At 38.6% G+C, this 72,089-nt stretch overlaps 2 protein-coding genes and 1 long non-coding RNA gene across 3 annotated transcripts in view; 1 reads left to right on the forward strand and 2 right to left on the reverse strand.

Annotated features, from left to right (window-relative positions):
• The first annotated feature begins 1,125 nt into the window (after positions 1–1,125).
• LOC129639674 (progesterone receptor-like) lies at positions 1,126–25,033 on the forward strand. The gene is made up of 4 exons (XM_055564823.1): positions 1,126–1,612; positions 11,085–11,229; positions 12,801–12,900; positions 24,894–25,033. Exons 1-4 carry the CDS (start codon positions 1,342–1,344, stop codon positions 24,900–24,902), a joined length of 525 nt encoding a protein of 174 aa, XP_055420798.1. The 5' UTR covers positions 1,126–1,341; the 3' UTR covers positions 24,903–25,033.
• Positions 25,034–35,712: 10,679 nt separating this feature from the next.
• Positions 35,713–37,693, reverse strand: LOC129639677 (uncharacterized). Its single transcript, XR_008708540.1, has 3 exons — positions 37,217–37,693; positions 36,941–37,047; positions 35,713–36,431 (listed from the first exon to the last, which is right to left on the reverse strand). It is a non-coding gene; the product is annotated as an uncharacterized LOC129639677 (long non-coding RNA).
• A 32,650-nt stretch (positions 37,694–70,343) lies between these two features.
• The window catches only part of LOC129640110 (germ cell-less protein-like 1), a 1,937-nt gene continuing 191 nt past the window's right edge, over positions 70,344–72,089 (reverse strand). The window contains exon 1 of the mRNA XM_055565346.1: positions 70,344–72,089. This exon is cut by the window's right edge and continues 191 nt beyond it. Coding sequence (XP_055421321.1) covers positions 70,775–72,089 — 1,315 coding nt within the window. The 3' untranslated portion in view covers positions 70,344–70,774.

Here is a 72,089-nt window from a genome sequence, read left to right on the forward strand (position 1 = left end):
CTCTGGGAAGAATCGTGTGAGCCAAAGAAAACACGTCTGTGAGCCAGAACAGGCGTTTGAAGACAGCCGACTGCAACCTCTGCTTAGATGATTGCAAAGCGTTATCAAGCCTCCCTTAGCCTTTTTTTTTTTTTTTTTTTTTTTCCAGGCGGAACAGCACAGACACTTGATACCATTAAGCAGCCCATGCCTGGCATAGAGTCGGCAGGGGCTGGAGTCCGGCCTGCCCTCTGATCACCCCAGGGCCTCTGGGAACTAGCAGTGGCCCAGTTGTATATCTTGGTCCCCTTCAACCACTCCTCACGTGGCGGATTTTCTACTCATCTTCCTGTCAGCCCGTTTTTCTTCCTAACACATCACAATTCAGCAGTGGGAAGAATTCTAGAAATAGAAATTCTACAAATGGTCTAGAAATACAAATGTGGTCTGACCAGCACAAGATGCGGACTCTCTCCCCCCTTAATTTAGAAATGAGGTTCTTTATTTTGGGTCCTTAGATCTCATACTACTCCACGTATTGATTTCAGGGAACTTCAACTGATCGTGAACTCACTGAAATTGTGTACAAGATTTTGTGGGGTTTGCATGTGTATATGCATATCCTTTAACAGATTCTTAAAAGAATAAAATTCAAAATAATACTCAACATCTACTAAAGGTTGTGTTTTAATTAATGTAGTTTTTAGCAATAATTTTGGGACAATTTGGTCAGAATAGTAATAACTATTCTAATACTCCTATCAGAATATTGGCCAACACTGAACTTGTGTGCGTGTGTGCTAAGTTCACTTCAGTCATGTCTGACTCTTTGCAACCCTATGGACTGTACCCCACCAGGCTCTTCTGTCCATGGGATTCTCCAGGCAAGAATACTGGAGTGGGTTGCTGTACCCTCCTCCAGGGGATTTTCCAGACCCAGGGATTGCATCTCTTATGTTTCCTGTATTGGCATATGGGATCTTAACCACTAGCGCCACCTGGGAAGCCCCCAAAACTGAGCTTAGTCTCTACTAAGAGCCATTTGTCTTTTCTATGTGTTTTTGTTTGTTTGTTTGTTTTGTTTGTTTGTTTTTTTACTGCAAAGCTCCATAACCTTGCCTTGGATACTGGTGGTGTAATTAATTCTTTAATCCATGTCTGAGACCTAACCTTTTTACTTACTAGGTCTCATTGTATTAGACTGATAACCAAAACCTATAACGCTATAATGCTGTAATTTTAAGACATTAGAAATAATTTTCTGCTGGAATATTTAGTTTCTGTGTATTTACATGATCTTTGTTTCTTCTTTTTTTCTTCTCTGTAGGCCGAAAGTTTAAAAAGTTCAATAAAGTTAGAGTTATGAGAACACTAGATGCTGTTGCCCTCCCACAGCCGGTGGGTATTCCAAATGAAAGCCAAGCCCTAAGCCAGAGAATCACTTTTTCACCAAGTCAAGACTTGCAGTTGATCCCCCCACTGATCAACTTGCTCATGAGCATTGAACCAGATGTGGTCTATGCAGGACATGACGACACCAAACCTGATACCTCCAGCTCTCTGCTGACAAGTCTGAATCAGCTTGGCGAGAGACAACTTCTTTCAGTGGTCAAGTGGTCTAAGTCACTGCCAGGTAATAATAATTTGTATATAATAGCATGTAACAAAAATTTTTGCTATGGCTTCATACTAGTGGGTGGCTAGATAAAACAGGCCATGCAATAAATTAAATGGAGTATAAACAGGGGGTTGTCGTGTGTGTTTCAGCAGTTCAAAATATTTATCTAGGCCCCTATATTATATACTGTTTGTCTAGGACCCTACTGTGTGCTATGGAAATAAAAAAGACATAGATAACATTTTGAGTCTTGTTGATGAATCAAGAAGTACATATATGAAGCAGTTAAGGAATAGCATAACTCTGTATTATCTACTAGATAGTATTATAGTTCACAGAAAGACAAATTGACCATCTTCTCAGAAACGTCTAGTTCATTCCAAATCCAAATTTAACCAACCTCATGTGGTTGAAAATAAGACTGAATGTATCTATTCATATAACAAGTCAAAATAGTATTCAGAGTGTAGCAGAGTAAAGTCAATTAAGAAATAAAATTGCTAAACCTAAAACAAATAATTTGGACACAGAGAAACCTCCAGTCACTATTTTTGTGAATTTATACTCAGACAGTGAGAATTTGAATTATGTCATCATGAAAGGATTTTCGTCACTTTATTAGTTACTTCTGCTCTCTCAGCACAGTTCCATAGGAGCCAAGAGACTGAAAGAATTACAGGGATGTAGTTCTCACCTGCTAAACCTTGGACTGCAAAGCTAAGAGAATAATACATGGGTAGTAATTACTTGTCAAATGGTGCTAGTGGTAAAGAACCTGCCTGCCAGTGCAGGAGATATAAGAGACACTGCTTTGATCCCTGGGTTGGGAAGATCCCCTGGAGGAGGGCATGGCAACCCACTCCAGTTTATTGCCTGGATAATCCCGTGGACAGAGGAGCTGGACAAGCTACGGTCCTTAGAGTCACAATGAGTCAGACATGACTGAAGCAATTTCACACGCATGTACAGTTACTTGTGGAGGCATTAATCCCATAATTAGAAATAAAACCTTTTTTAAAGTTATTTTCTCTTCACACTGATAGTAACCTTATACTCCTTTAGACTAGTTTATCGGATCAAGAATTAAACATATTATACATTTTAGTCTCCAAGTAAATTTAATAGCCTTTTTTTTAAAAAAGAATTCACTTCCCAATTTGCCTTAATACTATTTCTCAGTTATTCTACCTGAAAGGTTTGAAATATAATAGATGAATCGTTACTGAAAAGTCAAGTTTACATGAGACAGAAAGAAAAATAGATTCCTATTTGTTGACTCTTTAAAAAAATACATGTTGAGAAAGTTAATTAAGCTCGCTATTCTAGTGAAGATAAAGTAACATCAAAAATCAAAATGCCCAGGTTCTTATTAGTTTCACTCTTGTTGAAAGGCTTTTGACAGGTAATTTTTTTTAATTAGAAAAGTTCTGAATTTTTTTTTTAAAGTTTACTGTAAAGTGGTTATCAAACTTAATAGATTTTTATTAAAATATTACAATAACATTGGTGAACTTTTTCGGTTTTAAAATATTAGTGTTTATGTATTTAAACATTTATGTTTTTCCATTATTTGGAAAGGTTCTTTCTTTGATTTTTGTTGACACAGCTCCTATTTCTTTGGTTTTCATTTTGTAGATTCTCTACTGTTAAAAAAAGACTCTATTATCATTTGGCAAAGTTAGAAAATAACCAATTATAATTACAAAGATAATTTATTCATTTTGGAAAAAAACTAATTGAGTCTCCTAAGTTGAAATACAACTATCTGTCTAGACTTTTGATCCCCACACACCCTCCAAAAGAGTGAGAGAAAATTTTCACATTGCATTTGGTGATGACTTTTTTAATGTTGCAAAATGTTATTTGTGTATAAGTAAAGAAGAATGATGGCATCACCAGTATTACACATGTTGTTTTCATTAACTGTATAATAAGGGAAGCATTAAAATTATCAAAGTACTGAGTGGCCCATGGTCTTTCAAACCATATTTTCATGGTCTGAATGCTGAGAGTAACTTGAATGAATGATGAAAGCAGTCAGTGAAACAGAGTGACCATACTGACCTCTGTGGGAGGACTCAGAAGGACACGTGTATAACAATTTGCTCTCAAAACTACTCGCTGCTCAAAAACTTCCAGCTTTATTCACATCAGTCACTCAAGAAATGTCTATTGCACGTTTCCTTTGTGCAAGACGTAACCCTTACTCGGTGGTGGTAGAGGAGCCAGCAGGCTGGGCTCGTGATGGCACTGCATTGTCGTGCAGCACATCCTTGCACCTGGTCATCAGTTTTGTCCATAAGGGAAACTTCTTTTATCTATCCACTCACAGGGTTATTGGTCCGTGAAAGATGGACTTAGTTAAATGAAGCTTATTGATAGATTACTTATTTAAAGTGGGAAAAAAAAAAAAAAAAGATATTGCTCGGAAAACAAGTAGGTAGATCAGGCAGTTCTTTCACAAACAGAAAGTGTATTTTGGGAGTCAGCTTAAGATAAGATTTCAGGCCTTCTGAGGCATCAGAGAAGAGAATCTGCCCCGAAGCTCTGGAGAAAGGAATCATGGCCCTAAACTAAACAGGGACAGCGCTTATTCACAATATCCTTCGTTGTCTGATTAGGCTCAGACAATAGTAGACCTGTAGGGATTTGAAGTGAAAACACCATATGTAATAAGTGTTTGTTCAAGACCTAAAATTCCTTGGGTATATATGTTTATCCAAACAAACCAATGCCCTTTAACTTTGCAAAGAAAAAAAAGATAATTTTAAACACTTCTCTGGGAGAGAAAAAGATCAGATGCAGGCTGATGATCATCACCAAGGTGTCAGCACGCATGAGAGCCACAGGGCGCGTGGCTGCAAGCCCCCGAGAGGACTTGAGCTGCCTGCTCAGGGACTCCCGTTGCATCTTTGTCTGTGCTCTCCTTTGTCTTCGACGGGTCACAGTGATCACAGCATACCTGACATCTTTACCATACTATTTCAGAAATACCTTTCTTTTTCTATTTAATGGAGACTCACAAAATATGCCTCATGACAGTACATTTACAAGTGATCTCTGAGGTTACATTGTCTGTGACATATTGTATCTATATATGAATGATTTTACATTGACACTTAGCTCCAACTTCAGTGGGTAATGTTTTCCTTTTTGAAACTTGAAGTAGCATAATATTTGCAAAATTTAAAAAATGAGCAAGATGTATTCCCTCTGTTAAGGAACATTCAAAACAGTGTAATGAAAGATATTCAAAAAAGTGAAAGTGTCGATCAGTCGTGTCTGACTCTTTGCGACCCCATGGGCTATAGCCCACAAGTCTCCTCTGTCCATGGAATTCTCCAGGCAAGAATATTGGGGTGGGTAGCAGTCCCTTATCCAAGGGATCTTCCTGACCCAGGGATTGAACCCAGGTTTCCTGCATTGCAGGAAGGTTCTTTACCATCTGACCCACCAGGGAAGCCTCAAACAGCTGTACAATTGATCCTAGTACAGCGAGGGAGTTAGGGGCACTGACTGTCCAAGCAGCCAAGAATCCACATATAGGTAAGAGAAAGCATTCTGAATAGAAGGAATAGTGTGGCTAATACTGTAAAATGAGGAAATCAAGAGGTATGTTTGGTGAGTAATAAATTAGACCAGGTCTGCACCCACAGATTCAACCAACCATGGATCATATAGTACTATAGCACTGAAAAAAATCTTGGGTGAGTGGACCCATGTTCAAATCTGTGTTATTCAAAGATCAACTGTAGTAGTATGTGAAAGTGACATAAGGTACGGATTTTAAAAACTGGAGACAGAAGAACATTTTTGTCTTTAGGGACAAGAGAAGGATTCCGAGGCAAGGTATCAGTTAAAGTACACCATGAAGGAGAAGTGAAACTAATAAATAGTGTTAAGAAGAAAAAGCATTCTGGATAGAAGAAATAGTGTGGCTGATGGTGTAAAATAAGGGAATCATGAGGTGTGTTTGGTGAATAATGATAGACCAGCATAAGAATGGTTCTAGAAGAGTGAAGGTCCCTTAGTAACGTAAAAATGTTATCATACCTTCCCCCCACAGTATAGTAATTAAAATTGTTAATAGCTGCTGGTTGAGAGAATACAACTTGCATATGGTTTCTCAAACACCACCGGCGTTCTGGGGGTTTCATCATCCAAGAATTAAGAAACCACTGAGAAACTTATATTGGAGAGAATGGCAGAAAGTAAATTTAGAGGTGTACATTGTGGGCTGAGTCAGGGTAGACTTTGGATATTAAATGTTTAAGTACTCATTCCCAGTCCAACTTCATCCTTATTCTTTATTCTGTGTATTATAGCAGAATACATCGTAGCAGAATTGATGTGAGAGAAAGGTTCAGGAGAAATATTTCCTTTGCATAAATTTTGCCTTGATTCTTCTATTTATTTGCTGGAAAAAAATATTCAGGCCAATGCTTTGACATTTGTGAACATATTTTACTTTTCAGCCAGACTACTTGCATTCATCAGTATCAGAAGACTAGAACAGTCCTTTGCCTGTTTTATTTTTTTGTTTTGTTTTGTTTTTTTTGCCTTTGAAGCATGCCAAAATATCTTTTGAGTCAGTAATAGCCATTGCATGCATGACAAAATATTTTTGTCTCTCTCCCCAAATCAAATGAATAAATTAAACTACTTCTCCCAAAAAAAAAGTGATGGAAAAGAAATGAGATTAGCCCTCTTGGAGTAAAGTCAGGGTTTGATAGTATTTTCATGAAGACACTAAAAAATGATTTTCTAATATTCTATTTCACTGAAACTACTATTGTCAATGTCACCAAAATCTTTTGTCAAATCAAATGAGTACTTTCAGCCCTTACCATGTTTCGCGTACCTCTGAAGCCATGACGGAGGAGCCGTGTCTTGCTGAAACTCTTCCTGTAGCGTTCATTCCCTTCCAGGCAGATATGTTTCTCTCGATTTACACATCTGTTTCCTTTGTGGACTTGTTCTCCCATGAATTTGGCATTTCCTGGTTCCATCTTCTAGTCCAGTAGTTTCTCAGTCTGCAGGGCTGGATTTGCTCACTTACGGCCTTGTCTTCAGCTCCCATTATATTCTCATGATTCCTACTTACGTGGTGACAACCTAGATTCTCTACAAAAGTATTGGACCATATATTTATTGTGCTTATTACACATTTCTACCTACATGAGCTTCCAAGCCAGCATGACCTTCTACTCCATAAGCCTAAGACCTTTCTCTGTATCTTGAAATGGCACTGCAGACAGAATCTTGGTTATAATCTTTTGCTCACTTTTCTCCTTCACCTCTGTCAACTCTGCTTATTATATGTATGATTCATTATACATGCTATTTACACTGCTACTACCTTGAGCTATTTTAAGTCCTTATCATTTTCCCCTAGGTTTCAGTCACAGCCCCCGGCTGACACTATTATCACAGTTTCACACTGCCCACAGATAGTCCTCAATTCTGCCACTAGGATCATCTTTTCAAAAGCAATTATCACCTGTTATATTATTCCCATCCCTTTCCAGAACAACGTCAAACTTCTTAGCCTTACTATTTCAGGTCCTTCCGGCTCCTGAATTTACATTCTCTCTCACTCTCCCACTTCAAGCACCTCTGAGGCTTGGTTCCCACAAAACTCTTTGCTCAATTTCCAGCCTTTCTTCATCCACTTTGTTTTCCCTACCTGGTGGCCCTTCGCTTCTCCCACATTTTCCCCCAGCTAGTCCCTAACTAGTCTTCAGGATGCTAATCAGCTTGCCCTAGGAAGATTTCCCCAAGCCTCCCCAGATTGAGTTGAAGGTCCCTTAGCTTTTTGAGGACTATGCTGCCTTAAATCTTTACACTCAAGGTCGCATTTGTGCCTAAGTTCATCAAACATATGGTAGTGATTACACTTGCTGTGCTGAAGCTTCTTTGTGCTTGTGTGGGAAGGTGCTGAGATAGGTGATGCTCTTCCCTTGTTATAGATTAACTGTTTCAGTACATGACAGTTTTTACAGGAGCACAACCGGTATATTGTATCAAATCTTTGGGATTAAGCCAGGAGAACCTAGAAGGTCATGTAGGCCAGGTGTTACCGTACACTTTCTTTTCAGTTTGTTTTAGGCATTAAGGCTTGGACAGTTTGTGACAGAAATTATCAGGTCAAGTCACTTAAAAGGAAAGAGCATTTTTCTTTACTACTTGTTGAACACAATTACAGGTCATCCATCACTTCTCTGTGTGAAGGTTTTCATTTTGATCCTCATCTCAAAAGTACTGAGTTTACCTGATCATTATCATCAATGGGAATTTGATCTCAGTGTTCCCGTCTTTGTTTCAGTATAAAGTAATGAATGATATTACAGTTAATGGCTTCAAAAAACTGCACTTCTGTACTAAGCATGTTAAAGTCAATTTAACATTGTACACTTATCTCAGATAAACTCACTTAAAGGGGGAGTTAATAGAGTTATTTTTCTGATTTTTTTTTTCATTCTGTTACATAGAAAGAATATACTTTCTGCTATAAATATTGGTAATTTTATATTTTATTTCACCAAGATTTGCCTTTTATATTATAACATACCCAAAATAAGCCAAGTCTATATGTGCCTCCCTTGAGGGAGTCTTGCTTTTCAGGAATTAGGAAACTTTATTATTTATCTCTTATCAAATGATCCTAAACTTAATGGAAGAAGTAATTACCCATTCTTTAAAGCCTATAAAGTATGTAGTTTACAAGTGGCATTTCTGTACTAGATGTATTGAGTGACTCATAATTTAAAAAAAAAAACAGGTAATATATAAACATGAACTTCAAGATGCATGTATGACATGAAAATAAAGAGAGAATTATGAAAATTGCGTGCCAAGTTTTTCTTGGCTAGTTATTTTTAGAGAGTCTTTCTGTACCTGAGTCAGTCAGGAAGTAAGCAATAAACACCAACTCTACAAAGTTTTAAAAACCAAAAACATCCTGCTATCAAAAACCAGACAAAAAAGAAAAACATAATTTTCTGAAAAGACGTCAGGGCTTCACTGAATAGAAGGACAAGTCTGAAGAGGAGACAGAAACCAAGGCCTCTCTGGAGGGCCAAGACAAGCATCACAAATGACCCCATTGGATCCCACTGTCGTTAGGCACCACCACCATCATAAGTAAAGCCTACCCATATCTTGATCTTTGTTTTACTATTTTTGGCTTCAAAGTCCAGATAGTAGGTATTCTACGGATCAAACCTAGATCACAAACCCAGGGAACCAGAGGCCTTAGCCAGCTTCCTTGTGGGAACGTAGGGTACTTGCTTTTGTAGTTTGGTTGACCAAACTGCAAACGATGGGAAGCTATTCGCATAGAGGGAAAAAGAGACAGGGAGTGGGAGGGAAGTCCCGCTGCCTCTAAAGGGGCAAATACCTGCTGTGGTACCGCTGATTATGAATACGTGCTAAGGTTGTTTTCAGTCTCTCTGAGACTAAGAATTTCCAGGAAGAAAAGAGTAGTCTTCCTGCTATTCATACGAAGATGGGAATAGCAGGAAGTACATGAAGGAAAGATAGCCTTTTCTGTTTACTTTGAGATAATTAACCAAATCAGGAAATAAAGTTCTTTTACCCTTGAGATCTAAAGAATTAAGTTTGACTCTTGAAATAGGTCCTTTGTAAGTGGACTTCAGCAGAGTCTTAGAAGGAATAGATGTTATTTTAAAAGTTTTATAGAATGTGGTTGATGATCCTACCAAAATGTTTGTTTTCTTTATACCTTCAATGGAATATTTCACCCACTTTTACTGTTTCAAGTACTCAAGTACAAATAATTTAGAGTTGTATATCTTTTGCTCCATATGTCCCCATACCTCTAACTCCTATGCAAACGGATCTTCCATTGGTCCCTCAAACAGGCCCAAAGCTTACTTATTTTCTCTCTCGCCTGTTTTTTCTCCTTTATTTTGTCTCAGTAATGCTGTTATCATCATCATGCACCATTCAAGTAAAAACTGAAACATCTATTTGACTTCCTCTTTTTCCAATCTGTATATATTCAGTTGCCAATTTCTTTAATTTTACTCTTTAAAACTTTCTCCTATGTGCTCTATCTTCTCTACTCCTACCTGTTGACTTATTTCGAGCTTTTATCATCTCTCTCCTGGCCTTTGGCAATAGCTCCCAATTTCTCTCCCTAACTTCAGTCCTTTTCCCTTGAACACATCCTCCACATGGCTGCCAGTGAGCCCTGCATAGTGTAAATCAGGCTATATCACTCCCCTTGCTGCTTCATAGGCATGCAAGACCACCCATGATCCAACACCAGCCCACGCCTCCAAACACCTCTTTGCCTTACCCTCCTTTACGTTATCAGTGCTAAACTGGTTATCTTTCCCCAAGCAGGCAAAAAGAGAATTGGAAAGAGCTGGGAAAAAACACTGACTATGTAAGTCACGATGCATTTGCCCTTTTCCTGCCATTCTTCCTCTGCCACCAAAACCAGAGAAAGATCTAAAAGGGAGAGGTTGTGAAGGTGTGAAAGACCAGGACACTCACACCACACACACACACACCCACACACACACCCATATACATACAGACTTTAAAGCTCTTAAGCCATAGGGGAGTTTAAAATGAAACTGGATTAAGTTTCAGAAGGCAAAAGTGATCAGAAACCTGTGGAATCCACTCAAACTTTAATTAAGAGTTGTTAAAGAAAAATTAGAGGTAGCAAAACTGAAAACAGGGGTTTCACAAAATAAACCAATTTATGTTTAAATCCCAAAGAGTTGAGATTCCTCAGCAGTCTGACTTTCTTCTGCTCAGGCATTATCTCTGTCTGGGGCAGTTTTCCTACTCTCTCTACTGCCTGGTGGATTCCTTCTTACCTTCTCTATCCTTTAAGATTCTTTTTAGGGCAAGGGTTTTGTCTTACTCATCTTTGTAACGCAGCATTTTAACACAGTGCCTGGTCCATAATTGACTCCCCATAAATAAATGTTGCATGAATGACTGATACATGTTTGATTTAATTAGCGAGTTCCCAGAAATGCTAAATCACAATGACTAATTTTAATGAATTCCAATCTCTTATCCTTTTTAATTTTTTCTGACTTTATTATTATTATTTCCTGAATTTTTGTATATAAATATTTTGACTGAAAACATTACCCTTGTTGTTGTTGTTCCGTTGCTAAGTCATGTCCAACCCGTTGCAACCCCATGGACTGTAGCACACCACGCTTCCCTGTCCTTCACTATCTCCCAGAGTTTTGCTCAAACTCGTGTCCGTTGAGTCAATGATGCCATCCAACCATCTCATCTTCTGTCACCCTCTTCTCCTCCTGCTCTCAATCTTTCCCAGCATCAGGGTCTGTTCCAGTGAGTCAGCTCTTTGTATCAGGTGGCCAAGGTATTGGAGCATACCCTACTTACATCTGTTTTCAAATGTTTATTTTTCAGGTTTTGACATAGTGATTTTTGACACAGGGATCATTCTATTTTTAAATTCGTTTTGTAGGTTTTCGGAACTTACATATTGATGATCAAATAACTCTCATCCAGTATTCTTGGATGAGTTTAATGGTATTTGGACTAGGATGGAGATCTTATAAGCGTGTCAGTGGACAGATGCTATATTTTGCGCCTGATCTAATACTAAATGAGTAAGTAGTAACTTGACTTTTGTTGTTGTTATTATCAAAAGTGTATATGTAGGATAATCTTGAAAACTACATTTCAGTAGATGATCATACACCCAGTGTCCTAAATAATAAAAATTTCCTGAAATGTTTCTTGGAACTACCTCAAAATATAACTTGAACTGACAATATTAGTAAAAATGTATTATTCGTGATTTGCTATTTAGAGCTTTCTCTTTTATTTCAATATATAGTAGTTGTCACAAATAAAAATTTCTTAAACTTCAGAAATGTATCAAGAAATACATTTGGTCTTCTTAAAGACCAAATAAATGTTTAGTTTATCAAGTTAAAATTTTTACATTGGCAGTAATGAAGATAATGAAGTAAACGAGGAATAATTTTGCTTAAAGGTATTGACTTACCTTCAAAAAGTAAAAATATTATTTGTCTTCCTAGAGGATAAATTAGACTGGTAATTTATTTAAAACATTGAAAGATAATAAAATTGAATCCAATTTGCTTGATTATATTGGAATTACTATACTTAACTTTCTACATATAACTTTAAACTGAATAAGAATCTTTTCATGAAAGTATTTGTACTGAACTAATTGAGTCTGTTGACTCAGAATTATGTAAAATGATAAGTTATACTAAACTTTACTAAACTTACTAAACTTTACTAAACTTACCAAACTTTACTAAACTTTAGAGATTGCAGGTAACTTTCATATGTTATTCTATTTTATCCCACAGTCCTTTGAAATTTGTAAGGAATCAGCACCCTTTATTTCACAGTTCAGAAAACTAAGGCAGAGGAGACTTCGTAATTTGCCAAAGAATCCAAGTGATGGTTGGGATTAATTTTATCTCTCCTGAGTCAAATCTAGTTTTGTCTTGTTTTTCCCACTATTCCTGATCACTTCTTTGACTAGTGCAGATACTACAAAACAGTACATAGCTGAGAAAATACCTTAAGTAAATGCCCTTGGTATTTCAGAATTCATGTTTGTCTTGTCAATTATTTAATGCCGCTAATGTTCTCTTTTCTATATCACCATATATTTCCTCTAAAATCATTCGCAGTGTAGCCATTTTACACGAATATTCTAAACTGAATGCACCAAAGTATTCTACACTATTCAATTTCTGTGAATTCACTCTCCCATTGGATTGCACACGAAATTGTACATAGTTTATCCACAAGGAAAAAAAAATCAGTAAATAAATATTTTCTGAGTGTTTCTCAGCACCACATTTTTAACTGCTACAACTTTGCTCTCCTTTCTTGGGTTAGGTTTTTAAAATGTGATAGTAAAAGTGAAGAGCAACATTAATCTTAGTTAATGTGTATTTAAAATAAACTTCCAACTTCAAAAATTTTTAACCTCAAAATCCATCAGTGTGAGTAAATTTAGAAGACGTTTAAAATTCCAAATATTGAGTTTGTTTATAAAAAGCCATGTTCAACAAATCAGGTAATAAATTAAACTCATAACCGTTCATAAATTACTTAAACTAGCTAAGACCGTGTGTGTTTATTTTTTTTTTCCACTGTTGGTTTTTCTTTTGTGTGTTGTGTGTGGTGCAAGACAGCGGATGAAGGAGTCATCATTCTATTCATTATGCCTAACCATGTGGCAGATCCCACAGGAGTTTGTGAAGCTTCAAGTCAGCCAAGAAGAGTTCCAAGTGAGTATAAGTAACTGAATGCAAGAGATTTACTTTTTTAATTTTTAATTCATTAAGGAAACCTCAAACAACAGTACTATTGTATGATTATAGATGAGTTATGAATCTTAATGAGTTGGAAACTGCAAAAGAGAAGCATCTATAGACTATAGTAAAGTTACCTCATATTTCTCAGATTTTATCTATCACCTAATACTAAAATAGCCCATCAAGTAAGCCAGTTTCTATTCTTTTTTTGGGTAAAACATGATTAAATAACTTTTTCATATTCATCCAATTAACTATTATAAACTAATTAATACTGCGTAAACACAGTCTATGCTTCCCTTCACCCCCACCCTACAAAGGATTTACTCTATAAAGCACACAGTTTTATTTGTAACTGTTCACGTTATGTCAGGATAGTTATATATGTCTAACAGTTACAACACATAACTGCAAGAATCAGTAGCATAATATAATAACAGTTTATGGACCACTCACAGTCAGTCCAGAGGGTTGGCCAAGAAAACCCAGGCTCCTTTCATCCAGAGGCTCTACCCTTTGTATCAGCTTGGAGTCTTCCATTTTATCTGACTAGAGGATGAGCACTGAGTAAGAGAAGGTTTGAAGACTAGATCTGGAACTATCTTCCACCCACGTTCTATGCTATGCTATGCTAAGTCACTTCAGTCGTGTCCGACTCTGTGCGACCCCATAGACGGCAGCCCACCAGGCTCCCCCATCCCTGGGATTCTCCAGGCAAGAACACTGGAGTGGGCTGCCATTTCCTTCTCCAATGCATGAAAGTGAAAAGTGAAAGTGAAGTCGCTCAGTCCTGTCCGACTCTTAGTGACCCCATGGACTGCAGCCTACCAGGCTCCTCCGTCCATGGGATTTTCCAGGCAAGAGTACTGCACCCTAATTGTGGGAGAGCTCGGGAATGCCCCCTAGCTGTGTACCCGGAAGAAATAGCGCTGGTCACCACAAGAGTGGGCAGACGTCCATTCATTCATTCTCACACGCAAAGAACATGTGCCCCTCTGCCTCCATGGATCTCCCAGGGTCTGTGTGGAACACTTTTTAAATTGCTTCCACCTTTTACCCTTTCCTGTGCCCTTCCCACACACAGGTAGACTCAACCTTGACTGTTTGAATTGGTTCCTCCTTCAGTCATTGTGATTTGAAAGGAAACCACAGAGAGCTAAGACCTGAGGTAGGAAGTGAGACAGGAGTCTTTCTCAGAAAAGATTTCTGCAAGGATTTCCTTCTAGAGGCATGGATCTTACATGGTAGGGCCGGGGGAGCATATCAAGAGGAAAGGCAGAAAAGCTGAACTCGTAAGAAGGCAGTTTACCTCATGAAGTCTGTGCTCAGACACAGATGGCTTTCATGCATTGGAGAAGGAAATGGCAGCCCACTCCAGTGTTCTTGCCTGGAGAATTCCAGGGACGGGGGAGCCTGGTGGGCTGCCGTCTATGGGGTCGCACAGAGTCGGACACGACTGAAGCGACTTAGCAGCAGCAGCAGCAGGGAACCATAGCCCTTTACCCGACCCTTGGGAAGTCTATCTGGAGCACAGACCTTCAAGCATAATTTGATTAAAAAAAGCACAAAGTAGACAAAGGAATTGATATGGGACTGGCCAACAATCAACTGAAAGAACTTTAATAATACAGCAGTCAACTCCTGTCAATTCTTTTCTTGGTCGTAATGAATTCAATAGTAGATGTATCATAGATGGTCCTAGGTCTCCCAAATTAGTTGATAGCGTTAACATAATACTGTATTTATGGGTAGGCTACATTATGCAGGGAACCAAACAAGCCCTAAACCTCAGTAGCTTTCAAAAATTTCAAGTACTTATTCTTCTTACTATATTTTCACTGCAGATCTACAGGGAGACTCATTGTTATCACTCAGGTGTTCAGGCAGATGGAGGCAGCATCTTGACACCTGCCTCCATAATCACTAGAGCAGTGCTAAGGGAAGACAATTGTAAGGAAAGGAAGGGAGATACACATGACTTCCACTCACATACCATGGAAGGCAAGGTTTTCAGCCATTTTCAACTTTAAGAAAAGGGAAAATCATGTACTTAGTGAATAGTACTACGTATAGAAACATATATAAATTATTTAGTATTATATGTAATAATTTGTGTAATAAAATCTACACAGATTTTAATGGGATTTTGAGGAGACACTTGGCACAGCTATTGAAATTCATCTTTAAATCTTAAAAAATAGGTAAGTATTACAAAAATATGGGGATGGGGAGAGAATTAGAAAGTTAGAATAATGAATAATGTGGAAAATACATACTCTGAATTCTTAGTCAAATCAGACTATATATACTAGAACTTTGTATCCTATAATGGAAACACTAGAAGTCTTTGAGTATGGAACAAATAAATATTGTTGAGAAAAGAAGCTTTATGTTTGAGGAAAACTTAGTATGAATATTTAGCTAAAATTGTATCCTAAAATAAGTGGCTCATAGTTGTAAACACTTTAGCTTGTTAAAAATAAGCTAAAAGGAAAAAAAAATAAGCTAAAAGGAATAAAAATGAGAAATCTCAAAGAATACTTTTAAAAAATATATGCAATAGGAAAGTTGGCCAAAGAAAAGTTCAATGACTTGATAAGAATTTAAACCACCCATCTGCCATTAAAAATTAAAATACAGATACCCAGGAAAATATGGCAGGTTGAATACACACTTTAATCATTGTTCCTTTTAAACTACATAAAACTATTAGTCAAGGGATTTCTTTAAAAATAAAATAAAGTAAATAAAATGAAAGAAATATCAGTAGCAATAAAATCCCACAAGCCAGCAAGCAGAAACTAATTTAGTGTACCTGAGAAAGTGGAGGGCTTCCCGGGTGGTTCAGTGGTAAAGAACCTGCCTGCCAGTGCAGGAGACGCAGAAGATGCAAGGTTCTGCCTTTGGGTCAAGAAGATCCTCTGGAGGAGGAAATGGCAACCCGCTCCAGTATTCTTGCCTGGCAGAACCCATGGACAGAGGAGCCTGGCAGGCCACAGTTCACGTGGTCTCAAAGAGTCAGATGTGACTGAATGAGAAAGTGGTTTCTAAGCCAGAAGTAAGAAAAGTCAAAAAGCAAGTACCTTGATTTGTATCACTGAACCTCTAACATGTTTTGCAGTTAGTGACAACAGTGATCTTTTTTTTTTTTAATGAGAGTGAAAGTAGAATTAAAAACACCAAGTTCTCTTGAAAATGTGTTTCTAAATATCCACCAATGGTGCAGTTGTTCTGCAACTAAGGCAGAGATTGTAGGTTTATTCCCTGAAGAGGATGTAACAGAAGGCAGTTGGGTTGGTGGACTGCAGGCACTGATGAGGGTGAAGGGGGATAGTGTGAACAGATTAAGATTATATACCAAACGCTGAGACAACACCCTCCAAAATCACCAGTCCTCTGGAACACTGTCATCCAGGTTTATATTCTCCAGATAGGAAAATGAAAGATTCTTGTATAAAGAATTTATTAAGCTAGAAAAAAAAGAACTAAATATGCTAATAGCAAGTCTTTCTCTTTGAAATAGCTCAACCAGAATGCCCTACACTAAAGCTTATAGTCAATAATAACTACTCATTCAAACAGAACTAGCAATCAGCTTTATAGTTTCCATGCTTGAATATAAATAAACAACCAGGGCATCTGAGGAAGGTCTTTGATATCAAACATAAAGACAAAATAGAAAAATAATTTAGAGGAAAGAGAGACCATGGAGAAATTTAAAAGCTATCCTTTGTTGTTGTTGAGTCACCCAGTCATGTCCGGCTCTTTGCGACCCCATGGACTGCAGCACGCCAGGCTTCCCTGTCCTTCACCATCTCCCAGAGCTTGTTCAAACTCATGTCCATTGAGTCAGTGATGCCATCCAACCATCTCATCCTCTGTCGTCCCCTTCTCCTCCTGCCTTCAATCTTTCCCAGCATCAGGGTCTTTTCCAGTGAGTCAGGTCTTCACATCAGGTGGCCAAAGTACTGGAGTTTCATCTTCAGCATCAGTCTTTCCAATGAATATTCGGGACTGATTTCCTTTAGGATGGACTGGTTGGATCTCCTTGCTGTCCAAGGGACTCTCAAGAGTCTTCTCCAACACCACAGTTCAGAAGCATCAATTCTTCAGCACTCAGCCTTTTCATGGTCCAACTCTCACATCCATACATGACTACTGGAAGTGAAAGTTGCTCAGTCGTGTCTGACTCTTTGTGACCCCATGGACTATACAGTCCATGGAATTCTCCAGGCCAGAAGACTGGAGTGGGTAGCCCTTCTCTTCTCCAGGGGATCTTCGCAACTCAGGGATCAAATCCAGGTCTCTGGCATTGCAGGCAGATTCTTTACCAGCTGAGCCACAATTACTACTGGAAAAACCATAGCTTTGACTAGACAAACCTTTGTCAGCAAAGTAATATCTCTGCTTTTTAATATGCTGTCTAGGATGGTCATATCTTTTCTTTCAAGGAGCAAGCGTCTTTTAATTTCATGGCTGCAGTCACCACCTGCAGTGATTTTGGAGCCCAAGAAGATAAAGTCTGCCACTGTTTCCATTGTTTCCCCATCTATTTGCTATGAAATGATGGGACCGGATGCCATGATCTTCGTTTTTTGAATGTTGAGTTTTAAGCCAACTTTTTCACTCTCCTCTTTCACCTTCATCAAGAGACTCTTTAGTTCCTCTTTGCTTTCTGCCATAAGGGTAGTGTCATCTGCATATCTAAGTGAATGAGTGAGTGAAAGTTGCTCAGTCATGTCTGATTCTTTGTGACCCCATGGTCTGTAGCCTGCCAGGCTCCACTGTCCATGGAATTCTCTAGGTAAGAATACTGGACTGGTTTGCCATTCCCTTCTCCAGGGGATCTTCCTAACCCAGGGATCGAACCCAGGTCTCCCACAGTGCAGGGGGATTCTTTACCATCTGAGCCACCAGGAAAGCCCTATCTCCATATCTGAGGTTATTTATATTTCTCCTGGCAATCTTGATTCTAGCTTGTGCTTTATCCAGCCCAGCATTTTGCATGATGTACTCTGCATGAAAGTTAAACAAGCAAGGTGACAGTATACAACCTTGACATACTCCTTTCCCAATTTGGAACCAGCCCATTATTCCATGTCTGGTTCTAACTGTTGCTTCTTGTCCTGCATACAGTTTTTGCAGGAAGGAAGGAAGTTGGCCTGGTATTCACATCCCTTTAAGAATTTTCCAGTTTATTTTGATCTACCCAGTCAAAGGCTTTAGCATAGTCAGTGAAGCAGAAGTAGAGGATTTTCTGGAATTGTCTTGCTTTTTCTAAGATCCAGCAGATTCTGGCAATTTGATCTGTTGTTCCTCTGCCTTTTCTAAATCCAGTTGAACATGTGGAAGTTCTCGGTTCATGTACTGTTGAAGCCTCACATGGAGAATTTTGAGTATTCCTTTGATAGTGTGTGAGATGAGTGCAATTGTGCAGTAGTTTGAATATTCTGTGGCATTGCCTTTCTTTGGGATTGGAATGAAAACTGACCTTTTCCAGTCTTGTGGCCACTGCTGAGCTTTCCAAATTTGCTGGCATATTGAGTGCAGCACTTTCACAGCATCATCTTTTAAGATTTGAAATAGCTCAGCTGGAATTCCATCACCTGCACTAGCTTTGTTTGTAGTGGTGCTTTCTAAGGCCCACTTGACTTCGCACTCCAGAATATATGGCTCTTGGTGAGTGATCACACCATTGTGATTATCTGGGTCATGAAGATCTTTTTTGTGTAGTTCTTCTGTGTCTTCTTGCCACCTCTTGTTAATATCTTCTGCTTCTGTAAGGTCTATACCATTTCTGTCCTTTATTGAGCCCATTTTTGCATGAAATATTCCCTTGGTATCTCTAATTTTCTTGAAGAGATCTCTAGTGTTTCCCATTCTATTGTTTTCCTCTGTTTGTTTGCAGCGTTTACTTAGGAAGACTTTCTTATCTCTCCTTGCTATTGTTTGGAATCTGCCTTCAGATGGATATATCTTTTCTTTTCTCCTTTGCCTTTCACTTCTCTTCTTTAGAAAGGTAAAAGAACATATTCTATTCATGAAACAATACTGAATATATGACAAAGGAATAACACAAAGAAAAGAATTCTTGGAAAAAAATACATACATATATATAAAATTTTAAAGTGCCTAGAGATTTTGAAAGTTGGAAAACCTCTCAAAAGCAGAGGAAAAAATATCACTGTTCAGAAGGAAGTGTGCTTGTGTGCATGCTCGGTCATTTAGTCACGTCCAACTCTTTGTGACCCTATTGATTGTAGCCCACCAGGCTCCTCAGTCCTTGGAATTCCCAGGTAAGAATACTGGAATGAGTTGCCATTTCCTTCTCCAGGGGATCTTCCAGCCCAGGGATTGAACTTGCATCTCCTACAGGCAGATTCTTTTCCACTGAGCCACTTTGGATGTCCTAAATAGATGTTGGCAAAATTTAAAACTTCGGTGCATCAAAGGACCCAACACAAAGAAAGGTTAATCCATTGATTTGGTCAAAATATTGAAAAAGATATCTGATAAAGTAAGAGTATTAATATCCAGATGACATAAAGAATCTCTGCAATCCAACAACAACAAAAAGTAAACCAATTTAAAAATAAAGGCCTTAATAGACATTTCTCAAAAGATTTACAAATAGCCATCAAGCACATGAAAAGATGCTCAGCATCACTAATCGTTAGAGAAGCACAAAAGCCACAGGTGGATACCACTTCACACCCATCGGTATGGTTACTTACTGTCAGTAAAACAAAAAAATTATACTTGGAAAGAAGTCCTAGTTAATTCTATATGACTTGACTGTGATAACATTTTACATAGCTAAAATAATAAACTCTAAATATTGATCTAAGAAATATTATGAAAATTTTATTAGGAAGATGAGGAAAAGGAAGTTCTTCACATGTGAGTATATGATTGTGGTATAGGGGTGATCAGAGAAGGCAATGGCACCCCACTCCAGTACTCTTGCCTGGAAAATCCCATGGACAGAGGAGACTGGTGGGCTGCAGTCCATGGGGTCGCTAAGAGTCGGACACGACTGAGCGACTTCACTTTCACTTTTCACTTTCATGCATTGGAGAAGGAAATGGCAACCCACTCCAGTGTTCTTGCCTGGAGAATCCCAGGGACGGGGGAGCCTGGTGGGTTTCCGTCTATGGGGTGGCACAGAGTTGGACATGACTGAAGCGACTTAGCAGCAGCATAGGGGTGATGATCTGGAATATGGAAATAGAGCTTTAGCCCTATTTTCCTTACTGTTAAGAATTCAAATAACAGCAATATAAGGATGTCACTTAAGAAGGAAAGACCAAAATAAATAGTTGAAAAAATTGAAAGCATTGGCTTTCTGAGCATGGGAAAATTGGGGTTGCCTAGGTAGGACTCTTTGCCTTAATAAAGTTACAGCACTGACTAAATATTTTAAAACTGGGCTTTAAACCACAAACTTAGAAAATATATCTTAGTGCAAAAAAAATGAGTACAAAACAGAAAAAAAAATTTAAATAAAACCAAATCACTAATAAGCATTCGCAAAGAGTCGGACACTATGATGAATGTCATTTCTGATATTTAAAGGATATATTCTTATAAGTGGAACTATTCGAGTAAAAGATATTAACTTTCTTAACACTCAAAATAAATATTTCTAAATTATCAACACTTCTTACTATTTATGTTGGGTGGTTGGTTCTGAGCAATTTTCATTTAGGGTAATTTTTTTTTAGAGAGAAAAATAAAATATCATCTCATTTTCATTTCTCCAGTTGTTAGTGAGGTTGAATAATTGTTTTTTTTTTACATTTTATTTATTTCTTTTATATATATATATAAATAAAATTAAAAAAAAATTTTTAAATAAATAAATAAAATGTAAAAAAAAAATAAAATAAAATAAAAAATTATTCAACCTCACTAACAACTGGAGAAATGAAAATGAGATGATATTTTATTTTTCTCTCTAAAAAAAAAGATTACCCTACATGAAAATTGCTCAGAACCAACCACCCAACATAAATAGTAAGAAGTGTTGATAATTTAGAAATATATATTTTGAGTGTTAAGAAAGTTAATATCTTTTACTCTAATAGTTCCACTTATAAGAATATATCCTTTAAATATCAGAAATGACATTCATCATAGTGTCCGACTCTTTGCGACCCCATGGACTGCAGCATGCTAGGCTTCTCTGTCCATCACCAACTCCCGGAGCTTACTCAAACTCATGTCCATTGAGTTGGTGATGCCATCCAACCATCTTATCCTCTGTTGTCCCCGTCTCCTCCTGCCCTCAATCATTCTCAGCATCAGGGTCTTTTCCAATGAGTCAGTTCTTCCCATCAGGTGGCCAAAGTATTGGAGTTTCAGCTTCAGCATCAGTCCTTCCAATGAATATTCCGGACTGATTTCCTTTAGGAAGGACTGGTTGGTTCTCCTTGCAGTCCAAGGGACTCTCAAGAGTCTTCTCCAACACCACAGTTCAAAAGCATTAATTCTTCAGCACTCAGCTTTCTTTATAGTCCAACTCTCACATCCATACATGACTACTGGAAAAACCATAGCTTTGACTAGATGGACCTTTGTTGGCAAAATAATGTCTCTGCTTTTTAATATGCTGTCTAGGTTGGTCATAGCTTTTCTTCCAAGGGGCAAGTGTCTTTTAATTTCGTGGTTGCAGTCGCCATCTGCAGTGATTTTGGAGCCCCCCAAAATAAAGTCTGTCACTGTTTTCACTGTTTCCCCATCTATTTGCCATGAAGTGATGGGACCGGATGCCATGATCTTAGTTTTCTGAATGTTGAGCTTTAAGCCAATTTTTTCACTCCCCTCTTTCACTTTCATCAGAAGGCTCTTTAGTTCTTCTTTGCTTTCTGCCATAACAGTGGTTTCATCAGCATATCTGAGGTTATTGATATTTCTCCCGGAAATCTTGATTCCAACTTGTGCTTCCTCCAGCCCAGCGTTTCTCATGATGTACTCTGCATATAAGTTAAATAAGCAGGATGACAATATACAGCCTTGACGTACTCCTTTTCATGGAACCAGTCTGTTGTTCCATGTCCCGTTCTAACTGTTGCTTCCTGACCTGCATACAGGTTTCTCAAGAGGCAGGTCAGGTGGTCTTGTATTCCCATCTCTTCAAGAATTTTCCAGTTTCTTGTGGTCCACATAGTCAAAGGCTTTGGCATAGTCCATAAAGCAGAAGTAGATGTTTTTCTGGAACTCTCTTGCTTTTTCCATGATCCAGCTGAGGTTGGCAATTTGATCTCTGGTTTCTCTGCATTTTCTAAATCCAGCCTGCACATCTGGAAGTTCACATTTCGCGTACTGTTGAAGCCTGTCTTAGAGAATTTTGAGCATTACTTTACTAGCATGTGAGATGAGTGCAAGTATTGTTTATATTAGTAAAATATTGCATGATGTTGCATGATGCAAGTGTTGAATGATAAAATAATTAAATAACTTGCATTTACTACACATTTCTGTGATATTAAATTTTACGTGAGAATTAAAACATTCATATATGAACAATTTTGAATGATTTGATTATGTAAATATTCTCAATATAATATTATTAAATATCCCAAACTATTGGATTGTAGGAGCTCAGGTGACTTATAATTTTCTTGGTATTTTCGGTATTTTTCAAAATTTTTCTAATTGATACACACTATTTTTAAATAACTAAATCAAAAATAAGTATTTTTTAAAGTATTCTCATCTAAAATAGCAAGCATATTGCTAACTGCCCTTGACTCACTCTCTCCCACTTGCCACTAATATATTTACAAGAAATGCTGAAAACCCACATATGGAATCAATAAGAATCTCAGAGAAAATTCTCCAGTCATGTAATGCTGAGTAATAATTAAGAAAACAATGAATTCATATAAAGAGCTCAAATAAAATAGAAATAACTTCTTTACAGCTGGTTCATCATAGATCTGAAATCTAAGGAAGAGAGTAGAAAGGAGAATAATTTTCAGAGATATCCCAGGAGCATAGGATGAGAGCCTAGTGATTAGATGATCATATCCTGGGAGCATGTTGTTAGTGGTTGATACTAATAGTGTGAGGCAGGATGAGATTAGGCCTGATTTTCCTGAAGTAAGGATAATTGCTTCAAGTCTGGTCCTCAACAGGTAGATGGACAGTGTCGAAGGCTTTGGGTTGCTAGTTTTCCAGCTCAATGAGAAAACAATACTTCAGTAATCAGAAGAAAAAATAATTTTATAGTCATGGTGAAGAGTGAGGGAGATGTGAAAATTGGTTGGGATTGTTAAAAAGAGTTATGGATGTTTAAAATAGTTGCTATATGAAGTAAAGGGAATAGGTTATGATACTATATGTTATAACACTATATGTTATGATACACATACAGTTAAGTTTACTAGGTAAGTTAAAGAACATCTCAGCTTATTTTAGAGCCATATTAATGGATCATGCATTTGACTTAGCATCTGCTCAAAAGAGCATCTGACATTATTGTACATTCCTGTCTCAAATATTTAGTTTACAACTATACATATGCTGCATCTTTTTTGTTTTTTGTCTCCTGACTATTGATACAAGAGAAAGTCATTGATGTCAAGACAGGCTTCAACATGATATACATAGAGTTAAGATTTCAGTTGGCGCAAAAGTGTCCTATTGCCCAAATTACATAAGTCCCTTTTATACTGAGGATCTGAGCTCTTGAAGACTCTAAACCAGAGTTAACTCTTAGTTTCTATTGGCTTATTATCTCTGGCCTTCTTTTTCCAAGGGAAGTAGAAGTCAAGGTCTGTTGGGATACAGGGAATAAAGAAAGAGGTTTTTTAAAAGCTTTATTTATCTACCTTTGCTGGAGACATAGAGTTGACTTTGCTCAAATGAAGTACACTTCTCTCTAGAAATATTGCTAAAGGTGAAGATCATAAATATCTAGATGCATAAATCCATAGATTATGTGATTTTTCTTTCAGTAATCTGGATATAGTTGTGGAAACTTCACTTATGGTTGAAGATTTGTTTGTGGGACAGCTGCGACCCAAGTAAGAGGAAATAAGGGAGCTGGGAGTTCTGGTAATACAGTTGCTAAAGAAACCAACCAGGACATCTCAGACAGGTCACAACAGAAGAACCAGAAAGACTTAGGAGAAAGGCTGTAGGTTTATTGACTACGTAGTGGAAACAAGAGAATGGGCTACAGTAAGACGTTGTGCCTAAGATTTGGATGTATGAATTAAAGGTTTCTGAGGTAGAAGTGTGAATTACCAGTTAACATCATAATGGAAACGACAGGCATTTATCAATAAAATCAGCAACAAAATTTAAGTATTTACCATTACTGTTATTATTTAATATTGTTCTGGAAGACTTAACCAATGTATTGAACCATGAAGGAGAAATGACAGCTACAACTGTTGGAAAGGAAAAAATTAGGATATTATCTGAGTGTGGTATTGTCGTATACCAAAAAAAAAAAAGGATAATCCAACACAAACTGTTAGATTTAACAATATTAATAAATGAATACATAAATAAAATAGAGTATAGCCAAGTGGCTGAATATAAGAGAAAATTCAAACATCAATGACTTTCTTTTGTATCAATAGTTAGGAGACAAAAAACAAAAAAGATGCAGCATATGTGTAGTTGTAAACTTAAACTAAATATTTGAGGCAGGAATGTACAATAATGTCAGATGCTCTTTTGAGCAGATGCTAAGTCAAATGCATAATCCATTAATATGGCTCTAAAATAAGCTGAGATGTTCTTTAACTTACCTAGTTGTTGTTACCATATTCTTCAAAAGAACTAGAAGTTTTACATGTCCTAAAACTGTTAGTAGCACTCTTTTCTATTTAGATATTTGTTTCTAGAGTTGCGTATCAAAAGAGATCACTGTACAGTTCAGAAAGTTATATTATAAAGTGCTAGTGTCATCTTTTTAAACATAACTGCCATTTATAATTATCTTCTTACAGTTCCTTTAGAAGGACTAAGAAGTCAAAACCAGTTTGAAGAGATGAGATCAAGTTACATTAGAGAGCTCATCAAGGCAATTGGTTTGAGGCAAAAAGGAGTTGTCCCTAGCTCACAGCTTACAAAACTTCTTGATAACTTGCATGATGTAAGTATTTTGGTTTTTAGAATATCAGTGATTATTCTCTGAATTCTATCTATTACTTTAGTGTGAAGTACAAGTTTTACTTCATGTGTGTTCGTCAAATTTATGTTTATACTTACACTTTAAAACAGTACTTGCATCATACTGCTCACAATTTATATTGTGCTTTTTTCATTTTCAGTATAGATCACTGAAATATCCTTTTACTAGTATTTGTGAAATTTGAGAGTAATGTAATGGTTGATAGGAATTGTGATACATATTCTTGAAAATGCTCCAAAATGTTCTTGTCTTAAGTTAGAAAATATTTTATGTAAACTGGAAAAGCAAAGATATGGATGTGGAGAAAAAGACTCTCATACCATTTTGGGTGGAGTTATAAGTCAGCAACAATGCTAATGGACAATCTAGCAGTGTGTGGCAATAGTTAAAGGTTGCATTCTTTTCATATTCCCACTTTTTAGGGTTTATCTTAAATAATTAGGCAAGTATTTAAGATATGTATGCCTCACTGCTTATACATGAAGGAAAAAAAAAAAAAAACCCTTAGAAATGCCTAACACCAAACTGGATAAATATATAGGGTTCTGGAAATTACAATTACAATACAATTCTGGAAATTAATCCAGCATTTGCATACAAACTCTTATCATTACTGTGTTCAGAAACACTAAAATAATAGAGGCATAAAAATCTCTCTGCTCATTAGATCAAATATGAGGCCTCACTGCTGAATGTGAACAGCCAAGAATTATTAGCCATTTAGATAAAGTCTCTCAAATGTAAGGCAGAGAACAAAATAAACAGAAAAAAAAATGTAACTTGAAGGAAAAAGCTCCAGTGCAGATAACAGAAGAAAGCATCAAAAATTAAACTACTCACAGAAATAAGAATGATGGTGCATCCATGAAAAAAGACTAGAAAACATTTTAAAAAGAACACTTAGTGAGAAAATACTTTTGGATAATTAAAGGAGGGCATAAATTAAAAATTCAATATAAATAGAAAGCTCAGAAAATATAAATCTCAGGAAAACTCAGATAAAAGTAACAAAAAAGAAAAAGATATGAAAATTTAGAGAGAGAGCAAATTTAGGGGATGAATCCACAGGGCTTCATTTTCCAGTTCGTAGTTATCTCCAAAAGAGAGGGTGGAGAAAATCAAGGAGAGGAAATTGCATAAGTAGTCTTAAAAGAAACGTTGCTAGAACTGAAGGATATGAATTTTCTGAGCATAAGGGCCCAGTGTACAGACTCAACCCAATTGAACCAAGGCACATTATTGTAAAATTTCAGCATACCCAGAATAAAGAGGGTATCCTAAAATATACCAGTGAAAAAAGAAGCAAGTCACATCAAATCATCAGGATTCGGAATGTTGTAGAACTTCTCAACAAAAATACTGGAACCCAGAAAATAATGGAGAATTTTGAAGGAAAGAAAAATCTTCAAAGAATTTTGTACCAGCCAAACCATCAAACAAATATGATGGCATCATGAAAGTATTTTCAGACTTTCAAGGTCTCCTAGACCTTACCTCAAATACAGCCTTTCTCAAGGGCATCTGCGGGATTTCTTACAACAGAACCCTGGCGTAAGCCAAAGGAGTATGAGATTCAACCCAGGAGAGACGCAAAGGGGTGTCCCAGCACAGTAACTAATGCACAGGGTTTCAGGGTACTAGCACCAAGAAAAAAAAAAAGTTAGATTTGAGATACTACTAATCGTATGAACATACTGAAGTAAGTTTTTACAATTCTGTCAGAGAATTTGACTATGGCTTTGTGATAAATATAGAAAAAAACAAACAAAAAAAGCAGAGAAACATGAGGTGATTAGCACTAGCAAAATTAAAGTAACTCATATAGGAAAGGAAATGTAATCCAGCAAGAAACAATAAAAATTTTTATAATATAAATGCTAGATATTGATTTAGTCCAACATTGAGATATATCTATATAGAGAATAGGAAGAAGAGAAAGTATGTGTAGTTGAGGAGATGGGTGTAAAATACAAGAAAGCTAAATCCTTATTTAATAGGATCTTAATAATGTAAACTTTGGGAAATATAATTTATTAGAAATACAGAGGTAAATATCAAATGACCCAAACTAAAGGAATTCAAAGTGGTTGCATCTGTGTTTTTGCTCCTGTAGGTCTTGCAGTACTATCTGACTTTCAAAAATATGTGCAAAATATTATTTTGACAGAATTAAAATTAAATTAAAATGATGCTTTCCTCGCAGCACAGTGGTTAAGACTCTGTGCTGCCAGTGCAGGGGGTGTGGGATTGATCCCTGGTTGGGGAACTAAGATCCCGCATGCAGTATGGTGTGGCCAAAAAAAAGTTAGATTAAAATGAATCAGGTTGGGTTGTTTGTACTGACATAGAAGAGTTTGCCTATTGTTATGTGGGAAAAGCTGGATTAAGAAATAGACTATAAAGTAATTTCATTTATGGAAATACATATGCATATATATTATTATTATTATGCATATATATATTATGCATATACTTGAGTATGTGTAAACAGAAAAACTTGAAATATACCAAATGTTCACACTGCTTATCCAATAGGATTACAGAATACTTTCATTTCTTTAAATCTTTCTATATATTAGTATGTTTCATCATATGTATGTAATATTTTATATATTATTCTGGAAATGGAGGGAGTTTTTTCATTTTGGTAAAAAACAACATCTGAAGCATTTCTATTATTAGAAAAATAAGCTTTGATGTTTACATAGTTTAGAAATTTATTATTTTCCTTACATGTTTCTTATCCATTTGTTAAACCAACAGCTTGTCAAACAACTTCATCTGTACTGCTTGAATACATTTATCCAGTCCCGGGCACTGAGTGTTGCATTTCCAGAAATGATGTCTGAGGTTATTGCTGCACAATTACCCAAGATCTTGGCAGGGATGGTGAAACCTCTTCTCTTTCATAAAAAGTGAATGCCATTTTTATCTTTAAAAAATTAAATTTTGTGCTATGTCTGTTTTTTGGGGGGGTCATGATTATGAGGTCACGAGTTTTTACTGTTTTTCTCAAAGCCTTACATTTATAACGTGTCATACTGTGTAAATTTCAAAGAAAAGTTGTGAGTTTAATTGTTTTCCTTTATAAAGCATAATTCAGATTTTTAGTGTTTTTGTGAACCCATATTTTCCTTAAGAGTTTGCAAGGTTGAAACACTACTAAAGTGATTGTTAATGTTAATCTTATCCGTATCATTTCATATCATTCAGGTGACATTTTTATCTTTCACATATAACAAAGCTACTTTAGAGAAAAGAAGAATCTTACACGTAAAAACAAAAAGCTGTTCTATGTTCTTTCTATATAGCTCCTTTTGTCTCCCTGATTATATTTACAAAAATGAAACAAATTGGTATGCAAAATTGTAGCTATATGAGTGTATATACTTTTTTGTGAGAAGGTAATTTATAACCTTAACCATATTTTCCAAAGGGTTTTTAATGCAAAAAATATATAGAAAAAGAGTTTAAAATTCTTGAAATAGATTGATGCTCCTCAAACTAAGAAAACCAGCTTATATGTTAAGACTGTTTCCCAGATCTGAAACACAGATCTCTAAGGAGGTTATTAAGGAAGGAGAGCCATAGTGGGTTATGACAAGTATATCACGAGTTTTGCAGTTTTCTACTAGCCTTTTGCGGGGGGAATTGTCCTTTAACAAGGCATTCTGAATTGAAATAGGAAGCCAGAAAGTCTGTGGTCTAACTCTACCCGCTACATCTAGGGCATGTGGACAGTCACTTATCCTTACCAAGTCTCTATTATATTTCCTCATCTTTAATAATAACTTTCCTGTAATAATAACTTTCCTGTAGAATGTTCCTTTTGGTCAGAGCTTGTTACTCACTTTTCACATCAAAGAAGAAAGGGATGGAGGGTAGGTGGGGGGAAAAAAAAAGAAGGGAGGGGGGAAAAAAGAGATAAGTATTACTCTCTCTACTGAGTGGGCATAGTGGACAAATCACAGTTAAAATGTTTTCAATGTCTCTGATCCAGTCTAAGAGATATTTTAGGAAACATTAAATACTGGCTTAAAATAATATAACCAATAACTAGAAAACACACAATTCACACTGTTATATGAGCTGAAAATATCCCTTTGGAGACACACGAGTTTTTTTCTGAGGTATCACTGGACACCTAGATGTCACTATTTTAAACAGGTCTATGTAAAAAAAAAAAAAAAAAAATAGGTGTCACTGTTTTTTTATTTTTTTGTTTTTTTAAACAGACCTATTTAAAAAAAAAATACACACACACACACATATAAAACAGGAAGAAACACTGGTAAAAACAAAAACCAATCATTTTTTCTTCTAAATAAAATAATTTGTACCAATTTTAGGCATATATATAATTTTTAACAGTTCAGAGAAACTAGTAGACCTAATTCTTTTTTGAAATTTCTTTAAAATTGGACATTCCCTTATAAATAAAGCATACTACTTTATGCAGATTAATAGTTGTTAATGAGGAAAAAAAAACAACTTTGAAAACAATATAGGAAACATTTACTAAAGCATCTGATTTCTTAATGCATTTTTAAATTACCCATTCCCTTAAACTGATAGATACTTAAAGTTTACCAAGGGGCAATAACATAGAATCATCAATTAATGAATAATAATACAACCCCCAAAACAAGATAAAGTGATTTCATCTGACCAAAAAAACCTGGCAGATCATAATGTTACCATAACTGTTTCTTGCCAATAACTTCTTCCATTTTTAGAATGAATTAGATATAGAGCAACTGTAAACAGTGAATCTTCATAAGGCATTTGAAATAGGGATTAAAACAATTTCTAACCAGGACCCATGGCTTGAGTTCTTTAGGTCCATGTCCCAAACAGGTAATAAACAAATTTCATAATGCTTGGTTATAACGTTCAATAAGAGTTTAAATCAAGAATTTCAAATAGTCTTAACATTAGTAAAAAAAGGTCTCTTCCTTAGTGTGTCTGTCTACATGTCTTTTTCAGTGAATACAAGTGTGTTCCGATACAATGCTGAGTGCTATCTAGTCTTTCAAAGTCTTAAACACACAGACTCATTCTCTCTCCATTCTCCAGGCCAAAGTTATTTTCCTAAAATGGATCTAATTTTGCCATTTCCTCACTGGAAAATATTCATTGACTTCCAGTCACCCACTGCAGTGTTTCTCAAATATATATATATATATAGCTGCACATTACAGTCTGAAAGAGTTAATCGCTCAACTGTCTGACTCTTTGTGACCCCTGGACTGTAGCCCACCAGGCTCCTCTGTCCATGGAATTCTCCAGGCACGAATACCAAAGTGGGTAGCCATTCCCTTCTCCAGGGGATCTTTCCACCCCAGGGATCAAACCAGGTCTCCCACAATGCAGGCAGATTCTTTACTGTCTGATCTACCAGGGAAGCTCACTACAATCTCTAGGAGAGCTTGTTACAAATATCCTTTCCTGGGCTCCATCTTCAAAAATTGTATTTTAATTGGTCCACTCTTCTTATCAATGCAGTGACATAGGAGTCACTCTGAAATGATGTTCAAACATCGGTTCCTGTAACTTGACTCTCTTTATCCTCCCCTGTCATACATTCACCTTTTATTCCAACCACATAAATCTTTAGGGTCAGTCTTCTGCCTTTATTTCCCCCTTTTGATACCAGTCCTGTCTCAGCTCAAGGCTCAGCAAAACATCACTTCTGTCGTATCTTCCCTGCATCTTCCAGAGAGTGACTTTTTTTCTCCTAAGGTTCCGCAGATTTTGTGCAGATCTGGATTACAATAGTGCATTATTCTATATTCTTACTCTACTACTAGTCTGAGAGCCACTTTGATATAGGACAGTCATGTTCCTTGTCGGGGAACTGAATGACATGCTCTCTGGGTTTGGTATTACAATGAATCCCATGTGGGTTTGTTGCATCAGGATGTGTTTCCGTGTGCATGACTTGATCACTTTCTCTTCCCATGGCCCCTAACTTCATCTCTTTAAATATTCCACCTTTTCTTTTCCTGCTTTGTGAGTTTTCTCCTTGTACTGACTATAACATAGAAAATATAAGTACATTTTTCATTTAGTAAGAACACACTTTATGCTCCCTGTTCTAAATTTTAAAACAGAATGGAGTACTATTTCCCCCCCTAAGAAAAATTCCACAAATATAATTGTTTCTTAAGAAAATATAAGTAGCTCTAAATTGTATTCTAAATACAATTGAGGTTTGTATTAAAAACCTCAGTATACAAAATTTTCTCATCTCTGATTTCATTCAATAAATATTTATTGAGTGCCTGTTATAGCACAAGAAAATGAAGGTGTCTAAATCCTAGGATTTAATATTTCAAGCTAAGGTTTAAAAAAGTTCAAGCTTTTGAAAAAGAACATGACATAACCAAATGGAAGATATGTAGCCTCTAAATCTTTTCCTCTACAAATTTCTGCTTATTAATGTCTCTGTTCCGATGTAGTCGCATAACTTTTATCTTAATTTTATAGGTCATGTGCTTTCTGGAGGCTCTAAAGTGAAATTAAATCACACGAAGAAGGTTATATATCAGACAGTACTTGAAGGACACTGAAATAGATTATTGAGTTAGTAAAAATATTTCCCTGAAAAAGGTTTGAGAAGCCCTTTGGGTCTGAAGCAATTATACCTCCAGGGTCAGTTGTTATATAACAATTGCATTTTTATTTTTAAAATGGCACTTTTAAATTAGGCAGTACTATCATTTTTCATATTTCACATTAAAATAATTAGTTTCTGTGCAGGTAATATGCACATATGGTAGGTAGTATGTTTTCTCCAATAGCCATACCCTGTCAGCCTGTAAATTCTAAACAGCTACAGTGGATAGCGAGTACTGTGTAGAGAGCTGATCTAGACCCGCTCTCCCTTTCTCTGCTGTTTAATACCTGGCTGAGCAAGTCTGATTAAAATTGCCTGTGCCAATTGTTTTGTGATTAATAGAAATGAAAATGAAAAGAAATACACAAGTGTTCAGAAATAGTAACTGCTATTTTTATGTTTTCTTTAAGCCATAGTTCTAGTTAGGATTTTATCAGATTAATCTGGTATATTCTATAGTGAAACCAAGGAATCTAGAAAATGAAGTTGCTTTATTGCTACCTCTGTGTGCATATGAGTATTCAAAATATTTGATTTGCAATTAGAGTTCAAAGTATTCAGTTAATTTCTTCCTCTGAAAAAAATATAGTCTTTTGAGTTTGTGGCCTGCTTTATCCAAAATCTAAAGAGCCGGTTCCATTCATTATAATACAAAGAATAAAGGTACTGATATTGACCTTTTTAAAAAAGTATTTCTTTAAAATATAGAGAGGTTGACTAAAACACAGCCATTCCAAAAATCTATGCTATATAGTTCATGCTCAGATTATTTTTACTGTGGTAATAATTCTGCATAAAAGAATAATGGGTCTGGAAATCCTAATGAAGTCATCAGCTCCCTAAAAATCATTCCTGTCCTTAAGGCTATGTTATAAAATTCCCAGAAGAGATCTTCATGTCTGCTTTGATCTTGCATTGTTTTGGTAAGAAAGCTATTAAATTTCTAGAGTTTTTACTGTGAATACCTGAGCAATTTCTCTCATGTACATGTACTCTTTACATACCAGATTTCAGAACAGAATATCAATTCTTTTAAATATTCATATAATCTCCAGACAATGGTGTATAAGTACTCAAAAGAACATATTTTTTCAATTTTAAAGCTATTTTATTTTTATACTTGAGAATTCACCCACCATGTCTCCATTGATAAAGTTAATGGATAAGCAGACAACCCAAGAAAGGGTAACTACCAGTTGGATATGGGGAATTTTTGCAGCTCTTAAATTTTGCAGGAAATACATAGCTAGAAAATCTCACAGGTTTGCCAAGTCCTAAATTGCTTATCCACACTAGACTAAGCCATGTTATGATTTTGATGAAGATAATATTGCTTGATTTCTGTGGTTTCACTATGTTTTCCCTACTCAAAGTTTAGTGAAAAAGACAGTCTCTATCTCTCAACCTTGCATCCATTATCTATTTAATATATCATTATTCCACACTCTCTGGTCCTTATCAAATTATCAAATTTCACAAGTTGAACAAAAAGCAGTAGAATAAATGACTGCTTGCTTCATATTATAGAATCCAATCCAACCTGGATTAATCTATGACCATATGAATCCAGAATGTGAACTGGGCCTAGAAAACTGCATTCAGGTTGGCTCACATTCCCATTTAAACTCAGGAAAAGTCCTTACAGACCATCAGTTACTTGGGGCCAATAAAACCTGTACGTCCAGAGTTAGGCATGAAACAGTATGGCCTTAAAAACGTGAAAGAAAAGAGGCTAAGTGTAGGTTTCTTTAATAATTTGTCCTCTCTACCATTAGACAAGATTTGAGAATTTAGGGAAGGGAGCATTGGTGATAAGTTAAAGGGCAGTAGTTCATAGTTGTTGTTCAGCCGCTAAGTCATGTCTGACGCCGTGACTCCATGCTGTCCTCCACTGTCTCCAGAGTTTGCTCAAATTCATGTCCATTGAGTCAGCAGTGCTATCTAACCATCTCATCCTCTGCTGTCCTCTTTTCCTTTTGCCTTCAATCTTTCCCAGCATCAGGGTCTTTTCCAGTGAGTCGGCTCTTTGCATCAGCTGCCCAAAATATTGAAGCTTCAGCCTCAGTCCTTCCAATGACTATTCAGGGTTGATTTCCTTTAGGATTGAGTGACTTGTTCTCCTTGAAGTTCATAGTGGCAGTGATTTAACATGTACGTTACCTAACTATCATATCGCCGAAGCAAAGACCATCTCAAAGGGCTCTGCTCCTCTTCTTGGAGTTGATCGCGTTCCAAGGCAGTGCTCCGGGCACTTGCCTGGAGGCTGCACCCCGGCTTGTCCACAGCCCTGTGCAGCTGTGGAGCTTGGAAGAGTGTTACAGGACTGCTGGATTAGCCCCCAAAAGTCAACCTCATTTTCAATTTACTGGCTCTTGTTGCTTTATGTCATGCTGACCTTACATGAGTTTGTTTGCTTTCTTTCTACTCGGGGAGAGATGGGAAGGCATTACTTTAAGCTTTTGAAAGCTAAAGCTGGTTGAAAGCTTTAACTGACAAAAGACTTACAGAGAAATGTGAATTAAGCAGCTAAGAAAGCTTACCCTCTCCATTGCTTTAAAGAAAATTAAATTATTAACTGCAGTGCGACATCAGTATCATGGTCAACATTTAGATATATATGAGCAAACTATTTAAATGATATTATAATCTTTTGAAATTGCTCTTAATACATCAAATCCTAATATATCCAATTTAGCAAGCATAACTTTTTCTAAATGAAACCTACTTAAAATGTTTTCCTCTTGTCAATTACATATAAAGCTTAACACCTCTTTCTATGAAATCTACTTACCTGTGACAGGTTTTTGTTGTTGTTATGAATTATTTATAGAAAGCAGTTGTTTAAAACTTTGCCATTAAACTTTTATGAACCCCCACCCTCAGAAAGCTAGATTTTTAAGTATCTCCCCACCAAACTGTATTCCTATTAAGAAATAATTGTTTTGTTTTCTTCACATTTTTTATTCAAAGACATATCAATTAGAGTTGCTGAGTAGCATAACAATCATGTCCACACTGATTTAATGGGTTTTGTGCAACTTTCACTGGGTAAATGAGAAAATGTTTTAAAAATAAGTAATAGAAAAATAATCAATGGGCATCTATCATTGCTTTCTCTAAGAGCTTTAAAATTCATGAGAAACATCAGAAGTTTTATGTAAGTTAATATAATCATACCATATTCTCATCAAAACAGAGATATGCAGCTCTGCTTATTCTCTATAGACTAAGAATAGTATCCAACATTTACTTAAAGTGGTGAGTCCTGTATTTGGTGTAACCGAGGGTAGAAAGAGATTTTTCAAGTGGCAGTCTTTAGAACTCATCATTGTAACCAATTTAGTTTCTTCTTATGAACTGAGTACAATGTGCATTTTCACTTTTTCTGATACATGTACATCCACAAGAAAAGTCAGGACATAGAGTTTTTTTTTTTAAGTTTTTCATGTTGAAATTTGGGATAAAAACAAGAAAAATATAAAAATTCTTCTTATTTTGCAAGGAGTAAATACAACTTACAGAAGTGAAATGGAGAAGTACTCTAAACAGTAGCTTTTCCCCTTTATTATTGAGTGAACAATTATGCTGATGATACAAAACATGATTATCTACAATGATAACAATGGTAAATGTTAGAAAAATAATCACATACTCTCCAATCATATAAAATATAAATATGCCGAGAAGCTTACTTTTTGCTTTTTAATAAAGATGCCCATTTTCTAACTTGAGGATAAATAGTTTAGAAAAAAATCACTGATCTTTAAGTTTCTGTTTAGCTACCAGTTAGGTGTCAACACGTAAAAAGCAGGGAGAGAAAAAGGAGAGGGGAGAAAGAGACAGGGAGAGAGACAAGAAAGGGGGAAAGAAAGAGAAAGGGAGCAGGAAAGGAAGAATGAAGGAGGGACTACAAGAAGGAAAGAAGGAAGGAAGGGGGAGGAAGGAAAAAGTTAGGAACAAATTATCCATTTCAACTCTGAAACTAAAATTTTATTAATAGTTTACATTAATATGAAGTAACTGACTCTCGGTTATCTATGTTAATATAAAGAAAAAAAAAGCTCTGAAATACAAAAACAAAAAAATTGTGGGTTTTTTTTTTTTTTTCTGCAAAGTTGAAAAGTCTTACTTTAGGAGTCAGTTTTTAAATTTATCTTATTTAGGAATCATTTTGTTCTTCACCAACCGTTACAAACATTACTGTGTTGCATGTCAGTTATTCTACCAGAATGTGGAGAAAAGTAATGAATAAAATACATTAGACAGCAATCCTACCTTCTCTGAGTTTACAGTTGGATGGGGACTAGACTCAGGTAAATAGATAGTTACGATGCTGTGTATTGAACGTCATGGTAGAGAAAGTACAAGGAGCCATCGGAGCACATGAGGGGCACCTAGGCTGAATTTAAGAGTGGACAAAGGCATCTTGATAAAAGGTTTCTCAGTCGTGATCTAAAAGTGGTTTAACAATTAGTTGAGCATGCAGAATTAACAAACGCCCAAGGCAGGAAGGGAAGAGTATTCCAGCCAGGAGGTAAGGGCACAGGCACAGACCTAATGGTGAGAGGACGGGTGGGGGCTGATGATGAGACGGAAGAAAACCAGGTCCAGGAAATTAATGGTCTTGTAACCACGTTCAATCGTGCAGTCTTGATGCCTGTTTAAACAGGAGAGCAGCAGAATTCAGATTGGTGTATAAGAGAGCTCACCCTCACTGCCATCTGGAGAACAGAACTGGAGATAGAGAGAACATTTGTTAGGAAGTTGCAGTATTCTAGTGGAAAATAGTGGCCATAAACATAAGAGTTGGAGGTGATCATTTCCTCCTCCCTAGTTTTCCAGAGATTAAAAAAAAAAAAAAAGAATTGACAGAGTTTATGGAAATAGGTAAAACATGCCATATACATTGTCAAACATAGGTCAGATGCCTGTTCTGTCACTGTTGAAATTTCAAATTTTTCATTAAAAAAGATGATAAAAAAACTAAGAAATTTAGTATACCAAATTCTAGAATCTTATCAAACAATCTCTACCCCTCCACCAATATCCTCACTTTTACACATCTATTAAATCTCAAGATCCTGGATTTTGCACAAAGGTAAGACTAGAACAGCTTAAGAATCAGCAAATGGGAAAAGAAAAGGAAACTAAGCTGTATTCAGCTAAAAAAAAAATAAAGACATCTTTTGTATAGATCCTTCTTCAGATGCTGTTATTCAGTATAATTGCAAAATAGTACGTACAAAAATGCTTAGTTCTCTGCAAGGAGTCTTGACGTCTTGAGGATGTCTTATTCATGAAGACGTCTTCGTGATGCCTTCACAGGGGGCGTGGAGTCGAGGAAGGAGGGCTGGTGAGTGAGAGAGTGGGGAACGAACTTGGCACATGGAAATAGCCTATCTATGGCTTTTCGTTTCACAGAGCCTTATTTTGAATTATCTCCCCCAGTTTCCATCCAGTGCTGTTCTTCCTTTTCCCTTCCACTAACCCATGACAACTGGGAAAAGGAAGACACTTACGTGGGTGCAGTGGTGATGGGAAGGGGTCTTCTTTCTCCTGGACCTCAGTGGCCTCGCCCGTCCCTCACCATGCCTGGTCATCAGAACCCACTGCTGTCACCTCTTGTTTAAGACGCCGGCTCATAATCGCATCTGTTCTCTTTTGTCCAGGATGCAGGGGGCTGTGACCTCTTTGTGACTTGTCTGATTTTGTCTGATTGTCTGACTTGTCTGATTTTGAAGGAATCTTCCATTCCTTCCTGGCTCAGCACATCCTCTGAGGCCCAGCTGCTTTCCCCATCTGGCTTCTGTGTGTGGTCACCTTTTCTGCAAAGCCCCCACCCAGCCGGCACCATGTTGAATCCATGCTTTCCTGAGATGTTTGCAGACTTTATATCCTTGCACTAAAGCCATGGTTTTCTTGGATTTCCCCTGACTAGTCTGGGTATTCTCTTGCTCATCCCACTTCCTTCAAAACTGGGACGCTATCATCTGATCTTCTTACTCTTCCAGTTCCCTCTTCTGAATCACAGACGCCTCTCACTTTCTCTTCCTGTCTGTTGGAGGCTTCCCCTGGGTCTTAGACTGAGTCTGCTTCATCTATTCCTGGGAATCCTTTCTGTTTGAGTCCACCGCTTGAGGATGTCTTTGAGATTTAGAGAATCATTTTATTTTTTTCTTGGAAAGCCCCATCCTCCAGACTTGTCTTGCTCTAGATGTCAAGGACTAATTGTGAAATCAGAAGGTAAATGTCAACTTCCTTTAAGCATTTCTGCTGTAACAGTTCTAATTCTTCTTGGAGCAACATAGCTGCTTCCAACTCACTAGGACCAGGTGTCAAAGAGAAAAACACAAAAATTAATATATCTCAATAAATATATTCTTTGGATGTGCTTTTGGAATCATATGAATTTTTCTGTCAAGAGGGTGAGACTCTCTCTTCCCCTGTACACTCCTGGTTCTGTGTGTATGTGTGTGTGCTCAGTCATGTCCAACTCTTTGTGAATCCATGGACTCTAGTCCTCCAGGCTCCTCTGTCCATGGAATTACTGGTTGGGAACAAATGCATACCTATAAAAATTATAGCATAGTGGGATTTTAGTGGCATCATCACATACTAATTTTTAATCTAATGCTTTGTACTCACCTGAAAGATTTAGTAGACTTCTTGACACGTAGTTGATTTTTACATTTTGTTATGTCGAAGTTGATGAAGAATCCTCTCTATTCCTTGTTAGTTAAACTAGTGCAATATTTGGCAAGAGATACAAGGAATCATCATTTTCCTCTCTCAAGATCCATACCCCTTTAGGTTTCCATTGCTACTATCCTATTTTCAGTAGATTGTAGTGCTAATACAGAAGATTTATACCTTGAAAGATATTTTAGCCCCGATATACTTCTTGAGTCCAGTTCCACACTCCTAGCTCCTCATTTTTAAGTGGAGAGACAATATTTGAAATTCATCTGAGGTTCTTACAGTGAGGATTAGATTCTCCTTTTGTGTTTGCCTGGCACTGGTTCCCTGGTGATGGTCGGGTGACAAATGCAAAACTAAGAATCAGGTGATAGTGAGTGCCTGACAATCGCGTCACACACTTCTTTTCAATCTAATGTTCAGAACTCCACTTTGTTTCTACACTAGAGGTAGACTTCAGAGAAAATATTTTGTGATTTACGTGAAAAAACTGAGTCAGTCTGTTCCACTTGACAGGGCTCTGACATTAAATTGGTTGGTAGTTTGAAAGTGAATGAAATATATTTTTCAAACAATAATTTACCACTAATTAATTAGCCTGTGTGATATCAAAATAAGCACTTCTATATGTCTTACCTCAATACAGTTATATACAAGATGCATAAAATCATCAGTCACTTTAAATTTATGATCAACATTTCAGGTTGTATGGTAGTGAATGTGGTGAGATTATATAGGTTATATATTATATCGGTAATATACTTGACTGTGTGTATGTTTTAATGAAGCAAGGACTGACTCTCAAGACAATTACATTGAACCCAGCTAATTGTTCATGAAGACAAAATGCACTCAACTGTTTTCTAATAAGATTCAATAATGCAGTGTATCACACTGGTGAAGTAAAAGGTTTAATATTTATTATACTAAATATTATTGATTTTCATATGAAATTTAATGCATTTAACATTAAAGTGAAAATAATGTAATCTAATTGTTAACAAAGTACTTCAGACAATTACTGTGAATTTGGTTTCATTACTATGAATATAATTTAATACTGGACATATGCAAATATGCTCCTTTGGTAAATAAGTTCCTGTTGAAGTCATACATAGTTGTGTAAAAACATTCCCTTGATAGCTCCTTGTAAGATCAAAAATCATCCCTGCTGCTGCTGTTGCTAAGTCGCTTCAATCGTGTCCAACTCTGTGCGACCCCATAGACAGGAGCCCACCAGACTTCTCTGTCCCTGGGATTCTCCAGGCAAGAACACTGGAGTGGGTTGCCATTTCCTTCTCCAAACATCCCTGCTGCGGCTGCTGCTAAGTCGCGTCAGTCGTGTCCGACTCTGTGCGACCCCATAGACGGCAGCCCACCGGGCTCCCCTTTCCCTGGGATTCTCCAGGCAAGAACACTGGAGTGGGTTGCCATTTCCTTCTCCAGTGCATGAAAGTGAAAAGTGAAAGTGAAGTCGCTCAGTCGTGTCCGACTCTTAGGGACCCCATGGACCGCAGCCCACCAGGCTCCTCTGTCCACGGGATTTTCCAGGCAAGAGTACGGTGTGAGTATATATTCATTCTTAATTCATAGACTCCCACTGCTTCTACTTCTTTTAATCTGTGTTGATATCAATTCCTATTTATTTAGATCAGGAATCAATATGCATTTGATAAATGTTACCAGTCCTTTTAGCTGCTACTTGAGTAGATGCTATGCACAGGCCTTGTATTGGGAAGGAGTTTTACATATATTATCTCTAGTTCTTACAGTAATCTTTGCAAGTTAAATATTGAGTTCCATTTTACAGTAGAGAAGACAGAGGTTCAGAGTAGTTCATTAAATTTGAAAAACAATTTCTTGCACTAGTGCTCTTCAAAAAAAGAGAAAAAAAAGGACATTCTGTCACTTTTTTTCCAAATTACATTAGTTTTCCTGGCATACATATCAAATCTTTGGTAGTAGTTTTTATTTAAGAAATGAAGAAACAAAATCATCCTTATTAATAGATGTGCTGTATGTTTAAGTCTCATGAAGGTGAATTGGCTTTGGAATTCTTACTAGAAGTATAAAAAGCTTCTGAAATGGGGAGTCACTTTTCTGGGGAGTCCAGAATATAAATAACATCAATTTCCCAACATTATAGCCTCTGTTCAGGAATTCATCAAATATCAAAAGAAACTCAACTCCTCCCCTATTAAATTTATTACTAAATATTTAAGTCAGATTTAATTACTAGAAATTATATAGAGAGATAGACAGAGATTTGTGCAAGCAGTTAATTGACATGGTCTGTGTAGTTGTAAAAACAGGTCTTTTATTGATAGAGAAATAACTTTGGATTGAACAGTCCACTGATAGCTTCTAGGTCTTAAAAATTACTAGAATACAGTGCCTTTTAAAATATATACATATTAAAGTATATTTTAAAATCCTACTCAAAGTGAAATTAGGGAGTATAATATACATCCTTAAAAGTCAAAGTTTCTTGATTTGTAGCCTCAGGGTGGCTCCAAGTGCCTTGGCAACGAGTGCTTTTTAATGGTTGGAATTTTGAGGATATATTCTCAATATTTCCATTATTATATTTACTAAGTGGCTTTGATAAATTGATGCCTTAGTGCCTGTCCTACTTCAAATATCTTGCTCTATGTTTTAATCCTTGTGTACCAGAAGGTTAAGATAAATAACCATATAATCTTTATTTAAAGGTAAGACAGATATAGACACAAAGTATTTTTGTTAAAAATTACTTAAGGTTGGACCATGTTCTAGATAGAGAGAAACAATTGTGGTAAATATAAAATTATTCATAGAATTCATAATTAAATTTTGAAATTCTTCCTGAATTTATTGAGTTTTAGCAGAACTGCACCATGAAATTGTTTCCTTTAAGTAAGATTTAAATCAGACCAATGTGGATGATATGAAATAGAAGAAATGTTTTTATTTGTCAGACTTATTTTGTTCTTCACAAATTTTACACATTTCCTAATGGTGACAGTGATTTAAAGATGTACTCTTCTTGCTGAAACATTATAGAGTCATAAATAATTTATCAAAGGAAAGAATAATTTTAGGAATTTGGATCAATGTCCAAAAAGAATTAGATTTTTTTTGTGAAATTTTAATAGTTTACAAGCCATTATTACAGTTATTCAAGTTCCTAAATGACATGTAAATTATTGAAATCATGTGTGGTAAGAAATTCATATTATCTAAATTCCCACAAAATGTGAGAAAATATAGAAAAGGGGGAAAATCTACAAATTATGCAACAAAATTTAAGCTGAGGGGAGAACTACTATATTCACGTTAATTGAGCCAGGGACTCTACAGTTAGCTTGGTCAAATTTTGGAATTTTGGTTGAAGTATGTTGTTCATTTATTAAAGGATAATTATCACTAAGAATTTCTAAAATAATAATAATAATGATGATGACCTGGTTGAAAAAAGGTAAGCATGGAGTGAACCAGAACATGCATGCTTGTCTATCTCGTAAGTAGAGGTCTAAGGACCAGTTTCGAATAGTTCTTAAAGTTACCCAAATACATGTAGAAAAAGCCAACAGCAATATTGCACTTAGTTTTAAAAGATTCGTCACTTCCCTAAAAGGTAATGCTTTGTGATCATAGTATCTGTCTTCAATTCTTTGAAGCTCAATGTCTTCACCTACCTAGCAGAGAATATTTCAACACAGAGCTTTGCTTTTAAATGAGATGTCTACAAAATTCCTTTGCACACTGTAAAACACTATACAGATATATTTTTTCTAAGAAATAGATAAGCACATGCTAAAAATCCTTAATAGTTACAACATATATTTTATGATGTAGGTAGTTAACAGTAAATCAACCTTTGGTGGCCAAATAAATATGATTTTTAATAACCAAACCAATACATTCACTGATAGAGCTCCTTATTTGTTGAAAAGCCATAAAAGTGAAAATCCTCACCCTGCAAATGAGAATGCTGGTTGGGCACAGAAGCACGTGAGAGAAGGCAGTGTGTGTGGAAGCCCGCCTGGGGGCTGGGCTCCCCAGTCTGTGCACCTTCAGGCTGCTAAGGTCAGGCTTGAGTTTGTGGACCTGCTCAGTCTGCTCGACCACGACCTGTCATAGGTGATTGCTAAGAGGGTTTTTTCTTAAAAAGAAAAAAAAAAAAAAAAGAATATTGTCAAAAATGGTTGTTTGCACATCCCGTGAATTTTTCTTCCTTCCAAATAGAGACTCATGTTCATGACTACTATTTAAAAGGACTTCATTTAAAGCGCATTTTATGAAAATAAAATAATTCCATGTTTAATGTTCATGTATACTTAATATCTTCTCTACAAGTAGCTCAGTTAATAGAGTGTTTTTTAATAACAAATATGTTTTTGCAGTGAGGAAACCGGCCCAAGTAGAGGTGATGTGGGGACAGGAAGAGGTAATTGTTTGTTTCTAAATTATCTGAGTTGGCCATCTAAGACTCTTGTCTGGTGGTTCATTTTACCTTTGCTGTGGAGATACAAAATAAATTTCTTCCAAAAACTAAGAAAATACTCAATTCAGAGGCTATTTATCTTTACATCATTTTCATATTTTTAATAACTTTCTTGCACAGAATTAAGTTGCATATATCATGTGGAGCTATAACTCTTCAACTTATTGCAATGTCAAGTTATCTATACTGAAGTAGGGCTTACGTTGAAAGTATTCTGGAATGCAGAATGTCTCAACTCCACATGCATGCATGAGTGCAAGCTCGCATACACAGCAATCTAGAGAAAGATGTAGCTAGGTTCCTTTTACAAGAGAGAACAAGGGTCATCAGTGCAGGCTAAAATACAGGGGGAAATAGTTTGGAAGCTTAAAAGACTTGTGTTCTATGCTGTACTCTGACGCTTCTTACTGCATCAGTGTGAATTACCTAACCTGTCTGAACCTCATTTTCCCTATCTGAAAAATGAGGACATATGATATACAGGTATCTCAAAAGCTTTGAAACTTACAGTTCTATTCACTGCATTGTAGACTCTTTAACTTTGCCTTTTCTTTACATTGAAATCTAGACAAAAGTAGTTCAATCTAACTTTTAACAGATTTTTAATTTATATCTTGGCTTTGTTTAACTTCATGCAATTTGAACTTGAGTGTTTCCATTTAACTTCTGAAAAAATGAAAGGAAAACTTACTCTTTATTTCCTACACATCTATCAATAATCTGAAAATTATGGTACTTACAGAAATTTCCCCAAAGTGATTTTTACCCTCTCAGTTATAAAATTGGATAGCTATAGTATATAACACTAATGAAATTTAAAATATTGACTTGTGATATTTTCAAACCTAATGTATTTTTCCTGCATTAAAACCTACTTTTCTGTACTTTATTGTCAGTAAATTCTAATTCTCTGATATAGTGATTTGTGTCTGATACGCAAAAACAATATTCCTTTCGTCTTTCCATCTCCTCTCTACACATTCCCTTTAATAACACCTTGGTCCTGAAGAACAAATTACGTTTTCCTCTACACTTTCTTGAAGCTGATTTTAATGTTATAATTCAAAATGTTAATTTGCATTTTACTTCTTCCCTGTTATATTCATATAATCCTATTGTTATAACTGCTTAAAATAATAAGCGAATAGCTTCAAACCATACCCCGAGGATAAATGGTTTAGATGGGAATATGGATGTCATTTTATTAAGTCCAAGTTAATTGTGAAATAATTTCAACTGAAAATTAACAGTGTGCATGATAAAGGTAAAAATTAGTTATTTAAAAATCATCTTCAAAATGTGTATTTCAAATTAATAATGTCTTCTGTATTAATTTGAACGTCATTATGTTTTAATTGTTCTCTGAATCAGTATATTTTTCTATATGGAATTTTTGAATGACATGAAAAGAAAATGTACCTCTAGAGATGCATAAGTTAATTCATCTTGTAATAAATAGAAATTTATCATTTAAAACATTGCTGTTAAAATGCATTATTAGTGCTGATATATTTTATTCACTTCTGCATATCAAATTCATTATTTTAACCATGTTCCAAACATGACAATCTAAGTATCTAAATTGATCCTCTTACCCAGATATATGTTGTACTTGAATTATCTTTTTGCTTATATATGTAATATGTTTCTTCCCTTTTTTTTTTCTCATTATACTATTTAAGGTGATTTAAAGCAGAAGTATGTTCAGAGAGTCATAAGATATTAGAGTTACACTGGCCTTTACAAATCCTCTGGTTCATGAGTTCTGTATCTGTGGTTCAAGGAGTGGCTTTGAGCAGCTTAAACCCAACACAGTCTGTATATAATTTTAGTGTCCGTATGTACGTGTGTCTTCCATTGCTTTCATTTTTAACTCAGCAACAGCAACAAAAATTTGTAAGGAAACAAATCAATTCAACCACTTCATTTTGCAAATAAAGAATCTGAAGCTCAAATGAGTTTACAAGTCATCCAAGGTCATGGAGGTTGTGACTGTAAAAGTTGGAGTGAGGTACCAATGTGTAGGCTGAACACTGAATGTTATTGCTCAGGTAGAACTCCTGACAGAAGTGGGTTTTCAGCTGATATAGAGGCTGGAAAATTGCGGGTTCCCTTTAATTTTGTTCACATAGATTTGAGTTACTGAATTTAGCCTCCCATTTCAGTTAGCATCACAATATTATTTTGATACAACTATAAGATTATTATTTGCTATCCATATTTTATGGATTAATACGTATAGCAATAAAATATGGATTTATTGAAAAATTGAAATGAATTTCTCATATTTCTGCACATAAATGTTGTTTTGGGACACATTAAACTTCTATCATTCTTTTTTCTCAACCAAAAGCAATGATAAAATGATAGAAGTAGGCATTTCTGCTCCACTGATGATTATCTTTGACCTATTCATCAATAAATGTGTGAAATCTTTTACTTTCTTATTTTCTCAGGCTAAAAGAGAGACAAAAGCAAGGATCACAATAAAGTTTAATGAAGAGTTTATTAGTTCTAGAAATTTGTAACTTATCTACATCTCATCACTAATTTTCACAAAATTCAGTAGAGTGATTTCATATATGAAATGAAGCAATAAATGATCTCTCTCTCTATTTTATGTTTTCAAGTATTTAAAATCACAGTTTTGTAAACCTGGAAGAGGAATGAAACTGCATTATCTTCCAAAAGTAACCAAGATAAAAAAAAAAAGAAAGAAAGAAAGAAAAGGAAAAAAAGAAGATGCAGGTTGTCAACTAAATGCTTGATCTAATGACCTTTAAAAGAGAATCCTATTTTAATGAATGAAGGTCTATTAATAAATTGGCTTAAAATGATTGGGGGGGGAATGAAATAGAAAACATTTCTTCAGACTATCTAAGAACCTGAAAAATGACAAGATGGAATGTCCCCCACAGTTCCCAAGAAATTCACCAACATACATCAAGGTTGTATCATGTGCCATTCAAGATCTTAAAGGGTTATCTAAGTAGAAGACAAAGTCCATCCACATTTAATTCATGATCTTATTAGAGCTGAGGAATACTGCGCACATGATAAAAACTCAAGGAAATTTATGCCATTTTATAACTAAATCTTAAATCATAGGTTTCAATTCTAGTGTTATAATTCAGGGAAGGGAGAGAGGCTAATGTAGCCCAAAGGAACGTAGTCTGGAGCTGGGTCTGTTGGGCTTGGAAAGGTTGACAAAAAGGGAAATAGCAAATCAAAGTGGTAGCATGAAATGCTTCAAAGATGCAAACTTTTGACAAAGTCTTTGGAGAACAAGGGCAATGAAAAAGCCAATGAAAACAGTAGTGCTTGAGTATCTGAGAACTTCATATTATGAAAACAACAGTTCAGTGAAAGAAGGGGCCTAAGACAAGTATCTTAAGAAAACTACCATGGTTTGACAGTGTCATTAAAAAAAGATGTTAAATAAATAAGAAAAACAGGAAAGATTATTGAAAGAGAAAACTTAGAACTTGAAAAAGAATTAAACTGTACTATCACATGAAAAATGTCACAGCAAATAAATCTTGTCCCCACAGTCATCTGCAAGGGCCTTTCATTTAGGAAGTATTTAATAGCTAATTATTTCTCAAAGCTCTGTAGCTGCTATTATGACTTATTTTTACTTATAAAATTTCTCAGATGTTGAAATAAAAAATTTCAACATCTGAGAAATGCAAACCCAACTATGTCAACAGAGCAGCCACTCACTTTACAAGCAACCCAAAGAGAGACAGAAAAAGAGCCTGAACAGATGCTGGAGGTGGGGGGGGGGGCAGGTAGGTGAGTTGGTCCCATAGCAGACTGTGGTCCCTTATGGGGTCAGAGTCCTTTCATTGCCAGAAGAAGCAATTGAAAGAAAATGTAACAAATCAGCTTCTCAATTACATTAACAAAGGTTTTAGCTTCCTATGTACAGTACTTTTAACACTCCTCTGTGTTCTAGCTGTGAAGGTCAATGACCATTCCCATGAATCTCTGTGTGTTTATATCAAAAGTACAATGTGATCTTTGGCAAAGGAAGTGGCTCTGGGTTAGCTGGGCTTTATAGGTAGTTACTGTAAATACAATTGAAAGCTAGCTAATTTTACACTCTTGCTAAAGAATGAACACATTTATTAATGGCATCCAAAGACTCAGAAGTGATCCCAGAGAGTTGTGAAAGCAGAGATGTCTTTTGCATCCACACTGCTACTGTGTCTCTGCCATTTCCCTTAAGGCACCTTCCACGTGTCTGCAGGGGCTTTGGGAACTCAGTCAATCCCAGGCACACGAGCCTCCCCCAGCCCAGGTATTTGCTGCACACTATACCTGTCCACACTCACTCCCTGCAAATCCTCTCTCAGAGAACTGCTTCATAGGAAGCAACTGATCAATTAATAGTCTAAGAAGTGAATAAATGAAAAAAAATACACCTTCCTGTCATATCCATTTCATAAAGGAAAACATGTCTTATCCATAGGAAATAGTGTGATTTCTGTACTAGGCATAGGCCTCTTGAGGAAAGGTTTCCTGGATAGTGAGGTCTTGGAATTTAGTTTAATAAAAAGGTAATTTTGAAAAGATTACATTTTTTGTTGATGAGGGCTCCTATGGCTAGAAATAGTCCAGAGTAATGAAGGTCTAACATCTCTCCAGTTACTGCTATGAGAGAAGATGCATATACTTTCCAATGAGACTAAAATTGTTACACAAGTGGGCCCTGATAATGCTTCCCCATAAATGTGTACTTATTTCTTAGGGTCTGTTGGAGACCTTGAGAAGTAAATAAAGCAGTAAATGTGTTTAGAGTCCATAATTCATGTTTATTGTTGTAAGTGTCTGAACATCTGACAAATAATAGGGCTTCAGGGCAGGAAAGGACTGGGGCCGTTCCTCTTTGCCCTTTGAGTAAAAATCTTAAAACTTTCAGAAGTTTCAAAGGAAACGGAAGTGAAACATTTTTTTTTTCACCTTGGCAGATTTGTGGGTGTTATGAGTTGGGTTTTGAAGGGAACAAGTTCAGAGTGAATCAGAACTCAGCTCAGAGCTCCATGGGTCCAGCCAGCACCTATCATTTATGCCATTCCTTGAACTTGCAATGTGCTGCTTTTTTTTTTTTTTTTTCATTCTTAAAAGGCCAAAAAGAGATGCTTCAACTAGAAATATACTTTTTAAGAGTACATTAATTCAGGTAATATATTTAAAAAAATCTACAACATAAAAGAAAGTTTTAACATATATCAAGTGTCCATGTAAGTAGGCAAGTTGTACCACTAAGACATACTAAATTAGGTATAATTCTTAAAACAGGTGAAGAGAAATAAGAACAATGATATCAATGGTAACAATCTCCCATGAGTGTCCTCCTCTGCTTTGTTATTTGTCTTTTAAGTCTTTTTTATCCTTGAAGGATTGAATCCAAATCTTTCCTAGGATGATTTCCCTAATCCTTTTAGTAAGGAACAATGTTTCCTTCCTAGGAAGACCTTGCTTAGCGTGGCAGCCACAGGAAGTTGACACAGAAGACCAAGAAACACTAGCGAGGCTTTGCTGAGAGACAGAGGGCGAACATTCACCAGTCAGGTTTGCCTCTCAACATCACTGACTCTTTTGTTAAAAAATCCCATGAAATATCTATTGTGCTCTATGGAAAGGTTTTAGTAAATAAGAGTCTTAGTTTGTTTAAAAATTTTATAAAGAAATTAAAAAAAATTAAAATCCAAATATTTTAAGCTGTTCCTTCCTACCTCATACTATTTTTTCTACTTATCTGTTAATATTATATTTCCTATAGGACTATCTTTCATTTTAAATAAGACTCAGGTATCTTTTGAGATTTAAAGCACCAGGAATAAAAACAAAATAGGTATTAAATCTTTTAATGGAATATGAAAAATAACATATATATATATGTATAACTGAATCACTTTACAGTATAGCAGAAATTATAAATCAACTATGCTTCAATAAACTTTTTTAAAAAATAAAAACCAAAACACATAATGAAATAGAAGTAGTAATTCAGCTTCTCCCCTTAAATAATGCCTATGGATTCTTATACCATTAGAATTCAATTTAGCATGCCTTCTTCACTTCTTCAAGCAGCAGCTGACATATTAATAATTGCTGATATTTGGATTGACTTCTACCATTTGAAAAACTTACACAATCACTGTCTCATGTGTTGTCTGGAAAAGCATCCCTGATGGAAAGCAAGAATTTATTATCACTACATTTTTGAAGTACAGAAAATGAAACTCAGAAAGCTGATCCACCTCCTCCAATGATAACGACCCGAGCGTGAGAAGGAAATGCGGCTTTCGTCCCTCTCCCGGTCCATCCCTCTCCCCTCGTTCAGCTCCATCTTTGCTTACGGTTAGACTAGCCTCTTCTTTGTGGGAACAGGTCAGTTTGGAGAATGATCACAATTCTCTATTCTTAACATTCATAGAGACGCTGGCTGCCAGTCAGGCTGCCCGTGTGATTTAATTTTTAAATGTAAACCATTTTCTAGAATTTTTTTAAAACCATGTGAAAAGCTTTGAACAAGCATGCCTAGTAGTGTTGTTTTCCTCCACCATTAAATGAAGGTTTTGAAAGTCTGGTATTTAAAACTATATTTATCCTATTCATCTATGTTATCCCACCCAGCAGTGCTAGCAACATGGAAGATTTTTATTTAGTATTTTTGATTCTCATCTGAGAATGCATACCTATTAAATTTGCATCTTGTAATGCATTTCTAAGCCAAATCACTCGATACAACCAAGAAACCCAGCACACATTAGGCCAGTTCTGGTATCGTGATTAAGAGGAAAATTATCATCAATATTGGTGGAAATTATGCCTTAACTCGGGCTAAAAGAAGCAACAAGAATCTGTAATTTCCCACGAGAGGCACTAGTTATGAAGAAAAAATAAAGACTTTTAAACTTATACTTTCTTGTTATTGTTGTTGTTTAGCTGTAAGTTGTGTCCGACTTTTCTGTGACCCCCCGGACTATAGCCCACCAGGCTCCTCTGTCCATGGGATTCTCCAGGCAAGAATAATGGAGTGGGCTGTCATTTCCTTCTCCGTGGGGTCTTCCAGACACAGGATGGAACCCAGACCTCCTGCATTGCAGGCGGATTCTTTAAGGTCTGAGCCACCAGGCAAATAACCCTTTCTTGTTACCGCAGTTTCTTAAATTCACTCCACATCTGTAAAATTTACATAATACTTTTCTTTCTAGGATTGATATAAGAACTAATAACAATAGAAACTGTTTATTAAGGGGGCTTCCCTGGTGGCTCAGACGGTAAAGAATCCACCTGCAGTGCAGGAAACCTGGGTTCGATCCCTGGGTTTGGAAAATCCCCTGGAGAAGGGACTGGCTATCCACTCCAGTATTCTTGCCTTGAGAATTCCATGGACAGAGAAGCCTAAGGACCACTTCTTGTACTACTAATAATCTATGAGATATTTTATTAGTGTTCCTGTGTTATAAGTTAGAATATTAGGGTTTAGAAAATCAGGATTCAAATCCAGAAAGTTGGAGTTTAACCACAAGTCTCTCTGCCCTCTGTGAGGTGATTATACTGACAGAATAAAACCATCAATACAGGTGACACCACAAGAGGAAAAAAAGTCAAGTAGAAGAATTCTATGAAAATGTAAAGTCCTTATCCAGAGAACAGAAAGTTCTTTTTTTCCCCTTTTTTTTTTTTACTGAGCCCTTTGCCTATCATTGCATGGAAAAGGAAATGAGCAGCTTACAGGATTTCTTGTCATGAGTCTAAAGGGCCCCAGATCTACACGCCTGAAATGAAATGACTAAAGGAGACAGGCTAGCCTAGAGCCCCGGACAGTCAGCGTCCAAGCGGTGAGGCCCTTCCTTCTCTTTGCAGTGGCTGTGCTCCACTCTTACTCAGAAAGAAGCAAACCCACACCAGGAGGATTTTTTTTTAATTTTTGAAGAGTTAATTATAATAGATTTAATCTATGTTTTAAGAAGAATTTGCCAAATCCCACCTCAGCACAGGTATCTGGCGGCCCTCACCAGAACAAAGAAGCGGCAGAGAAAACTCCTCTCCCCCCACCGTCCCTGAAAGGATGCTCCTAACGAGAAAACAGAAGGTAGCAATATGGGTTAAAATGTGGAGGCAACAATATTTCAGTGAAGTGTGCTTCACATTCACAAAGACTTGATGATATTGATTATGACTGGCCCTGATCCTGAGGATCTCAGGCTGAAAGATGCTGGACACTGGGTAAAAAATTCAAGCTGTTGTTGTTGTTTTTCTGAGATCCCAGTAAGCCTATTTTAGATGACTGTTTAAAATGTTCATGTTCTTGGCCGCCTCCTGGTCACACACAATCATCTTTATTTCACACACAAGCCAATATTTCCTCTGCCCACTCACTGTGCCAATGAGATAATGCAACTTTTCCTCAGCACCTTTAGATTCTGCTGAGCTCTCCTGTTTGTTCACAGCTATCTGCATTCAACTCTGCCAACTAGACTTTTTTTTTTTTCCCCTAATGGAGCCTGTCTGTTTACTTGTAAGGCAAATGAGGAAGCTGTGTTGGCGCCAAGGGCTTCAGACGTTGGTAAGAGTTTCCTCATCCAAGAAGACCTATTCTTCAACTGGAAGAAAGGAACAGAAAGGTTGAAGCCTTCCCCTAAATGTACTTAACCCAACGATCGGGAACAGGTAGCCCACTAGCTGCTTTTAAGATTGTGTTGCTTGGTCCAACAAATCTTTCAATATTCTGAAATATTTGCCAACACTCTGAAAGCAAGGGATTACAGACAAATACCCAGATCTCAGCACCTCTCAAAAAATCAGAAAAGCCTACATTTTTGCATGGCAACATCCACTTATTTAATCCTCCAACAGTAAGTAAATGCCATGAGAGTACATCTATTCTAAAGAGAGGGAAACTGAGGCCGGGACCTGAGTGCAGACAGTCCGGCTCCTGAGCCCCTGAGTTCCACTGCCTTTGCACCCACGTCTCTCATGTCTCCTGCACTGACAGGCGGGCTCTTCACCACTGAGCCGCCAGGGGAACCCTACTGCCCTCCAGCCCTACCTGTTTGCAGGTGGGTAGGTAGACCTTCGGGAGTTTCCCAGGTAGCTCAGTGGTAAGGAATCTGCCTGCTGATGCAGGAGGTATAGGAGAGATGGGTCCAATCCCTGAGGCTAGAAGATCCCCTGGAGGAGGGAATGACAGCCTACTCCAGCATTCTTGCCTGAAAAATCCCATGGACAGAGGAGCCTGGTGGGCTACAGCCCATGGGGGCCCAGAGAGTCGGACACGACTGAGCAGCTAAGCACGTGGAGATTAATAGGTCTGTGCCTTTTAGGTACAGCATTCTCTAAATCATGAGTCTCACTTGGCTCACTTTGCACTTTTATGTTACCTGCCTGAACTCTAAGTTTGGCTGTAAGATCCCTGCTAACCCATGCTTTCGTGGCCATATCCCTGTCAGGAGATTCTGTCTTTCACCTTTTAAATTTTGCTGGGGAGTACTCTGGGAGGAGAAGTACACTAGTCTATAGAAGTTTCATAACAAACTATATGATAGATATTATCTCTGTTTTTTCTGATGGAGAAACTGAGGCTAACAGAGAAGAGCTGCACAGAATTAGACAACTAAGTTTACTGCTAAATGAGGACTCCAACCTGGTTTTCTGACCCCAAGCCCAGCCTTATCTCCATTTAAGTATAATCCCTATTGACCACTGAAGCTTGTGTCAAGACATTTGGTGACAGGAACCAAATGACTGCAAGAATCAACACATATACTAAAATACAATTTATACTTAGAAATTAACAAGCAAACATGCTATGTAAAGCTAAGGAGGACTTCAGTCTTCCTTGACAGTGAGAGAGCTGAGGCTTTGCGCAACTGCAGAGAGAAACATTGGGTTGGGAGCCGGGAGGCAGGGCAGCAGACCCCTCTATTCACTCACCCGGTCACTTCGAGACAGGCCTGGGACCGGGGGCCCTTTGCTGCCATGCTTCGATGCTTGCATCTGAGCACACCACTCCTTGAGCGCCAGCGTACAAAGACGCTGTGTGGAACTGTAACTGTGTGCATGCCCAGTTGGGGCAAATTTTAGACCCAAAAGATACAAAGAAACCAAAACACCCAGCTGCCACTTTTGAGGAGCCTGGGGTCAAAAACAGGGTGTTGGGCGCAAAAGCAGGATACTGACACGCCCCCTGCACACACACCATCTAAGGGGTGGGCAAAAACAAGCCACACCACTGGCCCAACCCCTGGGCCATCCTACCTTCACTCTACTTTCACCTGCAGGAAGGGGGCACCTAGGGAACCTGGTGTTTGTTCTGGCTCCACCCTGCTTGTCGGGGCAGGGGCCCCAACCAGCCCAGCATGAGTTTCTTGTCTGGCCTCTGGCCAATTTCTATTGACTGGGGGAGGCCAAGAACTCTAACTGGTAACAGCATGAAAGTGAAGTGAGGTGAAGTGAAGTGAAAGTTGCTCAGTCGTGTCCAACTCGTTGTGACCCCTTGGACTATACAGTCCGTGGAATTCTCCAGGCCAGAACACTGGACTAGGTAGCCTTTCCCTTCTCCAGGGGATCTTCCCAACCCAGGGATCAAACCCAGGTCTCCGCACTGCAGGCAGATTCTTTACCAGCTGAAAAGGTCTCTTGTTTATTCCATGCCTCCCTGTGTACTCAGCATTTTATAACAGTCTTCAGACATAAGTGGCAGCATCCTCTGTCCAGAGACATACAGCTCTTGTCACTCTGCAACCCCTAAGTTTTCTCTTCATTCTCCCTTCTCCCTCTTTTCCCAAGTCTACCTTTTCTGACTTGAACGTTTTCCCTGGCCTTTCTGTCATAAGTCTGTTCTGTCCATCTGCAGTAGAGCATCCCTCTGGAAAGTACTTAGAGGTGAATACAGAGAAAACATTTATAATAGAGAAAGAACTCTATCTAGGTGAAAAGTGTTCCTATGGGCCATTTGCTGTAATACATAACTTTTAAAGCAGATTCATCATATTCTTATGGAATCACAAATAAAACTCATCATTATTAACAAAATACTAATTTTAAAGGTTAGTTTGCAAATCTATATGACATAATTGGATTGGTGATTTTAGTTACTCAGCATGTAAATGGGGAGAGAAGCATAACACAGTGATGGTCTGAAATGGGTACATTCATCAACCATACATATGCATGGTAAGTCATATCTCACAAACGTTGAGCCTTTTATATCAAGGTTCCTGGTTCCTTCAAAACTGCAGGTGAAATTAGCAGTACTCAGCCACCATGTATGTTAAGCACAGAATTTCTTCATGATTGATATTCTTCAGTTCTGCAAATGGTTTAGTAGAATGAGGAGGAAGAAGGTATTCAATTTGGCTGACTGTAGCTGAAACTCAACTACACTGCTTAACCAATATGGTTTTTTCCCTCACAAAACAGCACAATTTGCAGTTATATTCCACAATAACATAAATGACCCAGGCTCTTTCTTGCTTTCACCTTTAGGGCCACAAATTGTTGCTTCACCTCCAGGCCCTCATCCAATTTCCAGGCAGGAAGAATAAGAAGAGAAATCACAATGAAAAAGGGTGTAGCACTTAATCAAATCAAATCAAATCAAATCAAATCAAATCAAACTGAAACCTGCATAGAAACTTCCCATTTATAACTTTTATTTACATATTAGTGGCAGAAACTGTATCAGATAGTCTCCTTGCTGTGCTGTGCTTAGTCATTCAGTCGTGTCTGACTCTTCGCGACCCCATGGACTCCTGCCAGGCTCCTCTGTCCATGGGATTCTCCAGGCAAGAATCCTGGAGTGGGTTGCCATGCCCTCCTTCAGGGGATCTTCCTGACCCAGGGATCAAACCCAGGTGTCCTGCATTGCAGACGGATTCTTTACCATCTGAGCCACCAGGGAAGCCCAAGAATACTGGAGTGGGTAGCTGATCCCTTCTCCAGGGGATCTTCTCAAGCCATGAATTGAACCAGGGTCTCCTGCATTGCAGGCAGATTCTTTACCAGCTGAGCTACCAGGGAAGCCCACTGTCTCCTTAAAGGAAATTTAAGTTCCATAAGCATGGAGGAAGATCAGATTTGGGTAGGCCGCTTACACAGTGCTCCTTCCCTGGGCTCAGAGAACGTGGTTTCCTGGGGCTCACAGTCTGCTGCTGCTGCTAAGTCGCTTCAGTCATGTCCGACTCTGTGCGACCCCATAGACGGCAGCCCACTAGGCTCCTCTGTCCCTGGGATTCTCCAGGCAAGAATACTGGAGTGGGTTGCCATTTCCTTCTCCAATGCATGAAAGTGAAAAGTGAAAGTGAAGTCGCTCAGTCATGTCCGACTCTTTGCGACCCCATGGACTGCAGCCTACCAGGCTCCTCCGTCCATGGGATTTTCCAGGCAAGGATACTGGAGTGGGGTGCCATTACCTTCTCCGTGGGCTCACAGTCTAGTGACTCACAAGTAGCTAACAGAGAGATACAACCCAGATGGTATACTCTGTGATGAAAACGTGATTCAGGTCACCTGATTCAGAACCCGCTTGCCAATGCAGGAGACCCAAGAGACAAGGGTTCAATCCCTGGATCAGGAAGATCCCCAGGAGAGGGCATAGAAACACACTCCAGCATTCCTGCCTGGAGAATCCCTTGGACAGAGGATCATGCTGGGCTACAGTCCAATGGGTTGCAAAGAGTTGGACACAGCTGAAGTGACTTAGCATGCACGCACAGAAGCTATATATACTCAGCTGGAGGACACGGCTTTTGTTTTCCTATGAGGATTACAGGTTCTAGTGACTAACTCCCCAAGCTAAGTAGCCAATCATGCCTGCTGCTGCTGCTGCTGCTGCTAAGTCGCGTCAGTTGTGTCCGACTCTGTGCGACCCCATAGACGGAAGCCCACCAGGCTCCCCTGTCCCTGGGATTCTCCAGGCAGGAACACTGGAGTGGGTTGCCATTTCCTTCTGCAATGCATGAAAGTGAAAAGTGAAAGTGAAGTCGCTCAGTCGTGTCCGACTCTTAGCGACCCCATGGACTGCAGCCTACCAGGCTCCTCCGTCCATGGGATTTTCCAGGCAAGAGTACTGGAGTGGGGTGCCATTGCCTTCTCCAAGCCAATCATGCCTACTTCCAGTTATTCCCTTGGTTGCCCTTTGACCTCCTGGAAAGCTACTAGGGAAGCCCCTGGGTTTATTGCCCTGTGTTCCTCTTCCTGGTATCACTGCTTCCAAGGTCTGTAGGTGAGCAGAAAATGAATGTATTTGTTAGCATACAAATGCAACAGAGGCTTTGAACCAAAGAGAAGTTTCTCTTTCGTGTAACAAGCAGGTGGTCTAGGAGGATGGCGGTTCTGCTCCATGAAGTCATGAGGGGGCTCTGACTTTTATCTTGTTTCTCCAGCCACACTTCCTGGGTGGCACAAAAGCACTCATCTTTCAAGAAGCAGGATGCAGGAACAGAGTGAAGAAGAGATTGTCTCCTATCTTTAAGAGCCAAGAAGGAAGATGTAATTATTTATTCTCTTATTGCTCTGTTGGAACTTAATCGCACAGCCACTCATAACACCAAAGAAGGCTGGAAAATGTAATTTTCTTTTGAGCTACCATGTCACAAGCTAAAAAATGGGGTTCCTATTACTGTGAGAGAAAGGAGGACTTTGAGAGTGCTGGGAACTGACGGTGTTCACCATACTCAGCTACAAAGCCCAGGAACTCAGGATTCCCAGTGCTTTGGTCCCATAAGTATTGTTTCAATGATCTACATGGTCCTATAATTATTGGTTCAATGATCTACATGGTTCCATAATTATTGTTTCAGTGATCTATGAAAGTGAAAGTGAAGTTGCTCAGTCGTGTCCGACCCTTTGTGACCCCATGGACTGTAGCCTATGAGGATCCTCCGTCCATGGGATTTTCCAGGCACGAGTACTGGAGTGGGTTGCCATTGCCTTCTTCAGTCAATGATCTATATGGTCCCATAATTATTGTTTCCATGCTACATAGACTGTGCCAAAATTTGGTGACTTAAAAGAATTCATTATTTGTTCTGCTTTTATGTGTCAGAACTTGAACAAGTGCGTTGTTGTGTTCACAGGAGTTGTCTGGGCCACACAGAGCTGGCTTTGGGGCTGGAGCACGCGGCAATGCTACTCCTTACATCCTATTCCTGTGGCTTCAAATAATTGCTTGTATTAGTCTCAGCTTCTTCACAGCGCAGTGAGGGGCTAGCATCCCCAAGCTGGCCCAGAACTGGCACAGCACTTGTACCACGTTCTACTCGTCACAGCCAGCCTAGATTCAGGAGGAGAGTGACCTGCTCCAACTCTGGAAGGGTGGAGAGGACATGGGCAGTGAAGACTGTCTGCCACTTCTGGAAGACTATTACTACAGTCACCAAGCACAGTTTGGAATTTTGATTCTTCCTGCCTGTCCTTCCCCCCTCCCTCCTTGCGATTTTAACAGGCAGAAGGTAGAGGCCAGATGGTCCTTAAGCAATTCCCCACTATTTCCATGAATCAAGTTTTATTATCACTAAGAAAAGCAACTCTTTTAAAGCATCCATTATAAGAGGTATTGGTTTATTTAAGGCAATGTTTCTCACCTAAAAAGACCTGATAACTATATATCTCTGTTTAACATATATTGGGGAAAGATGGCTAACATATCAAAGCCAAACTTCATAAACATTGCTATGACAAAATTAAAAATAAAATCCTCCGCCACCTTCAGCAGTTTCACTTACTCTACAACCCCTGAGTTTTGTGCTTCACACCACTCAACACCCCCTGGGGATAGGGAAGACGGGTCTGCCCCAGGAGTCCCGAGATACCCACCATCAGGGAGAGAGTGTGAAGGCCCTCTGCTCTGCAAGGACCAGAAAATTCCTTCTGGCATAAGGATCTCATTAGTTCCCAAAGCAGAAGAAAGGCCACCTCCTCAGGTTCTAGGTCATAACTTGGCCCCAGGCAACAGGCTGACACTGGGGTCTAAACCCCTTGCAGCTGCCTCTGGCCCCCTTTAGGACCATCCCCCTCGATGTGTGCTGTGGTCCCAGCATTTCCTCATCAAGCAGCTGCAGCATTTGGCTGGCATGGGCTTTCGAGCTTAGTCAACAGAGCCTCATTCCTTGGGTCAAGGTGTCCCCACTCAAACTCCACTCCCACCTTCAGGGTCAATCCCTGGTTCTGACAGACACACTGGTCACAAATGTTAGCGTCCATGTATGCAGCAGCATTTGGTATTCTTGATACTGGAGAAGGTAGATCAACTGAGCGCTGAAATTTGAGAGTTTGATCATACCTATGGACCCTCTTGCTGAGAGGGAAAACGTGCATATACTGACAGCCTAGGGAGTTCACAGCCCCCCCACCCCAACCCAGGAATCCTATCCTTTAAATTCCAGTTAAAGCCCCTGATTTTGTGGGCTGCACTAAGCAAGCAATCTCGTCAGCATTGCTGCTAGTCAGCGCCTGGAGGGCTGTCCATCAGAAAGGCTCAGGTGAGCCTGTCACCCACGGCCACCACTCACGGTGCCCAGGGTTTTTGGCTGTTTCTTTCAGCATTGATAGCTTTGCCCATTGCCGGTATTGCTGTTCCTTCCCCAGTACCCTACAGACATCTGAGCCACATTTGAATCCCCTAAATTACTCATTCAAACAATGGCCATGTCATGTCACTTCGACCTCTGGAATGAATCATTTCCTTGGACTGACCCTGTTTGTCTTTCAGGGTTGAGGTAACATTGCCTCCTTAGCTTGCAGGGCCTGATACACATGCTCGACACTCAAACACAAGCTCACCCTGCATTCTGGTCTCCGTAAAGCTAATCTGATCACATCCCTCTCCCTAAAACCTTCCTGCCGCTCCAGGTTGGCCCTCCTCATGAAATCGGCTCTGCTCGTTTGTACCTCTTCCTGTCCTCCCACCATCTCCCTTTAATCTTGAATGGGAGAAACCCCACTCAACTGCTTGTTGGTGGTGGTGTTCAGCTGCTTTACAATGTTATGTTCGTTTCTGTTGTATAGCAAAGTGAATCAGCTACACATATACACATACCCCTCTTCCTTGGATTCCCTTCCCATTTGGTCCTCACAGAACACTGAGCAGGGCTCCCTGGGCTGTACAGTCGGCAATCGTTAGTCATCTATTGTATACAGTGTAGTGCATATATGGGGCTCCCAGATGGCTCAGGGGTATCGAATTTGCCTGCTATTGCAGAAGATGGAGGTTTGATCCCTGGATCAGGAAGGTCCCCTGGAGAAGGAAATGGCAACCCACTCCAGTATTCTTACCTTGAAAATCCCATGGACAGAGGAGCCTGGCGGCCTACAGTCCATGGGGTCGCAAAGAGTTGGACACTACTGAGTGACTAAACAACAGAACAAGTGGATATACGTCAATCCCAATCTCCCAGCTCACCCCCACCCCCACTCACCTTGAAGTCTCTGGGTCTCTGTTCCCTTGATTCCTCGCCCATGTTCCATTCTTGAAGGTCTACTGAGGACATTTCCCTTCATGTGTAAAAGCTTTCACATGTGTTTCTCTATCACACTTTCTTCATTTGTACCATTGTTTTTAACTCATGTCTGTCTCCCTCATTGAGCTATGGACTTGAGAACAAAGACCATATCTATTATTTTTTTAAATGGTGAGCAACTGGAACACTGCTTGGTGCTATGCTTTGTTATTTGAAAGGATGAAGACACGGAAAGAGAGGAAGTGCAGCTCATCCCAGCCCTTCCCCACTCCCCATTCTCATCCCTCCCTCTCCCCACCCCTCACTGTGAGCCCTTCCTCTGCGCGAGGGGAACTCCCACCTGCCTGCAGAGCCCTGCCCTCTTCAGCTTCTCAGTTGGCCAAACTCGGTTGGATGGCATCCAGGCACAATCGCCCACAGTCTCTCTCTGCATACAATCTACTAGTGTATTCCTTGTCATCACCTCTACATTTCCTGGATTCAGAACAGCACCTCTCCTCTGTGCTCTCACAGCACACAGCGCTCCATCTTCTCAACATTTTGACATTTCATTGATTTATCTATTATCCCAATAAACCACGGTCCTCTTGAAAGGAAGAATAATGTCTCATTTACTCGGGCTCTCCAATGATTTGCATAGGTCCTGGTGCTCAGTGATTGTCTTTTGAGACTTGTCTAAATTCTCGTTTTTCTGTTTTTCTTTGTGAAGCCCTGACAAATGGTGAGTCATCCAGATGCACTTAAACACTATGACGGAAAGCTGTGCTTTGAGTTCATTCCTTGAAGTGTTAGTGATAAAGCTACTTTTAAAAAAGCTTTGCATCAGTTTTTGTGACTTCTTCCAAGGGGTCCTATCTTTGGCCTTTAGAATAATAAGACATAAGCTCTGTCTCTTCTTGCCCTTGGATCTCCCTGAAAGCCTCATCAAACTTTCAATAAATCAGTGCTTTTCAAGTGTAGTGTTTATACAAAAGCACTCGAAATCTTATTACAATCAGATGCTGCTTCAGAAAGCCTGAGAGTCTACATCTTTAAACAGCTCTTGGATGGTTTCAAGGTTACACATGGAGTAGCAATTCTCTGGTCTAAAACAATTGTTAGAGAACAGGGCTTGAATCCTCTCACCATCTTTGGTTTTCTTCTGGGTAAGGTTGAGTTTGCCAAAGACCTCTTTCAAATGCAGTGGTCGGTGAGTTTTTACCACACCCCACTAAGTGTCGTTCTTGGTGGTTCAGCTGTATAGAATCTGCCTGCAATGCAGGAGACGCACAGGACAGCGGGTTTGACCCCTGGGTCAAGATGATCTCCTGGAAGAGGAAATCGACAGAGGAACCTGGCGGGCTACAGTCCATGGAGTCGAGAAAGAGTCAGACGTTACTTAGTGACTAAACAACAACACGCTGATTGTAAAGAGTACTGGATTTCAAAGCAGACACGTGGGCTTGAGTCCAAGCTACCACTATCAACTATCTGACCTTTGGGAAGTTGAAGAAAGTAACCTTTTAGTCTCAGTTTTCTTAAAAAAAAAAAAAAAAAAAAAGACATCCAATGTCTGTGTCTAGTAGTTGGAAGGATCAGAGGATCATGAGACAGTATGGACTTCTGGTTATGTACCATGTTTTTGGTGCCATTGTTTAATGTCTATTATTACAATTTAAGGTTTCACTGGTTCTTTTGCCATTTACATCAGAAAGTTGCAAAATTGTCATATGCCTAATTTAATAATAATTATTATCCAGTAATATCTATTAGGTTCAAGGCATTGGGCTAGATATTTTATATCTACTTTTCAGAAATTCTTGAACACTGAAAATAATTTTTTTTCTTCCTTTTATAATAGCCAATGCTAGTGAATATTATCTTTTGCCTTCCCGTTGCATGTGTACCCCTCAGGGAAGACACCCTTCATCAGAGGATATCCTTTCCAGATAAAGTTAAGACTTTTCAAAGGTCAAAGCATATAAGAAACTGTCCTCCCCACATATCTAAAAATTAGTGGTCAGATCACAGCAGAGGATTCCGGGATTCCACTGAAAACATACTGACACGGCCCTCAGTTTTCTAATTAGTGATATGAGAGATTCTGACTCATTTCTAAATCTTGTTCTCAAAAGCCTCAAGGATTCTAGATGCCAAAGACTGTGGGCCTGGATGCGGGAACACATGGAGATGTACCCACTAGTAGCTAGGCTCACGTGTTTAACATACTGGCTTCCAAGCATGAATTATTGAAGAAATATTTCTGCTTTTGTTGCTCCAAAAATGTTTGAGAGACATTTGAACTGTAATTGCTAAGGCAGCATATAATGCACTCAATCTGTGAAAAATAAGCTTGTCTGTAGATACCTGACTTAGAGATATCAAAATCCATAATGAGTATTGGGAAATATATGTTATTACTTTCCTTTCTCTAGCCCAGGCTGACCAAGGGAATCTTCTTTAGTAGACTAGCTCCTGGTAATTTGGAAAGGTAGAAAGTTTCAGGTAACTTATTTCTATCAGCCAGCAGAGCCCTGCTGAATGCCATGCTTGGCTCATTGACATGAAACACCCAGAAACAGCATTTGTAAGTAAGTATTCAATTAGTATTTTGGGAACTTGTGTTCCCAAGGGTGTCCCATATGAAGAGGGGACACCTCTTCAAATGTTCTCATCTACATATTTTTTTTTTAAATAGGAAGAACTGCTGTGTTTTTCAGTTTTAAGAACTCAACTTCTCTGGCTCAAGAAATTCAATTTTAAGTTTAGCATAGCTTAATTTTCAAATTTTGGAGTTATTTTGTATGGAATGGTTTAGAAAATCGAGCACTTCTACATCACTGCCAAATCATCCATCTTAATTCAAGTATTTACAGGTCTATCAGAAGAACAGAGACATTACTTTGCCAACAAAGGTCCATCTAGTCAAAGCTATGGTTTTTCCAGTAGTCAGGTATGGATGTGAAAGTGAAAGTCGCTCAGTCGTGTCTGACTCTTTGTGACCCCATGGACTGTATGTATAGTCCATGGAATTCTCCAGGCCAGAATACTGGAGTGGGTAGCCTTTCCCTTCAAAGAAGATCAAGTCTTGTATAATCTCTATACTTAAGAACATTATATAATGATCACGAGGAAGGTTATGTTTTCTCCATCAATATATAAATAACTTCAGGGTAGAACCATGCATTTAGCGGATGTTAAAGAATGAATCCCGTTACTCCTGGGCAAGGAGACATAGACACAAAAGCAACACAGATGGATTCTCTAAACTCTAGAAATGTTTATTAGTAGATTCATTCATTTAATGAAAGGGGCTGACCCTACTGTAGACCAAGCTCTGATCTAGTGCCTGGATTCAATGATGAATAGGCAACATGTCCCACACACAGCTCCCAATTTAGAAGGGGGAAACAGTAAAAGTATTTGTCTTGAACAAAAGCAACTTAAATTCCACAAAGGAAATAAGGTACCCCCAGTTCATGTCGCTATCTTGTGGCTACTTTCTGGTACTGTTTTCATTTTTTACATTATTAACTAAACTTTAGATTTTCTTTGGACATCATCACTTTTTCCACTTATATCTTCTTTCCTTTCTAGAATGCAATCCAGGGGTCTAGTCTTCCAAGTCTCCTCTGATCTGTGACTCTTTCTCAGTATTACCTTATTTTTCAAGACTTTGACAATCTTGAGACGTACTGACCTAGTATCCATCCTGTAAAACGTTCCCCATCTGGATGTGCCTGACATTTTTCTGATGATTAGACTGGAGTTATGGGTTTTGGGAAAGAAAACCACAGAGGTGATATGCTCTTCCCATCACATCATCTTAAAGGTTACAAGACAACTGCACAATATCCATGATGATAATTTTTATCACTTGGTTAAGATCTTGTCTGTCAGCCTTCTCTGTAAAGGTACAATAATTTTTCTGAACTCTATTTTTAGAAGCTAGTCATTAGGCCTAGCTCATCCTCAAGTGGGGAAGGGTTTAACTCAAATCCCTACAGGAAAAAAAATAAAATATCAATTGTTATTTGAAATTCTTCTGTACAGAATATTTGTCTCCTCTCTATTTTACATTTATTTATATAAATGAAATTTATTGCCATTTCCTTGCATCAGTATGGTTATGGACATTTTACACTTCGGGTTATAATCCAATTAGCCAATGCTACATGACTTATTTTGATGTTTAAAGCATTCCAGATTTGCCTGTTAGGATATATATATATATATATATATATATATATATATATAATACTTTTAAAAAAATTATTTCTAAAATATCAGTTATAAGAGATTCCATCTAGGTCAGTTTCTTCTGGAAACTTGACTGATTTGATCTCCTTGCAGTCCAAGGGACTCTCAAGAGTCTCCTCCAGCACCACAATCAAAAGCATTAGTTCTTTGGTGTTCAACCTTCTTTATGGTCCAACTTTCGTATCTGTACATGACTACTGGAAAAACCATAGTTTTGACTGTAGGAATCTTTGTCAGCAAAGAGATGTCTCTGCTTTTTAATACACTGTCTATGTTATACAGTGGAAGTGAGAAATAGATTTAAGGGACTAGATCTGATAGACAGAGTGCTTGATGAACTATGGATGGAGGTTCATGACACCGTACAGGGGACAGGGATCAAAACCATCCCCGAGAAAAAGAAATACAAAAAAGCAAAATGGCTGTCTGAGGAGGCCTTACAAATAGCTGTGAAAAGAAGAGAAGCGAAAAGCAAAGGAGAAAAGGAAAGATATGCCCATTTCAATGCAGAGATCCAAAGAATAGCGAGGAGAGATAAGAAAACCTTCCTCAGCGATCAATGCAAAGAAATAGAGGAAAAGACTAGGATGGGAAAGACAAGAGAGCTCTTCAAGAAAATTAGAGATACCAAGGGAACATTTCATGCAAAGATGGGCTCGATAAAGGACAGAAATGGTATGGACCTCACAGAGGCAGAAGATATTAAGAAGAGGTGGCAAGAATACACAGAAGAACTATACATAAAAGATCTTGACAACCCAGATAATCACGATGGTGTGATCACTCACCTGGAGCCAGACATCCTGAATGTGAAGTCAAGTGGGCCTTAGGAAGCATCACTATGACCAAAGCTAGTGGAGGTGATGGAATTCCAGCTGAGCTATTCCAAATCCTGAACGATGATGCTGTGAAAGTGCTGCACTCAATATGCCAGCAAATCTGGAAAACTCAGCAGTGGCCACAGGACTGGAAAAGGTCAGTTTTCATTCCAATCCCAAAGAAAGGCAATGCCAAAGAGTGCTCAAACTACCACACAATTGCACTCATCTCACACGCTAGTAAAGTAATGCTCAAAAATCTCCAAGCCAGGCTTCAGCAATTCGTGAACCATGAACTTCCAGATGTTCAAGCTGGTTTTAGAAAAGGCAGAGGAACCAGAGATCAAATTGCCAACATCCACTGGATCATCAAAAAAGCAAAAGAGTTCCAGAAAAACATCTATTTCTGCTTTATTGACTATGCCAAAACCTTTGACTCTGTGGATCACAATAAACTGTGGAAAATTCTTCAAGAGATGGGAATAGCAGACCACCTGACCTGCCTCTTGAGAAACCCATATGCAGGTCAGGAAGCAACAGTTAGCACTGGACATGGAGCAACAGACTGGTTCCAAATAGGAAAAGGAGTACGTCAAGGCTGTATATTGTCACCCTGCTTATTTAACTTATATGCAGAGTACATCATGAGAAACACTGGGCTGGATCAAGCACAAACTGGAATTAAAATTGCCGAGAGAAATATCAATAACCTCAGACATGCAGATGACACCACCCTTATGGCAGAAAATGAAGAAGAACTAAAGAGCCTCTTGATTAAAGTGAAAGAGGAGAGTGAGAAGGTTGGCTTAAAGCTCAACATTCAGAAAACTAAGATCATGGCATCCAGTCCCATCAATTCATGGCAAATAGATGGGGAAACAGTGGCTGACTTTTTTTTTTTGGGGGGGGGGGGCTCCAAAATCACTGCAGATGGTGATTGCAGAAACATGAAATGAAAAGAAGCTTACTCCTTGGAAGGAAAGTTATGACCAAGATAGATAGCATATTAAAAAGCAGAGACATTACTTTGTCAACAAAGGTCCATCTAGTCAAGGCAATGGTTTTTCCAGTAGTCATGTATGGATGTGAGAGTTGGACTATAAAGAAAGCTGAGCGCAGAAGTTTTTGAACTGTGGTGTTGGAAAAGACTCTTGAGAGTCCCTTGGATGGCAAGGAGATCCGACCCGTCCATCCTAAAGGAGATCAGTCCTGGGTGTTCACTTGAAGGACTGATGTTGAAGCTTAAACTCCAATATTTTGGCCACCTGATGCAAAGAGCTGACTCATTGGAAAAGACCCTCATGTTGGGAAAGATTGAAGGCAGGAGGAGAAGGGGACGACAGAGGATGAGATGGCTGGATGGCATCACTGACTCAATGGACATGAGTTTGGGTAAACTCCGGGAGTTGGTGACAAACAGGGAGGCCTGGTGTGCTGCAGTTCATGGGGTCGCAAAGAGTTGGACATGAAGGAGTGACTGAACTGAACTGAACTAGGTTTGTCACAGCTTTCCTTCCAAGGACCAAGCATCTTTTAATTTCATGGCTGCAGTCACTGTCTGTAGTCATTTTGGAGCCCAAGAAAAGAAAATCTGTCACTGCTTTCACCTTTCCCCCTTCTATTTGCCATGATGTGATAGAACTGCATGCCATGATCTTAGTTTTTTTGAATGAGTGTTTTTTGTTGTTTTTTTTTTTTTTTTTTTTTTGAGGTTTAAGTCAGCTTTACACTCTCCTCTTTCACTTTCATCAGGAGGCTCTTTAGTTCCTCTTCACTTTCTGCTATTAAGAGTAGTATTATCTGCATACCTGGAGATTGAAAACATGACAAACAGTTTCCACCTGTTCTCCTGTGACTCTTATGGTTTCTGGCCAGGAGGATGGGCAAGTCCATCCTGAAAAGGTTCTCTCCAGAGCGTTCTAAATCTCTCACCCACTTCCCACTTTCCTCTTGGAGAACTACCGCTCTACATATGTCATCTCTGAACTTTTTTGATTGGGTACCCCATGATTAAAAATTTTAAGTTATGTCCCCTCGATATTTGGGTATTTATTAATTAAAAAATGACACCCGTGTACTTCTGTATTCATACATTGTTGTTGTTTTAGTTGCTACGTCATGTCCAACTCGTTGAGACCCTACGGACTGTAGCCTGCCAGGCTCCTCTGTCCATGAGATTTCTCAGGCAAGAATATTGGAACGGGTCTCTGTTTTCTTCTCCAGGGGATTTTCTTGATCCAGGGATTGAACCTGTGTCTCCTGCATTGCAGGCAAATTTTTTACCACTGAGCCACTTCGGAAGCCCATTCATATATTACAGTCATGATAAAGAAAACACAAGAATAGAGATTAACAGAAGGCATGCTTAACAATAAATAAATAGAAATGGGGACTTCTCTGATGGTCCAGTGGCTAAGACTCTGCCCTCCCAATGGAGGGGACACAGGTTGAATCCCTGGTCAGGAAACTAGATCCCACAAGTGGCAACTAAGACCCAGCACAGCCAAATAAATATTTTAAAAAATAGAAATGGAACTTCCAGTATTTTCTTATCAACCCCTAACTCACCTGGTGCTCCTCCCCAGGGTGTAAGTAGCCTTTTGGGAGACCACTGCTCTTGGTTCCTATTTGTAGCTCAGGGCCTGGCACTCAGTAGGACAGATGAGTCTGAATGTGTTAGAACTCGATCTTGAAGAACATGATTATTTAGAAAATATGTAAGTGGGGAGAGGGAGCACACTGAGAGACTCATAGATAAACATGATGATTTATTGACTTTTTAAAGTGGAAACATTAAGATAGGACCTTACAGGGAGGACATAGCATTCAAGTCATAATTGATTGCTTGGTTAATTAAGTTAAATATTTTTATTTATCTCTCATCTCCATTAGCATAGAGCCCCCATCTTTACACATTCTAATTGCTCAATAATCTCCTGCCTGGCCTGTGAGGCGGGTTCTGACAGGGAGACAATCAAGGGGACCAGGGGAGCACTCTGGGGGGAGGGATTCCGTGAGGAGTCACCCAGGACAAAGGAGCCCCAAGTCCCAGCTATTAGTTAATTGGGTGCTGGGGAAAACAGGCTTGAAGGGCTGAGTGAAAGGGATTATTACAGGTTCCTAATGGCTGGAAATTGATTTAACGCAGCACTGCATTTGCATGCAAGCCAGAAAGTTGGTAATAATCCACAGTGGGACTTTGCAGGAAGAGGGATGGAGGGTTTGGGGCCACTGAGTAGCCTCTGCAGGGGTTTCTTTGAACTTCTTTCCTGCCACTCCAGGAGCCTTTCTTAGGGGAGCACAGAGATACATTCCAAACAGGAGAGCGTTCTCATAGACTGCCTTCAGGAGCTCCACACGCTTGACAACAGGAGGCGAAGACAGACAAACAGACACACATTCAAACTAAGGCAAAGAATGATGGTTGCAGACAGAGACAGGGAGACAGGCAGAGGCTGATTGACACAGATAGAAAGACAGAGACAGACAGACTGAGAGACAGAGAAAGACAGACGCACACTGAAAGAGAGCCAACAGACATAGAGATAGTGATGGGGAGAGAGAGAGAGTCAGAGAGAAACAAGGTTGGGGGTGGGGAGAAAGACAGAGACAGGTTGGGACAGAAAGGGAAAGACAAAGACAGACGGATGGAGAAAGAGACACAGAGAGATGCAGATACAGAAGGATACAGAAGCACAGGAGAAATACAGAGACAGAGACAGAAACATAGAGACCCAGACACAAACGGATTGTCAGAAACAGAGAGAAACAGAAAGATACAGACAGTAAGACAGAGACAGACAGTGACAAAGATAGGCAGTCTGAGACAGAGACTGAGGTAGACAAAGACAGAAGGTAGAAATTAGACAGGGATGCAGACAGACATAATGGAGACAGAGATAGGGGAAGACAGAGAGAGCGGCAGACATACAGAGAGGGAAAGACAGAGACAGGGATAAATCCTCATCATTGTCAAGGACCACGTGGTATCCCATAGGGGTACATCTCCTTTAGTGTGGCGTTTAGTTTGCTGTTATTTAGCTTGATGGTTTCCTGTAGCGTTACCATGACTATACATTTTGCCCTGCCTCCCCATCTCCCCATGCCTTTACGAAGAGGCTAACAAAATGAGTATCAACATGGGAAAAGGTTTCTTCCTCATCCTGAGCAGTCAAAAAGAAAAGAAAAAAAAGTGAAAAAATAGAGACAGGTATTGGCTAAATTGCCCAAACTGGCAAATGGCAACAGTCAGGGTTTGTGAGAGTTTAAATGTTTAAATGAGTGTATTTCAGCTGTCACTGTTTGTACATTATTGAACATCTTTCTATTGTAAGCAGCAACAAGCAATTTAAGGATTTAAAGCTAGTTGGGTAGAAAAACAAAAGCAGATCTTTCAGTCAAGGTACACTTGTAGCTAAGTAGTCTCTGAATTTCCCAACTGAGGATACCTCTGTTTAGATGAAATGGCATCTTGGCATTCAGCTCGAGAAAAAGGAATTTCAAATTGCTTAGAAAGTTTATATAAAGAAATTGAAATTCTTACCGAAAAAAAAATATTAATAATAAATTTTACCTTTCAACTGAATCATGACTTACTCTTCTCCCCAGTTATTTTGAAACACAAATAAAATGAAGTCTATTGTTTGTAGTTGGTTAGGTATACAGAATATAAGGGAACACGAGAAAGGGTAGGAGGCTGCAAAATTAAGGGTAAACATTGAAGGATGCAACAGCAGCTTCCTGGTTAAACCATTTCATATAAGTAACTGTCATGTAAATATTACTCTAATACTAGTATGTGGATTTGTGATAACAAAGCCTTTCAAATCTCCTTAAAGAGTAAAAGGAAGGAATGAATGGATAAAGTCAAAAGGAATTTGTTCACTGAACGACAATGGATAAAATCTAATTGGGAAGAGAAACATAAACCACCAGTAAGGAAAATTCTGATTTCAACTAAGTAAAGCATTAAAATCTGGTGACTATTTTTTTTTAATTTAAATTTATTTATTTTAATTGGAGGCTAATTACTTTACAATATTGTATTGGTTTTGCCAAACATCAACATGAATCCGCCAAACACCAATACAGTATACTATTTTTTTTATTTGTTCATCTTGTATTAATTTATCACACTCTTTCCAAGCATGTATTTATTATTTATATGGCTTCTTAAATAGAGTTTTCCATTCTTTGACCTCAAAATGACTCAATGGAGGGAATGGGATGGTGACATTTGTAAGTGAACAGTAATCAGAAACTAACAAATTCAAATCGTGACTAGTGTGCTTCTCCTTTTGTGACAAAAACAATTTTTATCTTACCCTTTTGATTACTAGTGTGGACTTCTCGTGATCCCACTTCCAGATGCCAAATAATTCCCATTATAATTCAAAAGCGTTCCTTTCCAGAGGTTACCAGACCTGTTTTTGAGCGGGAAGGAGTCTTTCCAAGTACAATTCCAAGGTCAAATGTTTCTGAAGGGCAAAGGCCATCAAGGTGCTTAAAGAGTGCATTCTGGTGCATAAATAATTCATGACTGTGTGCCGCAGAAAAAGTCTGTCTAGTACCGAGATGTCCTCATAGAATCAATCTGCTGCCTTCCACTCCACCCCCAATATAGGGTTGTATAAGATTTGAGACGTCTTTCTAGGGTTAAAACGCTAGGAAAGGCAAAATAAAGCCAAGCTAACATCAAGATATGATATAAAGTCAACTAACCTAAGAATATTGAGGAACAACCAATAAAGAGAAGATCATCAGTGTAGCCTGGGTGCGTTCACAGAGTGAGAGATCATGGGAACCAAGTACTACACACTCAGTGGCAGGGAATGGGGAAAGGGAAGCAATCCAAAGGAAGCTAGCGGTAGTGGTGGTAATGAGTGGGGCAGAGTGGCTCTAAACACGCGAACTGAAAGAGAAACCAAACTGTTTCTTTAACGTTCCTTTAATCAAGCTAAAGGAAATGCATATTTTAAAAGAGTTTCCCTAACAGTGGTAGAGTAGGTAGGTTCACAGGTTGCTCTCTCAAGTCAACTGGTCTTTGACTTGGCAGAAATGATGGGAGGGGGCATTGATGGATGGTAAACCAGGAGGACAGGTTGCCACTTTAACAGCACAAATAAGTTCTAAAGGTGTTGGGGGAGCAGGGCTTTAAAATTTCTCCTCTTCATAGGCTCAGGTAAACAACCTCAAGTATTATGAGCTACAGTTCAACAAAGACTCTGACAGAGTTGGGCCACCAGAGGTGGGCAAGTCCGGTTGGTCCCGCAGAAGGAGCTGGCATCTGGACAAAGCTGGTCGTCCCTGACCCCAGGGAAAGAGCTGCTCACCTCTCTGAGATTTTGTTTTCAGGAGTCCTCACTGAGGAAAACGCCCCTCTCTGGGGAGGTACAGGAAATTACAGGTCACATATATGGGGAAAACCACATCTTCGTTCTCCAGATTCACCACCTCTAGCTCTTCATCCTTTCCCAGTGAAAGCACTTGGAATTCTGTCTGCTTCCGGAAAATGGCTCTTCCAGCCCTGTCCAAGGAGGCCAGGCGCAAGCGGAACGCGACCTTTCTCTGCCAGAGTAAGCTGACCCCGAGACCGCAAGATTTCTTCAGCGCGCTGTGCTTGAAAATGATGCGCCGGTTGGCATAGCACACCACCAAGTCCCAGCCGAAGTTGAAGCCTGCCCACCGCCAGGTGCGCTGCGCATCCCTGAGGAGCCGGCCCCCGCACCGCATGCTGGTCCTCTGGAGGTCGGACACGAAGACATCCACGGGCCCGAGGTCTCTGGTCTGCTCAGCCCGGAGGAGGGCAAGCCACTGCTCTTTGTACACTGGGGCCAGCCACGTGGCAGGGATCAGTGCATCCTGGTCGATGATGCGTGCTGACGGCAGGTCGCAGATTATGTAGGCAAGCCGCAGCTGCTGGAACGCTGGCACGAAGGCTCTGCCCTGCTCGGTCTCCAGGAAAGCGGTGCCCTCTGACTCCTGCCTGGACCTGGCAAACCACGAGTCGGCGTCAGGCAGTAGGTCTCTGCGGGGGCCTCTCCATGTCGGCTGCAGCTGCAGGAACATCCACTTTTTCAGCGTCGTGTACACATCCATCTCTACCTCCATCACGATGAGCTCTGAAGAGGCAATGACCTCTTTCATGAGATCCAGGCTAATTTCTCTCAATAACTCCTCACTATGCTGGGTCATTAGATTGTCCAGCAGCCACTGAAGACACATGGCCCTGATGTTCTGGAGTCCGTAGCTCTCAGCAGAGCAGTAGTAGCTGCACACGGTCTGATCACTGACCGTCTCCTTCATTACCTCCCCGCACTGCTGAATCAGCTTGTCCAGCTGCAGCATGCTGGCTGTGGCCAGCATGGGGACCACTCGACTGGGTGGGATGAGCACAGAGTTTCGGTACAGGAAACCTAAGGCCTCGTGCAGTGCCTCACAATCAATGTTCTCGTCAGGCATCTGCAACTCTACAATATCCATGGTTGTCTCACGCCACGCACCACTGAACATGCTAGCAAAGTATCCTGACTGGCACAAGTAGACCTTGTGCAAGTTCCACTCCTCCCCCAGGGCACGGATCTGAACATCACTCCCTTCTCCTCTCAGAAAAAGTGTCTTATAAATGGACTCGAATCTGTCTTTTGCTCTCTTCCTGTGGGTCGCTTTTGTGAGC

This window comes from Bubalus kerabau, chromosome X (assembly GCF_029407905.1).
Source record: "Bubalus kerabau isolate K-KA32 ecotype Philippines breed swamp buffalo chromosome X, PCC_UOA_SB_1v2, whole genome shotgun sequence".
Taxonomy (NCBI): Eukaryota; Metazoa; Chordata; class Mammalia; order Artiodactyla; family Bovidae; genus Bubalus; species Bubalus kerabau.

What these genes read in the sequence shown, in the direction of transcription:
- LOC129639674 (XM_055564823.1), top strand. Translation starts at nt 1,342, where the DNA reads ATGAGAACACTAGATGCTGTTGCCCTCCCACAGCCGGTGGGTATTCCA. An exon ending in GTGGTCTAAGTCACTGCCAG is followed by an intron (nt 1,613 to 11,084) that starts GTAATAATAATT and finishes TTCGTTTTGTAG; the next exon opens with GTTTTCGGAACTTACATATT. An exon ending in CCTGATCTAATACTAAATGA is followed by an intron (nt 11,230 to 12,800) that starts GTAAGTAGTAAC and finishes GTGTGGTGCAAG; the next exon opens with ACAGCGGATGAAGGAGTCAT.